Genomic DNA, 72,089 nt, shown 5'->3' on the forward strand with positions numbered 1-72,089 from the left:
TTAATAAATGCTCTTCGTACAACAAGTTTGGTAATGGGAACAAAGATTTATGTATGACACTTTACAAGTTTGACAATGGAAACGACAAGATTTACAATTATACAACTTGTCCTATTCAACATAAAATCGCAAAGTTACAAGAAACTATTTCTCTAACAAAAGTCTATGGTCTTGTCATTTGTAAATTCACTAAAATTATTACTTAATAAATTATCGCGCAAGGATGTTCGAAAGTTCTTGTCCATTGAGATAAAAATTCTTCCTGTAACACGATGCCATACTTTCAAAATTCTCGCAAATTTCTATGGCTATTCCCCGCGTCATATCGTCTCGATTGTCGCAGTTAAATGCATAAAGCGAGAACTGCACCGCTGTCGTATATAATTAGGAACATACGGACTGCAATATCTTATGACTGTGTCGTGCCATTAACGGCACAACGATCATCGTAATATACGTTTAGTTTAGTTTAGCGGGACGAGGGGTTGCCAGGCATGGAGCGACCCTTCGCGCGCCACCAAGGAGGGTGCATAATTTATCGCTTTTCCCCGACCACCATAATGCAACACGTTACACGCTCGGTATGCATGTAGATTCCGTAGGTTATCGATGCTCCTTCAATGTCCGAGAGGGTGTAATATGGAAGGCCTAACTACCGATAAATAGTCTAATCATCGATCGGAATTCATTGCCCTGGCTTCTGTCTTAATTCAATAGGAAGCGTGTAATTATTAAACCGTTGCAGATTGGCGAAGAAAAATTGCTCGGAATTTTACTCTGAAACGTCGAAAGTGCCTCGATTACGTCGTACCTTTGCTTCGAAAATCATACGATTTCACGATATCGCGTTCTTTAAAGAAACGCAGAAACGTTATATTTGAACGTAACGATATATTACCTGGTTAATCAAACGTATGCTGCTATTGAAAAATATCTAGATACTCGTTTATTATCGGTATTTTAAGTACATGTAAAATTACGGATAAATTCAACTGAAACGATTTTATTCTTTGTAATAATTGTTCTAATAATTAGTTGAAGACAATGAGTGATAACAAAACGGGTATTTGTAATCGTTAAACTTTGTTCAACTACCTTACTGTTTGATTCTTTGACAAGCTCCTCGTCTTTTTTGAATATATTGCATCATAGTTCGTACCATTATTATTACGTTCATTGTTTATGTCACTTTTTGAGCAAGCGTGAAATTTGATAAAAATTCCACAGATCTTATCGATATTTTTTCCTTACTTTTACTACTTTTTCGTAATATAATCGAACTGAGAATTACCTGTCTCTCGACCCGATGAATCAATCGAAGTCCGAACTATGCCGATGTATGATATATCTAATATTCCATGTTATTTTTTTTTTTTTTTTTAATAAAATCATCTAAGAAAAATTTGGATATTCGATCGTATTAAAATATAAACGAAAAAGTGTTTGAGAAGTAAAGCGGAGTAATTGGGATAAAGAATTTTGCCTTTTCCATTCGAACGGAATACTATTGTATCCAACTTGTTAATGTCATCGCGGAGTTAGAAAATAGGTTTCGCGGCCGCAGCATACGCAACTCTATACGAAAAGGTACTTTTGACAAGTATAAATCATGATAACCTGTTCTGACGATAGAACTTTGTACGCATCTTTTGTTAAGTAAACCTAGCTAGAGATAACCAATAAAAACAGAACCGTAGTTTAAAGGCTATCCTTCTTTGAAAATTATCTATGTAACTGTACAGAAATAATTGAAGTAATTTGACTATATATTTTGAAACATTGTCTGTAAGACATTTTACGATGTTATCGTTAACGATACGCTCTCGTCCATGAGTTACACTTGATTCTATAAAATCGATTAATAAGTCCGAACTCGTATGTGTCAGGTACTGTGTGAAAGTCAGTAGGTACATATTTCCCATGCAGTTGTAGCAACAGAATTGAAAATTACTTGAGAAATCATCATTAAAAAGCATTGATTCAAACAAAAAGTAAAATAAAAGAAAATATTATTCACGTTCTTTCAGCTACATAGATAATGGCATAGTTCAGAAAAAATCTATTTATACCAAATAAGGTGATATATTATTTAAATAATCGTTCTTAAAATATTTTATTTAAATAACGACTAACTTTGGCATCAACTTCATTTTGTAATCACAATGTTCATTTATCCCTATTCTAACTGTACAAAGTGTTTGGTAATTTATGGATAACGGTGTATCTAATTTGAAAAAAAGAAGATTCTGTTGTACATCTTCATCGTAATATTATTTAAAAGAAAAAAAAAGAAAAAGATTTCTTGGCGAAAGTATGAAATATATTTGCTCGTTGTTAAATCAAATAAAAGTTCGCGTAGAACAATTGAACTAAAACGACGGACGAGACAGGTGACGGTGAAGCAGTGACTTCGCTTAGAGTAGAATTGGTTTTTATTGTGACTAGATTACAAACGGGGCCTTTCGGCGCTCAATATCGCCCAGTAGGAACGTTTACACGTAGTGAGTGAAACGACGCGACGACGGGAATGAGAACATGTCTTCTGCGGGCATTTGCAATCACTCACCGCGGGAACTGGGATATGTGATCACGACGAACATTTGTACGACATTGGGATTCATACAAAATAGCGGTCGTTTCTTAAATCTAGCTTACGTCACTATTTGTTCTATAGCGTTATGCCTGCATCGACTTTCGAAGTTGATCGATTCACATCGTTTTCCTCTCTAGATTCACGTTTTATCGATGGTGATATGCCATTTTTTTTTTTTTTTAATTTATAAAGCCTAGTCTATGTTCTTCTTTTTAACTGTGTATTCCAGATTCCATTTCATCGAACGATTGTATAATTTAGCAATTTTACAATGTACATGCGTTGATGAAAAGTGGTATTATTGAAGATATATGGTGGAGAACGTAATGAAATAACGAAATACGAAGAGAATGAATCGATGGACTTCAAAAGTCCAGTTACACGTGCCCTGCAAGGGTATCGAATACAGTTTTTTTTTTTATAATTATTCAATAATATTAATAATATTTATAACGTACGCATAGTCGATAAAGTGATTTCTTTCCTCGTACACTGTACAAAGCACCGTTTGCAATCGCAACGGTGGCCATTTCATTTACTTACAGCCTGTGTATGGTTTCTCTTTTCATTTCTTTTATTCTTTTTTTTTTTTTGGTATTCTGCTGGATAATGTTATTATTATCATCATTACAATATAACAATTCTGAAAGATATTTACGAACCGCGTAAAATCAGCGTCTACTATACATATATCTACAGAATAATGAGTACATCTCGATCCGCGACGGATCTTTTATTATTCATCCCGTTACTTCTTTTCCATCTCGTTATCCTTCTAATTTGCGATTAAATTTACTCGTTTTCTCGTTTGGAGTCTTGAAAGACTGTACACAACGAAGTTCCGCAACGACGTTGCTCGTGAATTCTGTTTCGAAACGCACGATATCCCGTGACAAACGCGCGAAGAAGAAACTAATCGCAAGTAAAAATAAATCTTTACGAAAATATAAAGCTCGTTGCTCGATAGATCACACTTTCAGCGACTATTTTTCTTTTCCTTTTTCGAGAAGAACGACTATCAAGTCGAAAATATTGCACTTTGGCTCGAGTATTTGTTGAACAGGTGGCATTTTTGTAAATGCGAAGAAAATAAAAATTCTAATTAAGCTCAATCAATCTTTAGGAAACTTAAAATTCGCCCTACGCTCTCTGCGATTCCGTTCATTTTTTTACGGATGAAACATGCACCTCGAAACATTAAATATTATATACCAATATAATCGTTCCATCGTTCGTGCATTTACAATCCTATGTACAGTTTTCTCCCGTTTACTTGCACTGGGAAGAATGTCGTTAAATCGTGTAAATAACCGTTAAACGCTCGATCTACGAATTTCGATGAAGAACAGCGTACGACTGAACGTAATAACGCGTAAGACTGCGGATTTTTATGCGTTTATAGAAAATTTGATTGTGAAAAAATGTATAGAAAATGCAGGAATATATAAATTATTCAAAGTATAATATTTAAGTAAACAATTCTCTACCTACGTTCTATCGCTTTAACTATATCCACAGAAATATGAATTTGCATAAATATCCGCAATTTAGTAACAATTCAAGATCGTCGTAAGTGCCACGAGTCCTCGCAAAATCCTATCCACAAAGAAGAAAATAAAAAAGGAAAAACAGAACAAAACGAAAGAAAGAAAGAATTGACTTTCAACTAGCGTGACATAGATAAAGTCAATGACGGATATAACGCGTATTTCTCACATTTTGTATTTCTTTTCTAATGTTGCGCTTCTTATTATCTGCCTTTGGTACCACTACGGTATAAGATCAGTTGTGAGGCGAGCTATTTACCGATCAATTGTCTGTTCGTTACTGATCACCGATCTGATCCACGCCACGCCAGTTGAAGCTTAACAAAACACAAGTTTCATAACCTCTAAAAGTGTAACGATAGAAATTAAAAATACAATAAAAGATACTTAGCATCCCCAGATCCAAGATACTAATGTAAGAATTACTTGCGAAGACATCGCTGGCATCACGATAGCGTGCGCTGTTCTCAGTTCTCGTCTCGTGGCAGAGAGAGTGTCTGCGAGGTGGAAGCGATGGACGGCGTGGTCCAACAGTCCAATAACGAGGGCCAGTATCCGGTAGCAGTGGTAGCGTGTTGCCAATAGCTGGCTAATCCTGTGCTTCCTCCAGGACCCGCACCAGAGCCACCAATTCCGATGCCAACGCCTACTCCGATACCTCCGGCTGTCGCGATAACACGTTCGCCACTTATGCCTCCTGCCTCGATCACGCTTCTGTCATCCTCTATCTTCTGGTCCGCCGTGGTCCCGTCTTCGTCGTACATTAGGTAAGGGGGATGAGAAGTGGTGGACGAAGGGGTCGACGACAACGTCGGCGAGGCGGCGGACCTAGGCCTGGGTCACTCTTGCGTTCTCAGTTGATTGTCGCTTTGCTGACCGGCGGACACGTTGGCTGCAGCTCCCACCGGTACCACTTGACTGCCACCTCCCAAAGAGCTCCCGGAACCGGCCAGGGAGCTTCTAGAATTCGCGGTTACAGTGTGGTGATGGGGGCTAGATGTAGCCCCCGCTTCACCTCAGACTTGGGCTCTGGCTGTAGCGTTCACGTGAGCTTCTGCGCTGCTTGGCGAGTGAGGATTCGCCTCGCCAGCGGTTGTTAGGGCGTATTGGCACGCGCTGAGCGGTCCACCGCCGACCGAAGGAGCTCTCGAACCTACTGGACTCCCAGCTGCTGAGACCGGCGTGCTGTCCATGCTGAACGAGTTGCCGCTTAGGCTGCTGTAACCGCTGCTGTGTTGCCTGGCCTTCAATCGTAACGAGGCGATGCTGGATGTCATCGCGGTACAGCTTTCCGGAGCTGCCGCTGTTCTATGGTGTGGCGTGTATACCGGTGGTCCGTAGGGATGATGGGGTGCCGCTGGTGCCGCGTAAGGACACGCAGCTCCTGTCGCTGCCACGGGTGAACCGGCAACTCCCAAGCCCGATCCCATGCCTGGTAACATCGACGTGGCTGCCTGACCCACGGACACGGACATTCCACCCATGTGGTTGCCCGCCACGGACGTCGCCGCGGCGTTGAAGCAGTTTACGGGACTGACTTGGGTGTGATGATGATGGTGCGACGCGGTTGGTACCACGGAACCCAAGGTATTGACCCAAGGAAAGCCTTTGCCGCTCAGAGGCGATGGCACTTTGGCGGCCCAGTTGTTGTACGTGCTGTACGAACTGTAGAGCGCGTCTGGGTCAGTGAAAGGCTGGCCGATGAAGCTGTTCAGGCTAGCGCCGAAGCCGGGCTTGAAGTCTACCGCGTCAGCTGCGGTGTTCGCGTTGCGCGTCTGTTTCCGCCATTTCGCCCGCCTGTTTTTGAACCATACCTGCGTTGACAGAACAAATTGTTGCGTTAAATATAATAGTTTGTGGTAGAAACAATTAATTGTGTTAGTCGCGATAGGATAGACGGTTAGAGGTACGAAGATTAGAGATGTAGTGTTTAGCCAAGCAAAAGTGATGCTTTGTAAATGTAAATGATGGAATTGTACAGTACGCGTGCTCTGTTTTTAAGCTCGTATCAAGAAGGGTCATATTAGATTGAACCAAAGAGACCTGCATTTTTTCTGGTGATCTTCTCTTTAACCACGACTAATGGATGATAATAAGTTAATATTTTCGTTGCTACGAAAATTTCACCTTTTGCTTTTCCTTCTTTCGTCGCAAGTTTCTTTGCATCTAACTTTGTTGTCAACACCTATTTGGGCTGTCAAAAATCAATGAGCTGCTATGCCTGATACCTATCACTTTCGTACGATATTCTTCTTTTAACCGATGAATGTTTAATAAAAACAAAAAAGCGCGACAGTAGCGGCGGCATTTAATTTAAACAATTAACGTATACAACGAATTAGCAGGAAAAATGTCAATAATTAATAATTTTAATATTTTATATTAAGTGGAACATTTTGTAGAAGAAAATTTTCAAAACGAGGTTGCAGTGGTATGATCATTATGCATCGATCAAAGTTTGCATTAATCTCATAATACTTTTTTCAGGTGCATATGTTATGCCTACTCAAATGGAACTAAACTAATGCCAATGTAAATAACGTAATGATACTTTTTAAATAAAAGCCTCTGTTTAATCACATCAAACAGAAATTTCAATATTTTCAAACAGAACACGAACCGAGCCGTATCTCAGCCAAGTACGGCCGCGACACGCATCAAACCGAGGAAAACACTTCTAAATACAACAATTACCAGGAAATTATCTTATCTTATCACCGTGAAACAATTATGTCTCGTTGAAAAAGCAATTGCAATCGTGGTCCAAAAAATTCCCGTATCTAAACCGCGCCTACCGGAGTCCCTCTCCCCCGCCAACCTCCGACGTCATTTCTCACTCGTCCAAACTAATCTAAACACCCTACACTTCAACGGTGTAACCCACGCCCACAAAAAATCCACGCGAAATCCTTCCCCTTTTTCCCTAACTATATAAATTTCATCGGTTAACGAATACTGCTTCTATTATGCTTCGCAGCTCTCGTTGAAAAACGGACGAAACGCGCGGGGCTCGCGTTTCTGGTTTTTCGCCAGATTTCGCGCGGAGGACTCGCTCCAGCCAGGTATTACTCATGTTGCGGGACGAAGGAGAGGTTCACACTCGGTAAACGGCCGAGTCCCGAGACAAATGGCAAGAAAACCCCGGCGAGCTCCTCCATCCTGAAATATGATGGCGTTAATTCAAGGCGGCCCTCTCTCGCGTTCGATACTGCGAGGGCGAGCCGCTCGTCAGCCGTTTCCACCCTCTTTCCTTTCCCATTCGCCCTTCAACCTCGACGCCATCCCTTCGCCTTCGGCTCGTTCCTTCGTGTTGCTTTTTCCACGACGCCCAACCAGCTTGCTCCCGACAATTATACGGGTGGTTGCACTCAGATACTCGCGTAACTGTAAGGCAACCAACGTTAGAACGTTTGGTTCGGGTACCGAGGCGAGGGTTCGGCCAGTAGGGTTCGGCGAGAAGGTACAGTAGTTGGTGAAAGTATTAGAACACTCGTAGAAATCTTTTACGAACATATTATGCTTATTATAGGAAACATCTTGAAATTTCGTTGACGTTGCTGCGAGATTAGATCGTTGTGATTATATTGGTATAATTCTAAATCAATTTGGAAACGTACATAGAAGCTGCAAGATATTTGGTGGATATATCTAGTCAGAAATTTGTAAAATAGATTTAGTAGAAGTCGAATAAAAAATAATATACAGCATTATATGTGTATTCGTGTGTATTCATGATTGTACATTCATTTAAAAAATGATTTCTTCTCTTTCATATATCGCAATGAAACTCTCTTACAAACGTTACATGATATCTTCATGTGTACATCCTTCGAGTATACTCTTTGTTGAAGAAACAGTATTCGTCTGTCCAGAGATTATTTGACCACTTATAGTCAGCTCGACCGTCGTCGTCGTATTCATAAAGATTGAAACAAATTTAAAAATGTATGTAGGACTTGCAAGATGTATAGCACAAATCTATATCTCGCAGAGATCTCTCGCAAAGAATTTAAACAGTCAATCGCCCATTACATCGACAAGTCGGAATATTCAATGGGATCTTTAACACATTTTATATGTTCAAAATAATTATTCGCGCTGTATGCTAATTTTCTTTTACTAAATTTATCTGTTTGCAGTAAATATTTTATAACTTCTATATACATTTTCAAGTTGCTTCCAAGCTTCCCCATCTTAATCATGAAAATCGTGTCTCGTTATAACGCTAACGAAATTTCAAAATGTTTCGTATAACACAACAATAAAGAGCGTTCAAATACTTTTGCGAGCCACTGTATCTGCTTCCAGTTGGCGAGGTGAAGTTTTGAGCGAAAAAGGACGACAGGAAGGAAGAAAGATATCGAGGGAGAGAAACAACGAAAAAGGTTGGAGGATCCTTCGCAAGATGGATGGTCGCACGATCACGCCGTGAAAACGCTAAGAGGCGCGACGAGTCATTGAAAGAGGGGAAGAAGACTGGCTAATGAAGAATAATGCCCTGCCTTTTGCCGATTATTCTCGGAACGCAGCACGTAATCGCGCGAGGTCAAGAAGCGACGTTATGATGCGTCGGATCGAAAGGATTACCGATGCGGTTTTAATGGAGATCTTTGTTCGAGCTTTTTGAGCTGGCAGGAATTAGAAGCCAAGTTCCTCCGGATTACTTTGGAATGATTTTGAGCCTCGTGTATTTGTCTGTGAGCGTAGATTGCGAAGACAATTTTCAAGCGAGTATTTCGAGGAGCATGAAATTGTAATATATTGAAATGATGGAATTTCAGAAATTGGATGGCTGTTATAATACTTTTAACGTTGACTGGTTAAGATTAGCACGTTGAATATGATAACGTTATAACGTTACGAAAGTTTGTAACGCGAGGTTAAAGAAAAATTGGCCGAGATAAGTTGGAACGTATGCCATGTTATTATATGTTATAAAACTTATTGTTTATTATTTCATAGGTAGCAAAGATTTACCAAATCTTGCAGTATCCCCAATCGTTAAACATCTCGTCAACGATAATGGAACTCCGCGAACAACATCGAAATCCAAAGACCGTACGACTTTCCTCCCCTATGAATTTCACGAAAGAGCAGAGTATCTCGTGGCGCGAGAAAAATATTTCCCCTTCGTACGGGCGGCGTATGAGCAAACTTTCCTTGCTGAGCAGGAACATCATTGGATTTCACGAAGCAACCCCGTAGACATGACACGGGGCGACGGTAAGCCAAAAGAGGGGGAGTAAACTCGATAGGACAGAACAGCGGCCGAAAGATGCCGTGGCTCGAGAATCAATAAACTCTCGGAAGGCGCGCGCGAGTCGTTTCGTATACACACACAAGACCGCGCCCATAAACTTTAACAGCATCGCAGAATTCGAGTCGACTCTGCTGGCTCATAAGCTTGATGAATGAACTTTCGAATCGCGCCCGTCACGATAGAAGTCGACGGATTAACCAGCGTGCTGATAATTTTCGAAAAACGATCTTGACCGGCGTTAACCGCAACCACAGCGGCCATTTGTATTTTAAAGCTGCAGGGAAAAAGATTTGGATAGATACATTGGCCCGTGAAAATATTTTATATGAAAATCGCGAGAAGATATAGAAAAATAGAAATAAATTCGTTCTGATCAATCGACTTCCTTTAAATCAAATAAAATATATCAAAAATTCACGACGTTCTTATTAAACGATTGTCAACGGTGAAACTACACGAAGAATTTTCACAGGTAAATCGTCGTCAATTTTAACACATCATCAATTTCCACTAAGAAATTACTCTTCTTTCGTACGTTATTCCAACCCTAATAAATCAGCGACGATACACGCTCTAATTATTTGGTTGTCTCTGCGATTTGTCGGTCGTTGGATTTTTGCTTAATGGAAGTAAACGTAATGTGAGAAGCAAGTTGGTAGACGCGATAAATCGAATCCAATGTTTTCCACTCGACAACCGCTTGAACAATGGCTCCCGTCACGTCATCCGAGCAATAAAACCTCATCAAATCACGACCCCTCGCCACCGCGTAAGCTTCCGTGCACGGCTCAATCTACGAAAGCTTATATAAATGTAATGAGACCGTGACCGGGGCTAGCTCATCAATCAAGCCCCCACCAACCTACCAGCTTTTACCTCCCCAACCTCGCATTGGCCACCCTTGATCGTCTTTTCCGTGCCACATATACGTTTCAGCATTATATAGACACCCCCGAAAATGCTGCCCCATACAAGGTAATCCCACGACTTAGCAACGGCCAGTGAACAATCGGATAAGCGCGATTCGTTTCGTACGAGGTGGCCACGCTGTTAGCCTATTTTTTTTCTTTCAATACGTCAATCTTGTTGCTGTTTGAGATACAGGTGGGTGAAACGTATCTCTAAAGACGAGTTTAACAGCTCGATAGACGAATTTATTCAGAGAGAAGCAATCGTTCGTTCTTTTTCTACAATAATGAATGTGTTAGTAATAATTATTTTGGTAATAAGCTAAAGTTAATTATTGGCTAGAAGATTTCGTACACATACAAATTCATTGATTAATATTATAGATTTATGGATAAAACAGCGGATTGTTCGTATAAATTTTTGCGGAATATAATAAAAATAAAACGGAACAAGCGGAAAAATCCTCTTTTTAAATTTTACATTCGCCTTCGTGCTACATAAACGTTATGTAAAACGAATATGCTTGTAATTCTGTACAAACGACGCGGGAGATTGTATTTTTAAAATTTAAAACCAAATATATTTAGTCGAGAGAATGCGTTTGAAACACAAATATCGATGTGATTCGTATTACTACCTGAAAACAATACAAAAGATATCTACACGTTTTTCAAAGTAGCAGTAAAACGATATTTATCGCAAACTGCTATTTAGAAAATAACTTCAAGTATTACGTACAAATACCTGTTACACGAAACAAAACTAGATAAACGAGCAGAACTGAAAATAAAAGTACGCCATTCGCTTTATTAAATTGAATACATCTTCTTAATCGATACAATAGAGAAAAAAAGATTAAGTTATTTGATATCGAATTTACGTTACAACTTAATTTAAGATTACATTCGAACCTTATCAGACAGAGTCAATAATCGAAAACGTTGTAAAAATTTGACGACTTAATTAATTTACTGTCACAGTACGACTTACCGAAAAATAAATGTCCCCAAAAGCTTTTCTCGGTATCGATGCATCGTACCGCTCGGAATTTACATATTCGTGCAAAATACTTACCTACTTTTAAATCTGTATCTTATTTATTCGTCGCTATATTATTATATCGCATACGTTACTACAGCTCTGCGTTGGTGTCGTATCATTGCAACGAATTATTAATTCTCAACTATCAAATACCAACAAATATAAGCAATTAAAAGTTCTCTTCTCGCAGGCGAGCAAACTCCTTCATATTTCTAAAATCTCGAGTTCCCTCCGACTTTTTCAGAGAATCTCGCCTTTATGAAACCATAATACCAGAAAACCCACTGCCAGCCATTCACGGCCTCGTTCAGAAAGCTCTGCAGTTACTCGAAATCAGCGTTGATCCAGCGATACTCAAAAAACTAGCCGAGCATTGAAAAGTCGTTGCTCGCGATCAACGAGTCGCTTGTGCCTCCTATCGTGATAAACAATCTGCGTTCGAAGCCACAGTTACAAACACATGTGTACAACGTGCGCATGTATGTAAGTACTTGCTTCCATGCACACACGTACGCGCGAGCGCGCGCGCACACACACACACACACCACATACATACATACATACATACACGCGAGTCGGAACGTAGCGAGGCGTCGCGTCGCGTCGGCCCAGCAATTCGATTCGTAAGACGGGAGACGTCGCGGTCGGAGAGAAGGACGAGGAGGCGAAGGAGGAACGTCGGTAGAAGGGAGAGAAGGTCGACGGTTGTAGGGTGGAGACGACGATGGTGGTGGAGAACAGGAGGAACGAGAAGGGAACGAGGGGAACACAGAGGGAAGGTTGGCCGTCGGTGAAGAGAGGGGAACGGCAGAGGAAAATGCGGAGGTGGAGGTGGAGGAGGATAATATTGATCCCCTCGTAGCCCCGCCCCTCCTTGCCCAGCCGACGCCATCATTATATTATCCACCATCCCTCCGTCTACTCGACATATGCGCACACCTACGACCTCGAAATCTACGGGACCCCTGGTCCATGCACGACTACGCGTTGCTCTTTCCTTCCAAGACGCATCTTTTCACCAGAGTAACGGAGTATTTGTGTATCGGAAGTAGAGTTAGAGTTGATAGAGTATAGCTTTGCCTCAAAATCGAGTACCGCGTAATTTTATCTCGAGCGGTTATAGCGCGGTATATGGTTTTGTAAATGTAGTCTTGGTAGTAGTATGGTGAAATTGAAAGATCACGTAAGTTGTGGATGTTTCTAGTTAGTCGCGGCGAAGGCGTTATTTCACGCATGTCTTCGTTTAAAAATTCGTTTCTTCCTTTATGTAGGTCTCGGAGGATACCATCGTATGTACCACTTCCGAGCATGTTCTTTATTAACGTAATAAAGTCTGACCGTGCGAGAACGGACATATCTACTTACATCCCATAGATAATAGGTACGGTAGCTGACGAAAGTATTCAAACATTTATAGGAAATTTCCTGTGATTTTTTACTGCGTGTGTTGTACGAAACTTTTTGAAACTTCATTAGCGGTGTAGTGCGCGAGCTGCTGTACCGTGTACCAGAGGTAAGTAGATACGTCTGTCTCTGGACAGACGAACGCGAAAGAATAATTATTTTTATGTGTGATTTCTCGCTTCGACCGTATTCTAAAGAACTGAGAGACCAAAGGGAAATTGAGATATGAAATGTGCGAATATCAGAGCAGAATTAAGTGGCTATACGTGTAGCGTGAGTTGGTTTTTGTCGACGAATTAATATCTTTTTGCAGTGAAGATATGTAAATACGACAACGTCGGAAACTTTGAAACTGTTGAAAATATAATTGCCTCCGGTTTTATGCGATTTCGACTGGCTGTTTTTTACATCTCGTTCTTTACGTTTCGTAATGGTAGTAGAAACACGTTAACGAACATGGTTGTTTCACGACGGCCAAAGACGCCTGGAGACAGCACTTCGTTAAAAATAAATTTCGCGAAGAAATCTCGTTGGATAACGGAGGGAACTCTGAGAGGATTTTAGGACCGTGAAAATCTGCCCTCTACTTATTCGCCTGATGCCGCCACTTTCTCAGCTCTATACATCTTTGACGAGCTCGAAGGGACATCACTTTGGACGATTGCCGTGGCGGTTTAGAGACAGCCTGCTTGTCGGGCGTTTACGAAGATATTGGCTCTTGTATGTCATTTTTCAAATTGTCGGTGTTATCGATTAAGAAAGACGTAAAAATGGATAATAAAGTGTAAACGTTTAACAAGTATAACGATTACATATTGGACTGAAATATTTACTTGGACCTCGGTTGAATTTGAAAGAGTTACTTTTTAACTTTCCGAGAGTTTTTTATTTGTATGTCTCAAACTTTGAAATATCTATCGAGAAATCCGTTCCTTTTACTAATTCTAAAAAGAGACAAGTAGAAAAATAGGAGATGTAACTCAATAGGAGTAACTGCACCCTATCCAAGTATATCTTCATGGCCAAATATTCTGGAATGAAGAACCGTATCCACTAGGATACGGCGAAGAAGCATCATGGCTCCTAGCACAAATTCTTTTTATCCTTCGTCTCATCCTCCAATTCTGCAATCGTCTTTTTTTCGACACTGTCCGCCATCCTGGTCGCTTTCATGCATTCACGCGTGCTTATACCACCCTCGTACGCTCCTTCCTTCCCTTTTCTTCTCATATTTTCGCTATTCCTCTTCTCACCCCTTTTCGTCCCTCCCACCTCCAGAACAGGCAGTCTCAGTTTCCAACGGTACCGTCTCCATAAATCTCACTATAACGGCGAGATGGATCAGCCGGAATGGCTACATCCTACGTAGAGGGAGCCAGTTCGTACTTGTATCGTGTTCGCGTGAATATGTGTGCACGGTTGGTCGCGCACGCGCGCGTATATCCACAAGAATTGCTATGAATATGCGGCTGCGTGCGGCGAAATCGCGTTGTCAGGACTGGATATGAGGGAGGATCGCCTTTGGTCATCGTTCAACTTCGTAATTATGAAAAATCTTATTATAGAAGAGATTTGTTATGTGCGAATATTGACTGTATCGAGAGAATATTCGATTGTTGATAATTGTATGGAAATAAAGGTCTGTAGCACATTTTGGTCAAAGTGGAGCTAGGATTCGGCGAACAATCGTTCGAGATTTCGATTTTCAGGTTTAATTATATTGGCTGTTTAATTAAATTTCAGTAATGGAATACTTTGTGCTTGAGAATCTATTGCGAAAGAATAGAAATCGCTATCATATTCGTAGCATCGATTGATTAACATCGAATGATTAACACGATTGGCAGGAGAGGCGGTATAGCTTACAAATTTTTGGCTACGTATGTCACTGACATAGCGATTTGATATATAAAGTAATAGATAAATATAGCATGGAAGAATGATTTGTCTATATGATCTTAAGGGCCCGATAGATCTTTGTAGATTTTGTTAAAATGTTTACGGAATAACTTCGATTTGGTGAAGTATCTCTAGGACTGAAGGGAAACTTAATTAATTAGACTTAAATGAGAACGTCTATCATGAAATCGCGTGACAGTTCCAAAAGTTTCAAAATGCCGCGGACAACGAGACAACTTTGTTGGATCGTAGCCAAGACGACGAAACAATCTTCCGGAAGACGACAGCGCAAGATCTGGTTTAGCGAATAGTTTGAGAGCATTTTCACGTAATTGAGAATACTCGCAACTATCGAGACTATATCGAACGCAACTGCAACATATTACGATCTTTCTAAAGACCTAAAAGAGACTATGACAGTTGCCTTGTGTTTTTGATAAAATGCTTTGGTCTTTGTTATCTTCCACGATACATAGACAATACAATTTTAAGACGACTATTGTAAAATTCATACGATTCGATCGATTTCATCGAATAAAGTAGAAATTTAAAATGTAAATAGCAATAAAATAATTAAATAATAATATTTTAATAATTGATTTTCGTTAGTTTAGCAAAATCGTAAATTGTTCGGTTTAAATACTATTTTATAGCAATTATGCTAGGTGGAAATATGAGTTGAATGTAAGAGAAATTGATAGTACGAAACAAAGTGTATTTTCAATCTTCCAAATTGTTTTCGTGCTAGAGCTAGACAAGTACTAGAGCGAAAGAGTATTAGAATTAGAAAATAAAAAAGGAAAGATAGAAATAGATATTATCATACATATCTAATCTACTAGATCTATTAATTAATGGAGCGCCGTGCTGTCGGGTCATTATCATTTTAAATATCTAAGATTGGTAACGTTCAACGAAATGATCCTAAATTAAAAGTTGATATGGACCAACGAGTTTATAAATAAATTTTTTATCATTCAGACATACTGACTACTGACATAAAAGACATACTAAAAGAGAAATTGTGTTATGAACTACGCAATTAAAAAAATATACATGAACCGTATAATATAATTTTATGTTTGTCTACATCATCATACATAAGCAATATATATATATTGCTTAAATATAAATATAAATATAAGTATATATAGTAATGCATAATGTATTTTACAAATTATTACAGATTATTCACAAAATTTCAACGAACTAGAACGGAAAAAAAATCAAAGAAGCATCACGTATTACTTAATAAAATACAATACAATTCTATCGTTACAATTTACCATTCACAGTTGACGTATCGATGCTCCCTTGTGTCCGATTGCTTGCGAATTTTTAACGAATCGAAGCAAAGAAAAGAATGGAGGAGACGAAACCCATGGCTTCTCCACTTACCCATGGAGAATTTAAAAATCAAAGATACACGATACGATCGACACGATATAAAAGATGCCATTGCAATTATATTACCCATAATTGATAGTACTCTTCATGCGTCGATAAAAATAAAAAATAAAGATTGAGATTAGTCAGCGCTATCGGACGAATTCTTGACGGTTGCGACCAAGGGGAAAGGATTGGGTAAAAAAAAAAAAAAGAAAAGAAAAAAGAAAAGAAGGGAAAGCGACGGAAGCGAGTATTATCGTTTGTATTAAAGTGGTCCGGAGGGCAACACTGAACGATACAAACGGCATATGAGCCGGCGTACGACATGGAATGGGAAGCCAGCTAGCTCTCTCTCTTGGTGTGAGCAGTTTTATGGATTTTTTTTATCGTTGTGGTAGTGGACTGTACAGCTGCAGCCAGTGGGATTCGGATATTCAATGTTGGCGTACCTGTATGGATATTAAATTAACACCCGTAAGCCGCGAGTATTAACAACTTTGCAAAAGATTATACGAGATTATGAGCTCAAGCGGAACACGTGATTTTTAATGCCGTGTCCCAGCTAGCTCTCGTGCTTCCTCCATTCCTTTGTAATTTATAAATAGTTACGGCTCATTGCGTTACGCGCGCTATCGATTCGCGTCGAATTCAATGCATCCACCCCCTTTTTTTCTCTTCCGTTCTTTTTCCTTCCTTTTTCGTCATTGTTTTCTTTCGTTCCGCGTCCCAACAGTCAGAAACTGTATCTGTCGTTAACGCGATCGCTTCGAAGATTGTCTGGAACCTGCTTCCCGCGACGAAAGGGTTTACGATGGATCTGTTTCTTTTTTGGCTTCCACGTTGTTCCAGAGGAGTTCGACCATTGTTCGAATCCGGGCCAAACTGACTTCCAGTAACGATTGGACGAATCTCATTGCTACAAACTACGAACAGATTTTACTCGATCTATGAAGTAAAATTCGAAGTGGATTCAAATTTCTGTGTTCTCCTTTTCGTATTTTTCTTCGTTCGAAAATCGTTTTAAAATTTGTCACTCAAACAGCAGTTATTGAAACATTTTGTTGTCTGTTGTTCTCACTATAAATGCCTACGATTAATTCATATAAAAAAATCAATCGTATTTGGTTATCTTATTACTAATCCATGCACCTATACATTTATATTTTATTCACATTAAAATTATAAAACGTTACTTTTAATGTCACAATATATCGAATGATTTGTAATTTGTAAAATTTGTTCGTGACATTTATTAGCCAAGTTACTTGCTATGCTTACGAAAAAATTTATTAATACTCGTAATTTATGAATTAGTAAAAGAACGCCTTTGGATTTATCCCACTCTTTTCTGAATCAACTTCTGTATATATTAATGTTTGTAAATAACGATTTTGTGGTTCGTACAAGGATTTTCAACGTCACTGATTAGCGATTATGCCTACATATTTTCGCGATAAGAAAGAATTCCGTGAAATACTTATCACCGGAAGGTGGATTGATTAGTTGCAATTATCATTACATCTGTGCCATTTTGAACTTTGAATTTTATAAATGGAAGATATGAAATATCTGGCGCAGAATATGATCTTTAATTGTGTAATGTAATGATGTGTTCCTTTCTAGTTTATCAACTGTAAATTATTCCACAGAATGATAATCTAATTAGATTCATTAGATCGCTATCTCTCAGAGTACAAGCGCGTGTAACTGATTAAATATATTTGAGACAAATTTCTCGTCACGTTTGTTATCTTTCGTGTTAATGTTTCCTATCGAGAAATTTATTACTTTACGTTTTACACGTTTATGATCGTTTTGAAACGATCGCAGAAATAATACCCCTTAGTCAAATTTGTAAATTCTCCGAAAATCTGTTATTGTAAAACTATCTTTGCATTTCCATATCATTTACGCGTTATTTCGCTCCTGATTCTTACTTACTCGATCCTTAATGCGTCAATAATAGAATCTTTTATTTTTAATTCATTTTTCCGGCAGATATTTTTAATCCTTAAATCATCTAACAATAGAATTTAAGAAACTTTCAATTTATTCGATAATAGCGTGTTTTACCATTCGATTATTGATTTGTCCTTTACCACTATAGCTGTACACTATGTACTTTCAGTTTCTTCTCTTTCTTCTCATTTTAGAAACACGCTATATTAGTACAATAGATTCTCAGTTATTATATTTTACTTCGACCATAAATCAAATATTGTAACACGAATCTTATCGACTAAAGATACCAATATCATAATCATAATACTGTCTATTATATTAACTATCCATGTATACCAGCCGACAACGCTAAAATCCATATCAAGAAATCGTGCAAATTTAATCGGTCCTCTATATATACGGCCAACGTTGGTTTTAATATCGGACGATATTCCGTGGAGCAGCCGCGGAAAATAAATCCGGAAATTCGATAACGTTACTTCGGGACTACAATTCACCGTAAAAGGTTAATATTCACGCTGGTAATCCACCAACGGAATATCGCAGATCACGCATGGCGGCCTTCGACGTTTTCCAACCCCGTCCGCAACGGTATTAACTTCGCGTGCGATTTACAGCGTACCAGCTCGCAATCGATTTACCGTGCCTCGAAATCTCCGATACAACCATCATATCGTCTCATCAAAGAATACGTTCGCCCGAATTCACGAAGTTGCATTCGCAAAGCGAGAACTTTCGGTTTCGCGGATCACTGCGCGTTCAAATCCGATCTTAAAAAAAATAATCGATGTTATATAAAAATATTACTGTACAACGTTTAGAACTGTAGAACAATACCTCCGTCTTAAAACGATCGTCAGACGTGTCTTTCTTGTACCGAATCATTGGATGTTACGTTCTACAAATTCGATATTATGTGGATGCTATAAACAATTTTTTCGTTTTAAACGGTGAAGATGTTTGTACGTACCGAATTGTTAAGTCATGGAATATAATGAACAAATTTCAGAATTTACAAATGTTAATATACGTAATACAATTATTTTAAGGTATCTGTGATTCGTGAAAGTTTTAATGCTTAATAAACAGAATAGCAAGAAATCTCGACGAGAAAAGAGTAAGATATTTCAACGTATTGTTTTAATATATTTCAGATTATTTTACTTGACGCTTTTAATTCAGTCATAAGTAACATTTACTTTTTGTATGTATGAAATAAAGTAAAACGTATAATTCAATCAGGTTAATGAAATATTTGAACGAATGCGTCGTTCATATAGTATTATACATATAATCGAATAAATACTTTATAACAAATTATTAAATGAACATAGGTACATATATTATATACATATATACAGGTATTTAAAAAATGTCGTATATATCGAAATAAATTCCAAATCTACCCTAAATTCTACACGAATACTAAACTTTTATCTTCCTCCAACTTCAAAAGCCTCCACGTAATCGCACTGAAAAAATATCCAACGAAATCCCGAAACCAGACCGGCCTCGGTCGCTAAAAATTGTTTTTCCCTGAAAAAGTGTGTCTGTTGCGGTGAAAAGCGGGAGGGCTGTCCCTGAATCAAACGAAGCGGCCGAAAAGCTGGTCTTGCTTATCCCTAAATCCCGCGTATCACCGTAACAGATATCCGCGCCATTACAGGCTCAATCACTGGCCCGTTAATCTGGAGATCTTTGCTCGGCCGCAGCAAAGGCTTCATAACGCGAGAGCGGAGCACTGGAATCGGGCGGCGTTCGCCGCGAAATCCCGAAGACAGCCGGCGTTGAGCCTTTGTGCACACGAGAACTTACGAGCTGGCAAGTGGCGGGCTCGGCCTGCCAACAGCTGGTTAGACGTTAAACCCTGGCGTATAACCGGAATTCGCGTTGGAGCGCGACAGTCGTACATGGCTTGGCGCGAAAAAGAGACCGAGACAGAGAGGTAAATGGTGAAACGAAGGCGAGTCGCGGTTCATCCAGGGGCGGCGAGAGAGAGAGAGAGAGAGAGGGAGAGGGAGAGAGAGAGAGGGGAGGGTCAAAGCGTTCGCATACCGGATGCAAATCGGTCTACGGAAGAGATATGCAACCGGACGACCGCAGTGCAGTACGGCGCAACGCGTGCATCGGAATGCAACCGGCCGTTGCAATGGCAAAGGTAATAATTGATATATAGCGATGGCATTGGCCGCTGACAGCCGCTAACCCGGCCGAATACGGATGACACCCGGTAATCCTCACTCTCATACCGGTTAGTGTCCACCTATATTCCGTGGCGTCCCATTTCCCATTCCCATGGCGTGTAAGCTCGGCCCCTCTCGTTCCCTCTACTCGTCTATCTGCCTTTCTCTAACCCTTCTATCTGTCTCTCTCTCTATTTCTCTCTCTCTCTCTCTCTCTCTCTCTTTGTACATTACGCGTGTGCGTTTTCTACCTCGCTTTAACTCTGTCGGTCTCTTGTACGCCTCCTCTGTTCCTCCAGCAGGTGTACCAACACACGAATCAGCGACGTGTGTCCGTCGCGAGGGTGGTGAAAGAAGCGAGAACGATACCGAACTGATAGAGGTAGATAGGAACAGTGGGAATGCACCGAGAGAGTGGAAGGGCAGCAAGAGGAAGGGGCTGCAACGAGGGTGAGATAGAGAGGGAGGAAGAAAGGGAGAGATGCACGTTTGCAGTACTATAGCGGAGGCTGCAGCATACAGAGAGTCCCGTGCAACGACGCCGCCACGCGGTGTGCGGTGCAACCATACTAATCCGCCGATGGATTTATGGTCTTAATCACCGGCGGATTATCTCGGACAGCCGCGCTCTGCTGCCACCGACCGAAACATACGCCTGCCTCTTTGCAGATAACTCTACCCAGCTCTCTCTATCCTCTCGCGCTTTCTCTCCTCTCTCGTCCTCTCCTTCTTTCTCTGCAACCTTGCACGCCTTGCACCCTGCTTCCACTGTGCCTTCCTTTTTCTATACTTCTTGGGACTCGTTCTGCAGGCACAACGTCCGCATCTGGATCTTTTACGCGCCGGAATAGACTGCTGTAATCGAGGACTGTGAATCGACGGCACGTGAAGTGACGCCGAAGCGACGGCAGGATGAAAATCGAACCCGTCGAATGGATGGAATTTGTGAGATCTCTTATTCGTTGGTTTCGGCAAACTGACGACGATCGGGTAATTTGTGAAACTGCCTTGTCGCGGAATATCTCGCGGCCGAAAGTTGCGATTCTATTGAGTCGAGCGTGAATCCACGAATTGACAATCCTTTAGTTAGTTCATAACGATAATCCTATAGTTGGCGAAGCAACTCAAGATTTTGAGACTTTGAACACTCAAAGTTATCATACTTTTAGTTTAATAATTACTCGAGTTACAATGTTACTCTCGGCTGCCGAATTTCTTATAACAAACGTAACCGATGGTCTTGAAATAGATTTCCCTTAAACATAAATCTACGTATATTTTAACGCATGCCGAGATTTCATTTAAAAATCGGATTATCTAGTTTTGAAGCTACGTGGGTATATGAGAAACATATAAATCACCGAGAAAAAATGTGAAGGCACCGGTAATAAATTTCCGTTGTTGTGATATAAATTGCGCAGCGATGAAACAAATAGTATAAAATAACAACGAGCCAGCCTAGTTCTATGAATTTTTATAATGCAAATTGTTTGCTATTATGTGGTAATATAACCTTCGTATACGTAGACTGTTATACGCCCTTTAGGAACGTATATCATTATTCGTTTTACAGAAAATAATCGTCGTATTGTTTATAATCCTAACGTAATTTGTAATACAAAAGAAAAACCATAAAGCAAGGGAGAATGTAATTTTAGGAACGAGCAGTTCCATCTGTTTTATAGTAAACAATCGCTATAAAAACTGCTATTACTTTCATCGTAACACACCTGACCAATTCTACTTAAATTCAAACGACTTAAACTTGATCAATTCAAACGAAGCATTATCACGAAATATCCTATCGAACGAATCGAATCAGCCTGTTCTTTCGAACGATTTCGCCTCAGGTCGTGAACCACCCCATTCAGATATCGGTTGAAATACCGGCAAATCCGTGGACAAAATAGATAAGCTTTCGCGCATTTATCGGCAAGCATTAAATGTTGCGTCGGGATTAATTAAGCGTAATGCCGCGGCTAGAATTGACTAAATGCGTCGGAATCGGTTCGCGTAAATTCCGCCGTTTGCAGGTTTGTGTCACGTAGAACTTTCCACCGAAGGACGACACAACAGCGCGAAAGCACGGTTGAACGGATCCGACAAGGATCGCGGTTCGTACCGTAGACACGATTTCGCCTCGCGTTCCAGGCTCGACTGACGGGAACACGTACCGTGCTTTGCCACACGCGATTCGTGTGATAAATTGAAAATTTTGAGAGCAGTCTATCCATAAGGTTAACGCGAAGATTTCAGGCTTTTTGTATAGCGACTTGCGAAAGTATTCGAACAGTTTATCGTAGGAAATTTTTATGTATATGCGGTGATTACAGAAAGTATAGGCATATATCTATATTTTATACTGTAAAGTATGTGTTTATCGGGTTCTAAAGTGTTGCTAAACGATAGGAAATGTAATGTACTTGGAATTTGATCGATTAATATGTAAATACTAGCAAGAGATATAATTTATTACAAAATAGCTAGCACAAATTGCAGTACAAATTAACCATTTTCCACTTGCTCTCCTGGTTTCCTTACATATAATTACGTTTTTGCAAGAATAAAATATACTCTCGGTATTTTCGAAATCTCCAAACGATACTCCTTTCACGAACTATTCCTCGTTATGAATTACTTTTTCCTTCGAAGGATTTGAAGTATCGAAAGACCGTATTAAAAGACCGTACAAAATTATTATACTTCGTTTTCTACTTTTCTGAATTTTGAAATGTAACGACCCATCACGAGTAGGATATAGTATGCACTATGCTCTAATATCAGTTTTCCTGTAGCGTTTTCCTTATTCGATGATCGACCTCGACTACCGTTAACCGCGCGTCAAAGCCAAACGAAAGAAAGCGAGCAAAGCGGTGTCTCGATGAAAACGTTAAAATTCGCGAACGCATCGGTGGTTCCACGATAGTTGGGATCCGCAGAATTTTGGTACATGGCGTATAGCGGCGTGGCGGGAATACCGTGCCATGCTCCGTGTGGTTCTATAAATCCAGAAGGGCTTACCGGCGCAAAGCTTCCCTTGTGAGCTGCGCAACCTCACGTGACCTCATACCTGCCCACTTCCATCCCTGTTTCTCTTTCGATCCCTATGTTTCTCGTCCGAGCTCTCATCCACTGATATGACCGTTCCTAAAAGCCTTGCTGAAACGCACGAAACCGCGAGGATTGTCAAGTCGAGAAGCATGTCCCGGTCGCTTGATCCAACTCAAATTGTGGAACGAGACGTGGATTCGTCTCGTTTGCTCGCGTTTTACCCCGAAACGACTGGCGATGAATTTTTTCTTCGTTCACGATACAGAAGGCTTACTTTGTTGGTCCTTTCGATATTATTTTTCCTTTCAGCGTTTCTCGTAACCTTCGATATTTAAGTTTATGAATTTATTTGCTCAGTGTCGTGTTTTTTTTTTTTTTTTTTTTTTAGAGCGCTATGCGATGAGTTAGATAACGGAAGAACGTTTTATAATGTGTTACAGAGTTGTAAAAGAGTTTTATGGGACTTGTGTAGGTACGCCAAATTGGTTAAAAAGTATAGACTTTTAAAGCTTACAGACTCTGACGATCCTTACGAAAATTACTTTCACAGAAGAATTTTTATCTCCGCGACTATTAAACGTACGATGTTCTCTTTTTGATTACTTGCAAAATATCTTTCCAATAATTATCGATTTTAATATAGATACGATATAATAAGTTTAGTCATTTTTGTGCTACAAATCGCAGTATGACGGAATCTAATAATCGTACGGAACGAATAAAATCGAGTGACATGTTTGTATTAATTGAAATTAAATTACCTTCCAGAAATCTACAAATAGAAAAGTAGAATGTATGTTATGTTTTAATAAGCAGTTCGCCACGTATTTCACTGCATTGGTTTAAGATTTTCCTTGATAGTCATATTTCTCACTGACTAACGTTCGAAATTCTCGTTGTTGAACTTCACACATCAGACGCGTAAGACAAGCAGAAAAATTGACCGCCTACTTCTCGAAAATATCAGGTTCGGTGGGCAAAGAAATGGCATTTTCCGGTCACGAGCCATGTCTGCAGACGCGAGACTGGCGAGACCTCGAGGTATCGGCCAGTAAAGAGCATGAATTGTTGCCTTTGTAATCGATACTTCAACGCATCAATGCGCCCATTGTAAGTTTCTGTTGCTACTTTGATCAACTCGATTTCACGTCACCCTGATTCGTGTTCGAGCTCTGACTCGAATCTTTCAGAATGAGTCGAGCAACTCCGTTCGCAACGAGGAAAAACAATACGTCGACGCAGATAGATGAATTTCCATTCTCCAAAATTTGTTTGTCCGAAATTAGACGCATGATCGATGGACGTTCGCCCAACCGGTGATAAAGCGAGAAAACGCTGATAGCGATGCGTTACCTTCACGCAATGACGAAAAATTCATCAAAAATTATCGATTATCTGTACGATTATGTGTCTTCCGTAAAAAATAATTAGTCACGAGATCGATAGACTCGTTGATGGAAATTTATAGAAAGTTTAATTCAAATATAAGTCTTGCAAATCTTTCAAATAATCGCGATTATTTAGTACTCGATAAAATTAGAATTAAAGTGTCTGGATTCACCGATTAAACAGCGCTTAATATGATTATTTATTGATATTAATTATTTAAATGAATACTTTCTTATACTGTTCTTTATTACTGATAATATACGAATATTAATTTGCTGTCAACTCAAGTTGGCTTATTACTGACTTATATATTGTATTTGCAATTGATTTATTTTGCATAAGAATACTTTTATTGCGATAATAGATGACATTCTTTCAGCTAGTTGTCAATCTTTCGTTACGATCAAATTTCATTCTAAAGTATAGGAAAGTTGTCACTTTTTGATAAGAATAGAATTATATATTACGTATAGTAAATTATGGAAGTATCGCATCTTAACTTTTAACTCTCGTAATGGTTATTTAATATAAGTATACATATAAACACTGCGTAATAGTCGTTTGCTATCAAACTGCACCATGTTTCGCAATGTAAGATTAATTTTTTATTTGTAGCGCTGCAAGCAAGATAAACTCGCTTAGTCCCCGAGTATTCTAGTGATGTACTGTAAATCAATCGAAACACCAGTCGTACTCTGAGTATCGGTTGAACAATTAGCAAAAATAAATGTTCCTTTCCTCGCAGACAAAATTCGGTAAATCAATATTACTTCTTTAATTCAGAAAAATGACAACGATTCGAGAAAACATTCATTCTTCCCTCTGCAAAAATCGTAATAAACGAAATTGAAAGCATTCGATTATCATAAAGATATTAACGAAAATAACAATTTAATCAAAGACCGATCGAGAGTATTTGTCTACCAGCAAAGCGCAAAAATGGATTTCTCAGCGATATCGTAGAAAAGAAAGTAGACTGCGAATTTCTATGCATTTATACAAAATCTGAGAAAGTGTACAGAATTCATGTAATATGCAGAGATCTATAAAATATTCAAAGCAGAGTAAACGTTACGATTTTTCACAGATGAGACAAAATTCCGTTTAAGTTCTTTCCTTTTACTTATATTTCGTGAAAATATAAATTTGCATAAAAGTAAATCGCGGACTATTAAATTAAGAACAATCGTCACTCACCCTGACTCGTGGCTCGGGAAGCTTCGTGAACAGACCTATCTCTTCCCTGGTCGACATATCCGGATACCGATTCCTCATGAACAAGGCCTCCAGCTCCTGAAGTTGTTGGGACGTGAAATGCGTCCTCTGCCGCCTTTGACGTTTGTTCTTCTTTCCATCCTTATCGTCCGCGTTATTTACCCCAACTACACCATCCGGAGAGACCACTCCTCCACCGGCGCCCAATTCGTGTTTCACCTCTGTTGGTGTTGCAACATCTGAAATGTGTTAAAATATCACATTCTCTAGAAAACCATGCCACTTATACTACGAGAGTTCAATGTACCTTTACGATTAACAAATCGAGTCTCGTATTTTGAATAAATCACACATTCCACGTTGTAACGAGGGAAATGATCTTTATCGCGTGAAACAGCAAAATGTGAGTCACTCGTGGCATAGCGGAATATCCGTTGTTTGTTTCTCTATTCCATTTTTCCCGCTACGATGTTTAAAAGCTTTCGTAATTAATCAAATATATCGAAATCTTCGTGAAATTAAGGGACCACCTAAATGCGAACCTTGTTAAATCTTAATTTCGGCAAAATCCATCAACAAAATATTTAATAGCGTAACTCGTTAGATATATTATACTACATGTGCGTAATACCGTACGACGTGACGATCATCGATCGATTAGACCGTTTGATCGGTAATCTCTGCCGTGGCTAGACCGTACCCTGCCGTTCGAGAATAACACGAATGTGTTTGTCATGACCGTGACAGTGACAGGTGAGGGTATTTCACCCCTGACTCCGCAGGCAGCAAATCGCCAGCTTCCCTTACTCGTATTGACAGCCGTGTGATCGATTGCCTCTTTTTTCAAAGAGCACCGCTATCACTGCGTCTGATGATGCCGCTAACTATCTTCTAACTAAGACGACCGTTTCTATTTACAGAGGTAGCAACCCAACATGAGGTCGCTCCGATACCAACTAAGTCGCGTCACGAAGAACCTTCGACTTTTTTTTTTTTTTTTATCACCGTGTTTCAATTTATTCAGTATGATCCTAATCTACCTAGGTTTGTAATGTCGTACATGAAGTTTCACTGTTCTCGTGGAACAAGATATTTCAGTCGTATGACAAAGAGTACAAGAGTTACCAGGAGTTGAAGGAATAATGTACTTTATAGGTCATTTTGCATCGTTAATTGCCTTAATACCGATCTTATCGTTGAAAAATATTTGCTTCGTGTTTTATTCAAGATGAATTTAGATTCGTAGGAGAAACGAAAGATTTCAGATGTAATTCGGAGTAAGTTCGATTCCGTCAAACAAAGACTAACAAACAAACAATTTTCAACGCGTTGTAATTATTTCTCAAAAAAAGGAGTAGACGATTGTCAAAATATATCTAAAAACAAGATATATAATCGTATTAGTAAAGAGTACGAATATAAAACTTTTAAATATTTATGAAAGAAGAAAAAAAAACACGGGAATTATTCAAAAAGAAGTATAGTCAAGAAATAAAGTTAGTATAATCGTTAGTTATACTTACAAGATGCTAAATCTAAGTCTAAACAAGGAAATAATTTAACTTTCAAATCTTTTCTTCTTTCAATCTTATCTCGGCTCGTTTTCCATTCGCCAATATCCAAAATACAGTTACATCGTCCTTCTTACTTGACTCCTTAACGCACAAATTTTTCCTCGCTTTGGCCGCAATTTACAATGAAATTTCCCCACGATAAAAGCAGTTCAACGCGCAGCGCGAATGAACGTACAACGTATTCATTCTTCGGGTTATCATAATCCTAATTTCCATGAAGATCGATCCCCCAAAAAATAATAGGCCGAACTAAAAACAAATTTAAGCGATATTGCAAAAAAAAAAAAAAAAAAGAGAAGCTCGTCAATTTATATGGAATAAATTTCAGGGAATTAATTCGTCGAAACGAGAGTTACTCATCGAAGTATGTGGAATTCAAACATCTTTCACGGCTGACTGACGCGAATGAGAGGAACGTGCTGGACTCGGTCGAAGGAGCACGAGAGGCCTCGCCCTCGTCTCGGGATTACAACGAGTGAAGTGAGATCCGTCCCCGGGGTTTGTTGTTAACCAGGCCCGTAAGACTCCGGGAGATATTTCAATTTGCAGGGATTTGGGGCGGCTGCGAGAGTGCCGGCTAAGTGCCGAACAAACCTGCAAACAAACGACGCCAGCATTTTCCTCGTCTTTCTCCTGCTGCACCCGACAACGGCACTCTCTGTTATCATTTGATTTCACAGTCGTTCGTGAGACGGCAGCTCGGCATCGTTTCCCGCTGGAATCTCCATGCTATCCTACTTGATCGATGCGCGAGCCTTTGCCTTTCCTCGCGCAAAGATGACACGCGACTCTGTGTATTTGTATTATTTATGTATGTATTATTTGCACAGCAGTTTAATGGATCGAGAATATTGTGTTAAAATAAACTTTTCAGTTGATCGATCGAGGTTACGTAAGCGTATCATAGAAGCTTGTTGTTACAAGATTTTTGTTAAGAAGAACGTGTTCGATCGTGATATTAATACAAAGTTTCTTGGTTTTGGATGATTTAACACGCGAGTACATGTTTGTTGATAAAAGCTAGTTAGTATCGTTAGGACGAAGCTGTATAGTAACGTTATACAGGAAAGTCTGTTATAGACGAAAAAGTGGATCAAAAGTATCGAATACGTATTTTCAAGACAAATTATGTTTAAGATAAATTCGATAGTTTCTTATCGTGGATCTTTTGTTCTTGCTTTCGCCAGCTCACGTAGTAACGATACTTGGTCAAAGTCATTTCGAAATCTTAAAACGGTACGTCTGTAATATTTTCTACGATAAACAGTTTCATTCGTTGGATTATTCTACAGACCTGTGAAACTGTTAAATCATGTCTCTTCGACAATTTGCACGTACGTACACCGACTAATTCTACGCATACTAATTCCACGAACTACGAATTCCCCTTACTCGTCGAAAATAACCATAAAAGAGGAAAGATCATGCAGAAGCGAGCTAAACTATCTATCTCCTCTATACCACTCTTGGTTACGAGCTATTCTCGTTAACTACTCCGCATCTATTGTCTAAATACATAGTCTACATCGAAATCTAACAATTTTTTATCGGATTTCTATCGTTACGCAATTTCCACTTAACTGGAAGCAAATCACCTCGAAGACAAACGAATCTAAACGGAACCACTCTATCACGAAGAAGCGCAACGTCGACGAAGGTTAACGTTAAGAAAAAAAAAAAAAAAAATTGAAAAAAAAAGGAGAAACGTCAAACGAATTGATTTGGTGAAACGAATAAACAGGGAGGAAGGGGTTGCGATAGAGAAGTTGCTCGTAAAGTGGCGAGGCGTACCTTTTCGAATATCCGGCCTGTGTGTCGTGTTCGTGCGGGACCTAGGCTGTGCGGTAGAAAATCCACCGGAGGGTGTCGTGGGTGTCGCACCCGGTGTACTGGGGTTGCTGCCACCGGGAGTGTGAGCTCCGTGACCCGTCAAATCGAGCCTCGCCAAACCCCCGGTCACCTCGTCCCGGAAGTCGCCCTGTGCCCATACTGCAAAACGCATCACACCCTCTTGCAACATCGTCTAAGCTCTCCGCAAGCTTCGCTATTTACTAACTTATTTCGTTACTAATCCGGAATCCCGCGGGGTCAGTTTCGCCCCTTCTAAGACGACAAAGGTGTTTCCTCGAGCGGCAAAGTGGCAAAGAAGAGTTACAAGGCAAAGGTTTGTCGAATATGTGAAAAAATGTAAACGACCCTGCCCTTTTGTCTACCTTTCTTATCCAAGCAGATTATCTTATCTTCGCGTCTTTCCTCTTTTAGTTTCTTAATATTCTTCTTTTATACCGAGATATGTATTCTAACCGTGACATGTAATCGAACATCCTGATTACCAACAGACGTGGAATTTTATAGGAAAATTCTATCTTTTGGAATTCCGTCTTTTTCCTCTTACGCTTTCTCCTATTCCTTGTCGTTTTATCCAAACAAATTTTCTATTTTTCGATACTTATATATCTTTCTCTTCCATATTTTTGTCCTGCTTAATAAATGTTGGGCCAATACGAGTCAGTCTTATCCGATTTCATTTTTGTAACTTTCGTGATTTATTTACATGCTGGTGTTATGATTACCAAATTCTTCAACACTCTTTACCATTCTACGGTGTATAACATTTATCGACTACCTCACTCGTCGATGTTCGACAATTTTAGTAAAAAAGCGAGAACCGTTCAACTGGTTCACCGGTCGTTCATTTAGCGTGGCGAGAAAGAATGCAACGAACGTTACAAGTAAACTACATACACTGTAACTTCCGAGGGCACAAAACTATCGAACAAGCAGAGAAACACCTACCAGTCCTTGCAACTGATCAACGACAACAAACGGTGTCGTAGCTCGTGTAAAAATATTCGATTCACGCTGACAACACATCGTTTCGAATGGCAGACTCGTGTTTTCGTTTGCAACAAGCGTACGTGAAAAATCGCGCGTATAAAAACGCACTTCACAGCCCGAGAACCCCGACGAAGCACTATTTTGTCTCGTAATTAACGGCAGCATACTTTTCCCTCGCGTTATTTATTCACATTGGGTGCTCCACTGCCACAGGAAAATAAAGAAAAAAAAAGAAAAAAGAAAAGAAGGAAAGGATAGAGAAGAAAAGAAAAGAAAAAGTTCGTTCGGCTCCAAACGAGTGGTAGTCGAGAATAGGGCTGGCGAGAGTGAGCTGTCGGTGGTAGCCAGCCAACGGAGAAGTTAATCGGCCAGGCCGTTTAGTTTCGCTCCGTTTAGTTATATTTGGTTTCCACGGGGGCGGCAAAGGAGGAGGGAGGCGGTTCACAATTAGTCGGCGCGTAACTCGGGCTCTGATTTAGTGTCACAAGCCAGCCACGGACCACGAAAACGCGCGTGTCACTCTTCCAGGATATTGCCAACCGTGTTACGAGCTACTGCGCGTGTTGGCTGTCTTCGAGACGCAGTCCCAGTGAGAGACGCATGTACCGTATAGACCAACAAGGATATTATTCACCAACGTTCGAAACGTAAAAACAGGCGCAGACTGTTTGCATCCGCGAGATGCGACGTTAAATACTCGAAACAATTTGGCAATTTGCATAGTTTGTCTCTCTAAATGCTTCGGGTATAGTTCAAACGCATCCACAGGGAAGAAATGTCCGTCAATGTTGAATTTGTCGAACTCTTGCCGAGGTTTTGCCATTTCTGTTGTTACCGGATTTGATTTATAAGGACGTTTGCAATTTCGATTAATGCGTTTGATCGAGGAAGATTCATCGTTTATGTGCGTTAGTATCTCGTACGTGTTGCCCCTTTTATAGTAGTTAAATTTTCTACATTTTCTGGGAAGACTCTGTCTTTATATTTGTTCTTATATTTTATATCTTTAACAGAAAATAAGCTTGCCAGAGATATAAATATTATCTGAATATTTCGTATAATCTCCTTAAGGGTTGCTGTTTACTCGGTTCAGAAATTCAATTACAAATTCACTATCGTACAAAGTATTTTTTATTTATAGCTACGTATCTACACGGGTTATTACGTAACTAGTTTTTCAAATTTCCTCAGTTTCGATTTGCAATTTGTATCTAAATCGATGTTATACGTATATTCTAAAAATATAAATATTACGTATCGAGTAGGATTCGAGATATACAGGGTGGTTGGTAACTGGTGGTACAAGCGGAAAGGGGGTGATTCTACGCGAAAAAAGAAGTCGAAAATACAGAATAAAAATTTTTAATTTTTCCATCGAGAAAACGATCTACAGTGAGATCCGTTATAACGAGACGCGATAAAGTGGACGCGTACCGAGCGAAAATTCAAAGTCGATTTTCTCGAAAACAAAGCCTCGACCGAACAATTTTTATTCTATATTTTCGACTTCTTTTTTCGCCTAGAATCACCCCCTTTCCGCTTGTACCACCAGTTACCAACCACCCTGTAGATAGAGAATGCGTTAAAACTTAACAAAGGAGCGAGTAAATGCATGCATCCAATTATCTGAATACGATTTAATTAATTAGATCAATGAACGCAATCTCGTTATACATACGAGTTATCAATTTATCCAAATTATACGGATAAATAGAGTTGCATTTTATAGTAAACATTGCACAGCTGGTTTGGTCGATTAAAAAGGATAATCGTTAATTTTTCAGAATGAGCATAATTGAGAAGTTACGAGTATAGCCATTTCTGGTTCGCAAATGCTGCGTTGTTAATATAATCCGAGAGAAGTTGTTTCGTTTAGAAAGAACCGAGAATATACTTTATAAAGTGGATTACGATTATTTAAATACAACTAGATTTTGTTAGGAGCATAAACGTGAAAGAAGATTAAACGTATCTGTCAATTAATCCTTGACAATTATTCTAAAGCTTAGAATTTACTCATAACGTTATTATAATAATTGTTGGAGAAACTATTATGACTCGTAAGACAAGCTTTAGTTGTTTAAATATAAATACGTTTTATTATGAACCTAGATACAGAAAATGATTAAATACTTTTATAAATCATTACAACGCTCCACATTGTAAATTTTAACAACGCGTGAACTCAACGCCTTTCTGACGTAAGCACATTTAAAAAGAAAATGAAAATGGAACAAGAGATGGATGGAGGAAAATAAAAAAGGAATTTAGAATGAAGATCTGTCAATTTTACTCGTCCTTAAATTATTAAATCCGAGCCCTACGATAACTAGATATAATATAAACACTGAACGAAATTCATCTTCAAGGAGTGAATGAGACTTTATCTTCTCTACCAGTTACTAATATATATTATTTAACAAACATGTACAAACCATTGCCATCTTGTCTATCTCCAATTGTTCGGTGTTCCTCGAAAACACTGTTTCTCCCAGAAAATACGCAGTTAACGTTGTACGTATGAAACAATAATTTTACAACATTGCTTATCGCGATTCGCGATCGATAAGCACGATCGAACGAAAGCGCAGTCGATTCATATTTTTCACGATCATCGTTGCACAACGCTCTCTGTCTTCATTAAACTGACTCACGTTCTTTCGACATTATATACACGACACAACGTTAACAATATTGAGTTGTTGAATCGATGCAACGATCGATAACATTGTTATCATTTTGAAGTATTTTCTATATATTAGGAACTTTATATTAGGAACTATATATTAGGAAATTCTATATATTTTCTATATATTTTCTCCGTCATTTTTCTCGCAAGTGAATAATTCCGTTAAATTCGCCGACAAACTTGCCTCTTAAACAAACTGCACGAAATAGTTTCTTTTAATCTACGAGTCTGCAAATAGATCGGTTGTCTATTTGATGGGCTAACGTGGAGAACACGTGTAAAGTGCTACGAATGGCCATACGAGGATAAGCTTCATCCTGCTGATGCGATGGTTAGGTGGTTTGTTTGTCAAGGCCAGTCCCCTAGGAAAAGCGGCCGTGCCGCAGTGATGTCGCCGTTATCGGTGATGTCTCCTCGGCAAACAGCATCTGAGAGCTCGAAACATGGATTCCGTGCTACTTATCACGATCCACGTAACAGAAGAATGCAAACGATGTAACACGTTGTAAATAAACGACTAACGGGCGAAGGGACACGATGATGACTCGTCGTTAGTTCGAAAACAACTAGCAGCTGATTTCGATACGTCGACGTATTTTTGTGAAAAGATAACGCTCTATAGAACTGTCGTAAGTTCTGTACGACGAGTCGAAAATCACGGAAACGTAAGTTAAGACTTCAGCAATTAGAAAATGTATTTAACATACAGCGAAAGGAGACGATATGAATAACAAATTGGAACAAATTTTTTAGATTGGAAAAGAGCAGCTCGAAAGAATGGCGAGCGACAACTTATAAATAAATAAAATATAGAGTAAATAAATTTAGAACAATGGTAGGATAAACAAATAAATCTTTCGAGAGATAAATAAAAGTACGAAAAAAGAAATGGACGACGATTTATAGAGAGATGCTAGAAATTAGAGGGAAAAGATTAACATATCGTGGATAAGTAATGCGAATTAATTTTTTCTTCTGGAGTATTTATTTTAAAAAATCAAAGATCTCGAAGTTTGGAAAATTCTATGCTGTTAAAGATTTTCGACCGTGTTATTGGACGCGTTAAATCCTAAAATACACTGAAAATATTGAAATGAAAAAAGAAGACAGGATATTTATTTTTTTGTTGTTTCTTAAATTCTTTAAATTCGGGATTTCGGTTCTTAAAATAATAAACACACGACACACGGGGTTTTCTGTCACAATTACCTCGTGTAGATTCTATTCTTCGCGCTTGTTGTGCGATCGTAAACATCCGAATAATCCTGTGCATATCGGGTAACAGCGAGAAATTTCGAAATTGACGAAGAACACATAACGTTACGTCGGTTCACCCACTAAAAATGTATTTTTCGTTGCTGTTTTGATAAAACCAGTGTACACCACTGAAACTTCCTCGTTCCGAAGTTTGTATATTATTTCAAGATTAGAGTTAATCTTATAATCTACATCCTGATCCGACACACGCTATTCAAACGGCCTACTCAACCCGGTGAAATTTATAGGGTCTCCATTTTTCACGTTTCAATACCTTGCCGCTCGATGGTGTAGCGCGATCTATTTTGTGCATAAGGTTCTCCTTTTCCGAGAAACGATATCGTACAAAAGAAATTGTTGCAATAAGAATCGTAAAATGTACCAACAATATGTACGAATCGAAGAATGCTACGTATGCACGTTGAATGGCACGTACAAATATTTGTAAATCGTATATTTAGTTTGAAAACGTTGTTTTTGACAATTTTGGAGAATTTGAAAAAGTCGTGACAATACGAAATTTCTTACATATCTCTTTCAAGAATTTTCTCTTCGTTCATTTATGACGCATTATACGCGAAGAAATTATTCGCCGTATTTACATGTACGTAATATGTGTCTTACATATGTATCTTCCTCAACATTGAAGAAGATATGACAACACAAGAATGATAAAGTATTAGATTATATAACGTGTATAAACGTAATACATTTGTCGTATCAAAAATTAATTTTGTCTTTAACGAATCGTTAGCTTCTTCTTCGGCAATAGGAAAATTTTACGATTACAGCGAACATTCTCTTTGTCTTATTCCTTTTTTTCTTTGAACCATTTGTCACGAATAATTCTTCCTTTCGTACGCATCACTAACTATGCCACTTTCTGCTATTAACGCAAGATTAATAGAATTAAGATAGGTAAATATTTCGAATTAAACTGAAGTACGCGTATTAAACTGAAGTATCAAAGAGTATTATAGGATCGACAAATGCGTGTACCATGTTGTGAAAATTAGAAAATACAGTGAAATTATAAACGAATTTTTTCGATGCCGGCTCAGTGTAGGATAGAATGTTCCATTCTATTCTATTCAATTTCAATTTTTTCTTCGAACCATTTGTCACGAATAATTCTTCCTTTCGTACGCATCACTAACTATACCACTTTCTGCAAGATTAATAGAATTAAGATAGGTAAATATTTCGAATTAAACTGAAGTACGCGTATTAAACTGAAGTATCAAAGAGTATTATAGGATCGACAAATGCGTGTACTATGTTGTGATGTTGTGAAAATTAGGAAAATGTTCCATTCTATTCTAGTGAAATTATAAACGAATTTTTTCGAATGCCGTATTAAACTGAAGTATCTCAGTGTAGGATAGAATGTTCGTTACGAACAAAGGTTGAGAATGTTCGATTTGGTCACGTATGACGTTCGAAGACAAAGAGCTATTATGACTCCTTCCTATATATTTTGCTCGATATATTCTCCAATATAGTTCCCACGAGATCTCCTGCAGAGTTCTTGGAGGCTTAACATGTCGTATCGTTTGACGGTTCTACTGTTCGTTGCTATGGATTCGTGGCAGAGTTACACGAGACGTGAAAACGGAAGATCCTCGAAGGGCGAAATGTGGCCAAAAACTATCCTACCCTTTCCTGTCAAACATTCGACATCTATATTGGTCAGTGGCTCGTGGATATTTCGTTCTGTCCGTTTACCAAGAACATCGTATATTGATCCTGGATTCTAGCGAATTTCAAGAAGAATATAGAAATGAAAAATATTAAATACGAATGTTTCGGTATTAATCGTAAAAGTATAGTTTGACAGAGTATTGTCAGATATATTAAATTACAAGCATATTTAACACGACGAGAAAATTGGTATTCTCGCGAAACTTTTATATTGAAATTACAAACGTTTTGCACCTAATCTAGAGAAGTATTGTTCGAGTATCGTTGGAATATTATTCATTATCGCAGTACACGATTATAATATTTGTGTAATTTACGATTAATAATATAATCGTTCTGAACAACAAAATAAATATTCTTGTCAATTTTCCTCTTCTTCTAAGATACAAATATCTCCGAGTGGAAGGAAAATAATAATTATTAGCAAATCATGATTAGGATATTTCTGTGTTTTATAATCGGTTTCGTTCAATACTTGTTAAACAATATATCGGTTTACTGTTTTTGTGATATTGATAAATTCAAAAAGTTTCGTTCCTTTAAATATTATTATGCACTGTGCGCCTTAAAATTTGGAAACATTTATTTCTATCTTCAATTTTTCGTTCGGTGAACCCTATCCATAAAACTTTATGGAGTACGAAAACTTCTTTTCTTCTTTCGAACGTGCTGCTATAAAATATTCAAATTTATGACACTATAATGTAGTTACCAAAGAAATATTCACTCGAAACAAAGAAATTTATATTCAGTGGCTTATCAGTTTGCGATACTACCTTTTTTCGTCATTTCAGTAAATTTTAATACCTCGTAAACAACAAATATACACAATTACACAATTATACACAATTATACACAATTTTCACCCGATGATTTTCCTTATTCTCTCAATTTTTGATACGCTGTAACTCTTACAATTTTCGTAATTTTCACGCAATAATTCACGTACTCGTCGATCGTTCTATATTGCAATATTCCAAAAATTTCTGAACTTGGATACAACCGGATGTCGAGACAATTTTATGCCGCGATATCCCACAAACACAGAACGAATAAATGAAATTTCCACGATCCGGCGAAAAGCGACGATTGTTTCGATTTTCATACTATAATTTACACACTTGCCGATTCTTCCGCATTCCGATATTGCAAAAATTTCCAAACTCGAACTCGACCCAATCCTGGACAAATTTTCCACAAACAACGAAAGGGAAAAATTTCCACAACGAAGTAAAATCTACGAGCGACAAGCTTTCGTGCGATAATTCGGACACTTGCTCTAAAATTCTGAAAATTTCCAAACTTAAATTCAACCAAAGGGAAACGTTTATTCGACGGTTCGCTTGATTTCCGAACAATAATCAACTCGTTCGCCGCTCCTTTACATTCCAACGCTACAACAATTTCTGAACCTAAATCCAAGCCAATCTTCGATCGATTTTCTGGCCGAATTTTTCCACGCATAACGAATAGGCGATAATTCTCTCAATTTTCACGCGATAATTCACGCAGCCTGTTCCCGGAGCCTTCGACCTTACCCAAATTTTCGGTAATTTTCTTTCTAAGAAAGAAGGCTTGGTAGCGTGGCGTCCCGTTGCGTGTCCTGGTTCGCACGTGTTTTCACACGGAGAAAAAATCGCGCGTCGAGGGGAGGAGGGTGAGATATCGTGGTGGACGAGCAAGAAATAAAGAAACGCGAGAGAGGCGAACGAGGAGAGGTAACTAGGGGTCTGCGTGGACAAGTTGTAACTCACAAATTTATTACTTTCCCCGTGACTTGGAGCTATTTTATGCCAAAGACAAACCGGCTGGCGCGGCGCGACGAACGCGAAGTGCCGAGGAACGACGAAAACGAATATCTCAGCTGCTTCGTCGCGTTTTTACGCCCGCGGGATATATTAGTGGATCGCTAATCCGCACGGATTTTACGGGACGACTGTGCATGCGACCGTCGACGTCGGCGTCGACGAAGAACACAGCGTCCCCGTGATACCGCCACGTTCTCCACTCGAATAAACTCCATTGATTTCGTTTCATATCGAAAGAATTTGCTCAAAGTTCTGGTTGTTGATTTTATTAAATTCATCATTTTAGATATATCTTAACGGCGATGTTTACACGACGATAAGTATAAGTTGATAAGTTGATAAAGTATCGAAATTATAATATTTTTACGCAGGTTATTGTTCAACCCTGTTCGATCCTTTGAGCCATTTTCGATCGAGTTGTATTCTTTTCTAACGTTACAAATTTTATTTGTTATATGGGTATGATGGGTATTCGTAATTTTCTATTCCAATTTTAGATTCGTGTTCGTGAATCGTTTGTACACTTCCTTGATTAATCAAACAATTCTACGAAGATTTTAATATCATTAAGACCTACGGTACATATACATATATATACATTCGTTCTTTTATTCGAAATGAAATATTACCTTTCATTCGCTGATAATGCAATCGATGTTTCCTTTTATCGGATAGATTTACTTATAGAATTAACCGCCTAAAATGTGCCAGAAATAATTTTCATTTTTCTTTTTTTTTTTCAATTTCATAACACACACAGCACCGGCGACGAACGTAGTCCATGGAAGTTATAAAACCCGGGGGATTATAATCTCCGGCGGTGCATCGTAATCTCCGATATAAAATTATCGATGGAGAGTTATTTCAGCGCTGCTTTCATTACCCGGAAATTTTACTCGCGCGGCAATAAAGCTTGTACCAATATCCGTGGCATCGATCAAGAGATATTTGGCGAGGACTGACATTTGCCGCTTGTTGATTTACTATTACAGTAATATTTTCTTTCCTAACACATTCATCTAATGGTTTTAATAGCCAACCAGTTAAAAGGTATTCACAAGGCTTTTTCCTCGATAAAGGGAAACTGAACGATCATTTTTATATTTTGTTTTCGACGTTTTTCGAACTTTTAAATCGCCCGACGAACTTTCATTTTTGTTTACTTCGGTGGTATGATTATTCGTGGAAAGATAGAAATTGGAAAGAAATTTATTCATAGGTCACTATTTAAAAATTATTTATTTAGATAAACTTTATATCACCTGTCATTCTAAAATCTATTTATCGCTGATTAGATCGCTATTGTATCTACTCGTACATCGTTTCGTTATCTTAAATGTGCGATTAAACCTATTCAATATACCTCTCTACTTTTGATAAAAACAGGAGTAATCTTCATTGAATTGAATATCTTTTGCGAAACGACGAACGATCTTTCGTCGATGCTAACAGTAATAATTATATAATAGACATTTTTCAGCTACCTTTTCATCATTTTCCGCGTACAGAATAAATTTAAGAACAAATTATGAATCTTTCGCTGTATAAGATGATAAACTATTTTCAAATAAACTTTCCACAAAAGAATTCCACGATTACGATTAACGACAAGGAAAATAGTACTCGTTGCGAAAGTATTCTCATGATTCGCCAAACTTTATGGATTATCATCAGCCAATGAGAAGGTAATGCGCGAACATAAATAAAACGGCATGTGCTGTAAAAATTGTAGGTGTTCGGTGGACCGTGTCGTGGTGCAACTCAGCGACAAAGAGGGTTATAAGGGTCGCTAAAATATCCGTATCGTGCAGCTGTGGGATCCTTTGAAAGTCACACGAAATTAGTCATTCGCACGAAATTCTTGTACCGATCTTTGAATATCATAACGTAACGTGGATTTCGTTAGCAAGAAGAAGAATCAAAAACACGGTCGTTTCTATCTCTCAAAATTGATAACTTTTATTAATAATAACTGGTTGACAATTCTATCCCAGATTACCCCCATTTAATCCCCCAGTTTCAACCCGTATAGAACCTAAATGTTATTTCTATGGCACCATCGAGCTTTTATATCGCGATAAAGAAACTGGAACTCGCGCAAAAGTTCCCTTTCCCGCCGTTGTTTTTCGGTATCTACCTCGCAAAAGTACCCGGCGACGTTCACACGTTTCCCCGAGAAGTTGACCGCACGTATTTCCTGTCCCTGCTCGGGAACACGGCCGAGAAAAACCAAAGTGTGTCACGTAGCGAGATGTGTGGCGGCGATTTTAGAGTGACGTACGAGCACGGTCGCATGGCCGATAATTACCGAGACAGCTATCCCTCGGACGTGGAGAAACGTCGGGAGGTTGAAGTACGACAGCGTGGCGGGAACACCTGTGAGCCACAGGCTCCTCGCCATCTCCGGCAGAAAGTCGCAGTCTGCCGTTACGGTCTTCGCTCCTAATCTCGTAATCCTTGGCTTCCTTAGGAAGTCGTTTATTAGTCAAGCCGACCGGTACGCTCGTCATTGGGACAACGACCGGGACGGAGTATCTCGTACGAGCCTTAAAGTCCTGCTCCACGTTTATAAATATTCGAAAACGCGCATCGATCGATGATATTTTTGGCCCGTGAGTTGTTAAGGAGCTTCGTTTTTTTTTCTCTCTCTCTCTCTCTCTCTCTTTCTTTCCTTTTCTTTTTCGGAGATTTCGAAGGGACGTACGTGTAAAATTTGTCGGCATATGTGTGAAAAATGACTCGGGATAATGATGGTGCTCTAGGTATAATAAGTCGTCTTTAGGGTGCAGTTGTTTATTTTAAAGCAACTGTTGGAGAAAGTCGTTGCGACGATGGATCGTATGTTCGTCTTTGTCGTAGATATCGTCTTGAATCCGTGGTTGCGGTTTTGTTTGATTCTATATGGGTAATATTTTGATCGATATATCGCGGTAGATTTCGTCTTTCAACCTTTTAAGATGGAATTTACAACGCTATTTACGAGATTAACGGTCGATTGTCGCTTGATTATTCAACCCATTAAGCGCTATTTGCTATTTCTTTTACCCTTATTCAGTTACATACGACAAACGAGGTTCGTATAAACAGAATTCTATCGTCCTTAGAATTAAACCGGAACTAATCATGAAAGAAATTATAGAACACGTAACTCTAAAGAAATAAACTTTGATCAACGTTAACGGACCATATTCCATAAAAAGAACGCTCGTTTCAAACATTGTACCTTCGTATTAACTTTATTAATTCTCTAAAAGTGATCTATTAAAAAGACGACAGATTTAATTTTCTACAGAGCGTATTAATCGAATGTTGCAAACGCGAGATACAGAATATTCTAAACTATCAAAGAATTAATGTTACAAAGACAACGTCTTTGAGGAGAGTTAGTATCCCTATATGCATCTTGTCAAGTCAGGATAAAGCACGATCGTTTGCAAAATGATTTGCAAGTCCTTCGAAGAAACTCGCATCTTTCCGAGAAGAAAGCGGTGACGGGTACGCGCGAGTGTCAAGGAAAATGTCGCGTTTGTTTGTTCGGACGTGGACACATCGAGGACGAGCGATTCCGTGGATAGGGTTCGGTAGCTCTTGTCAAGCAATTTGTTTAGTTTCAACTTGACACAAGGGCGAGAGCACATGGAACCGATAAGTAATCTGAGAGGCAGTGTGTCTTTCGAGTTTAACACGCGTGTCACAAGCGTTTCGGAAAAGTTCATGGATAGAATGTCTTCGGGAGACCTTTCAGACGGCCTGGCGCTACCGAGGGAAACCCCCTATAGCTCCTATGAAAATTAATTGGAATCTAATCCGCTCGTTTCCTCTCTTCTTAGCTCATTTTTCTATGCAAGAAATTATCTAGGATAAAAATAAATTGGAATACAAGCGAAGGACGTTTCTTCTTACCAAATATAGTCTCGAGAAGATCAAATTAAAATTAAATTATATAAAAGAACGTATTAAACATATACGTGATAAAGAAGGGATGTATTGAAATTTATATTTTATTTTCGCTAGAAAATAACAATTTTATTCGAGGGGATGTCTGTGTCATCGTCATAAAGCAAGTTAATATTCTCGTAAAATGATACACAGCTGTAATGACGAAGACGGTGATTTTTAAGACGATTAAACGAATCGATTGAAAGTAGTTCGTCTTACGCGTAACAGCAAAAGAAAGAGAGAGAGAGAGAGATACGTTATAATCCAATGTTCTATTTACTCGCTTTCGTGGCTATTTATGAAAACATCGTGATAATTATACGTATATTCTAGACAAGATAATTCACAAATACAAAACGATATATGACAGTAGTAATATTCTAAAATGATATAATAGTACTGACTTATAAAACGTATCGTAAAATATAACTTAGCGTTATCAGAATATTTCATAGATACGGCACGCTTTCAAAAACCGAGATTCGTCTTTGTCAAAACCTGCCTATCACGGTCCTAACCACGTATCCTGCAATTAATTTGACAGCATCACCAGAGCTCTATAACAAAATAAGAGCGAGATATGCCGTTCGTTGGTGCAGTTTGTAGAGGCTAGAATTAACTTCGTAGAAAGACCTGCTATATTTTGAGGTGCTTCTAGGATTACACCCTTAAAGACCGCAAGTTTCGCGGCGGTTCGATGGCTTCGGGGTTCCCCCGGTTCTCACACATCGGCACGCACAGAAAATTTCCTCGGCGAAACGATCCCCGACACCGAGCCAGCCCACTTCAATCGAAACCCACTGAGTATACAAACCTTGTTTCTGAGGTAGGCGTCCTCCGACCGTGCCACCAGCGCCAGCTGAGATAATGGGAAGGAAATCAGTTCATTTCTATGTTGATCCCACGGGCTTGGTTCCTGTCGCGCTTAGAAGAGCGCCACGATTGCCTCGGTGATCGAGAAAATCGAGGCAGAAAATCAGCTTGATAGCTCGGCTCATCGTCCGACTTAACTGTTTCTGCCGAGTCTATAATGTTCCTACTCTCGCAGACGGTCGTCTATAAAATCGACGATTTATCGAGGCACCGAGGTTTTTCTTACGAAAGTGACTGATCGTTTGTCCTTCGCGAGAAAATCAAGTTTCAATTGGAGAAACGGTATGGTAGGTTTATCGATGGACAAATTCAAAATATCAATTCAATATCGGAAGACGAGTATGTACACGGTATCTTCCGGGAAATCAACTACCCGTTCGTTTTTCTCGAGAAAACGATTATTTTTTTTTCTTTTTTTATACGAGGATAAGCGGCAACGTAGCACGTAGTTAACCGCGTTATTAATCGAGAACATTCTCTGCAATAATTCCGCACACGTTACAATTCATAGGGTGCGTGATGGAGGCTAAAGGGAGAACGATACGTCTTATTCGGGTGGCGCAGCGATCTGAAAGATTGCACGTCTAAATGCCAATGAGTCTGCGGTCAGAAGAGTTCTACCGTGGCTTCCCTAGGGAAACCTAGCGGCTAGCCGAGCAATTTGTCAACACCATTAGACGATGGCAACAAGGGTTGACTTTGGCGCATCTGCCAGCGGATCTCGCGCAGCCATCGCCGCAACAAAGGGGTAGTTAATGACTATCGGGGGTATTCCGATCGAAAACCCGGTACCAGACCGTATGCCAGCCTGTTGACAAAATATCGGGATATTGCCATTGACCGAAAGGGATAACAGATTTGTCAAAAGGGTCCTTTTTCTATGAATTGCCCGTGAAGAAATCGAATTTTCAAACTGGACACGTATGGGGACGGTTATCGATCCGATTTCCCTTCTTTCACGTTGTTTTGCATTAATGGCATGTTAATAAGAACTTCGGCGAAAGCGAAATGTAAATGCGGCTTTACTTTGGGGGGGGGGGGGGGACGATATTGGAAAATAAATCGGACGACAGATGATCCGAGTTTGTCCGATATTTGAATGGGGAAAATAAGGTTAGAGATAACGAGAGCTGGTAGAAAGTGAAGTTCGTATATCCATTTAAACAATACCACTGCCTCCGACATCAAATAACTGAAATTATCTTTCGCAAACTAAATAATAATATTATAATAAAAATAATATTCCTTCGGATTAAACGGAATCGAAGAATCCTTTCACAACCACTAAATTCTTATTTAATATCGCAAGAACGCGAACTTCCAATTTTTCATCCGAAACTCAAAGAACAGATACTATCTACACCCGAGGTATCATTCAATTCCGCAAACCTCTACCTAACGATAAACAAATTTCTAACTGAGATCGAAAACGAAACGCGCTTCGTCAGATCAACGATCCACCTCGAAGCAAGCGATCATCCGAACCAACTCGACGAACTAAGCGAAACAATTCTCGTAAAAATAACTCCTCTTGGCTCGTTCGGATCCAAAGATCCTGGACCGTTCAACCTTCTAACGTATCGAATTCTCGTCAAATCGATCGGACGGATAGAGAGTAGTACGCGAAACGTAGGAAAGATCGCGATTCCGCAAACGAATGGAACGGAGAGTACCTGCGGTCTGGAAGTGGGAACTGCCGGCTCTGGGAGTGAAACTGAAACGGGGATAGGTGGGATGCCATTGGAATAAGATCGGGTTTAGCCGCAGTGTCGGGTTCGAGCCCCGGATAAGTCTGCCTTATCCCGATAAGCCGGTGAGTTAATGAATCACAAAACAGGTGGTGGCGCCACTGAGAGATCGTCTTCGTCCTCGACTCGTTGCTACGTGCAGCTTGATTTCTCGCGAGATCGACGAAACGATGACGCTCTTTTCCCTATTCTATTTTTTTTTTTTTTAATTGTTCTTCCTTTTCGATTATCTTTCCTTTCGAGGATCTTACAGCTTATAAGGAACTATACCGGCTGATATACTCGGTGGAATTCGGCCTTCGATGTTTGTTCACGCGTCCCTTGTCTCCGATTTTTATCTCGGTCTCGAAACTACCGTTCGTGTGTTTCATTTTCTCGCTATGAAAAATTAGGACGCCACGTATGCTTTACACGATTTGGAACCACCTAAGAAAGGCTTCCTCGGCTGAGAGACGAAGATAAGAAGGGAACCTCGTGTTCGTAGATTTACGAAAAGTATCACGAGAAATACGATTTTACCTGATATGTCGTTTCGACAGTCGAGTAGAGAGGACACTCGCGGTGGAAGAAATTTTGCTACTGTATTTGGAGAATCCGTGTAGCTATCGATCTGATGTAATAGTATGTGATACTATAACGATCGTATTACGCGATATGGTAGCGTTTGCTTTGAAAATCGTATATTTTTGATGTTAAGAAAAGAAGCGAAAGCAACAGCCGCTCAAACGCGTTAACGACATTCAGTAATGGTAATTTAAAATTTCTCATCTCCGTACGATATGTACACGTAAGAACGTTTATCTCTGGATGTTTAAATAATTAAGGACACCCTTGGAAGCTGACGATATACCGAACGGCCCATGTATATTTCAATATTTTACACTATTTTAGGCGATGGTAATTTCTGGCGATTGCATTAACACAGGAACGAGGCCGAAATTTCATTCGTCATGTCGTATCAAAGCTGGAATAACACGATGGGTGCGGTGCTTATCAAAGCTATTCGTACTAATATTTTATCTGTGCTCCGCTGGCACTTGACAAAAATCAACGTACAATGTTGCTTTATCGCTCGAAAATATTCAGCGAGATTGCAACAGGAACGTCATATATTGTTTATAGCGTGTACTCGATATTTCTACCATAGGAACATGACTTAAATTGTGTTGGTACTTCGAGCCGTCGAAAAATCCTCCGATACATTTATACGCGTCATTCGCCTACAAATTGGCAATTTATCGTCGCGTAAAATAAACATCCAAGTCAGAAATATAATCGATAAAATTCATTCGGCAAGTCGATCAATTCTGTCGTTTCTCCTATCGAATTCCGTTGCTCTAATTTTTCAGAAACGGCACGCTTTTACGTTCGCTCGACACATCGATGCAACGAACTGACGCAACGGCGAAAAGTAGAAACGAAGCAACGTGCAAGCGTTAATCTTACTTCGCACACGTGCAAATTTGCTACGACAAACGATACGAGATTTTCTGAAAAGATGCGCGATAACGCGAACGACGCAGTGAGACGATTTAAGAGCAGGGAGGTGCTCGACTATATTTCTCGCGTTCGAACGTCGATGATATCGCAAATAATAAAATCACGTGAGTTGTCAAGTTCCCCGCTACAAGCGATTATCGCCGATATTACCAGCCGACGAAGAAACAAGGAATGTTCTTCCGTCGTATCGGTGCTTCGATCAAGACACGCGAAAAAAGGCTATTGTACGTAGGTACTTCTGACAACTCTTACAAAATCTACGTACAAAATATATCTCGAACACTGCACTCAAATTTAATCCGTATTGTTAATCCTTACGATTCTTTCATCCTTCGATTTACGCGACTTCGATTTAAGATACAACCTCGCGTTCGGTCGAAACGAGTTAAGAAGAAAATCAAGAATGACGAATTGCGTTTAAAATGATCTACGGCGATGTCGAAGTAGAATGGCGATTTCAATTCGATCGATACAACTGTCAGTCAGTTTGATAAAAAGGACGACGAAGACGTTGAAAGGACACTGATCCGGTTATCAGTTGCGTGCCATGTGATTTGGAAATTCTATATTCCTACGACCGTGTCTTTTAATTCTTCCGAGTTTATTCATTTATAATTGCGTTACTCTTTGCTGTTCGTTGAATAACTTGACGATCGTTTCTTTCGAAGTACTTCTCCTTTTCAAATCAAAGATAAATTCTTTGAGATAGTTTGTACAGATTCCTAGAAAGATTAATCGTTTATTATGAAAAGTAGTTTTAGAAAAATCGGAGCAAACGATAATTTGATGATACACGAATAAGACGGATAAGATTAACAATATTTTATCTGCCACTGTCTAATTTAAAACGACGTTATTTTAATTAATCGAACCCGAATTTTCCTTGACAATTGCTGCATTTAATATCCAATTATTTGCATATAATTACGTCATTTGTTAACGACTCGACCCAATCAATTAGAATTTCCTTTTTTCATAAGCGAAGACAACGTTTCTATCACAGTGTGATTTGGAAATTCCGATATAGCGTAAGAAGAAATTTTTCCCGGCGATTAGCGATCGAGATAGTTCACGCGAAGCAGGTTATAAAAATATTTTCCTACAAATGGGACAACAACCTCGAGTAAACGTTGCTACTTTCTACGCATTGATAAGTACGCTAGATGAATTTCAGATGCACGCTACAGCTATTATTTTGTATAGCTAACAAGTCACGCGATAAGCGATATTTGTTTTTTACATTCAAGGTGCAAATAAATATTTGATAATAAATACAATTGTAATAATTGCGGGTATCTTCGACTTCGAAGCGAACAGAAAGTACGACAATGTAATTTCATTGTTAGATAAAAAGATACAGGTACTTGAATAGAGATGTAACTATTATTTTATCTTTATGTCGTCTAATCCCCGAACAAAGACACTTTATGTCTAAATATTTTGCAGAAAAATAAACGTCTAAAAATTATTCCAATCCTAACGAAATAAAATTCATTTCCAGGATCATGATAAGCATAAGTTTTAAGTTTAAAGTATTTAAATAAAACTCTGCTACCAGGTAGATTCAAATTAAACTTTCACGTCGCGATAAAACTTTTGCCACGTTTGAACTGCCTTCGTTTCGAATAATTAAATCGTCCACCAAACAATCGAGGGACTATCGTACAGTTAACTTTTAATTTCTATGTTTCATCCAGATATTCTAAAATGAACGTTGGATTACGTAAAAGTAAAAAGCAACGCGATCGTCTTTGCACGATATATTTTTCGTACAATTAAAGGAGGAATCGACCAACGTATACAAGCTATAAGACACTCAAGTGGAACGATAAGTAATATTGGAGTACTTTGAAGCATTGTTACCAAACCTCTTACAACAGTAACACTCACGGAACAGCACAGTATCGATCAAACAATTAATAAAATCTATCAAGATCTAGTTTCGCTCGAATCGTGTAATATAACCTAATTAATTTTCGTCTAAAAATACTCGTGTATCGCTAGCCATCCTCGCAGCTATATAAAGAACATTTCCTTATCGCTAGATTGCGGATGTTTATGCATTCGTAAGAAATTTAAACGTACAAAAACGACATTCCTGTGTTTGAATAAAATAAACGGAATATACACGACATATGAAATATTTAAGGTGAAAAGAAAAAGAAAAGAAGAAAATGTATCTAAACGCGTAAAATATATTCAAAGTAAAAGTATCTATCTCGAAATATATAAAATATTCAAAGTAAAAAGAGAAATATAAACAGGCATAAAATATCCAAAGTTCTCGTTACGATGTTTAGTAAGTAAAACGAATCTTTCTTTGGATGCTATTTCTATCCGCAAGGACAGGAATTTGCATAAACATGCCCGATCTATATCCCAGCACTAGCAACACTTTTTCATCACACGTATCACGTTGGATTTTAATCTCCGTCGAATCTTCCTCGCTGCAAGACTCGAACCAAGCTTCATCTACCGCGAAAACTTCGAAAACACTGTACAATCGCTCATTTCCCTCGTTCTCCGATTTCCTCCGATCAGACTCTTAGATTCATCGTCGCGAAGGAAGAACGCGGGTCGAAACGACCCTCGATATTGTGACCGACTCACCACGTTTCAGCTTCTCCAGCGGTTCGTGCAGTTGATGGTTGGAATTGTGCAACATGGACGCGTCGTGGTGCGAGTTTCCGTGAAGATCGTGATGGTGCATCGTTGCTTGAAGATGATCGCCGTGGAGGCCAGCCATGGAACCCGCGGCGGCAGAGTGCTGATGGTGCTGGACCGACAGGCCGGTCGTCGATCCCGTCACGAGATCTTGAAGACACAGATCCGTGTTCCCGCCGCCTCCTCCTCCGCCCCCGGCTAGCTCGAGGCTCCCCCCGCCCCCGCTGCCCCGCTCCATGCTGTAGAAGGTTAACGTCGTGTTGACTGATCTGTACAACGCAACGCAAGATCAACCGAGCCCTCGCGAGGCCGTTTGTCGCGCGAAATCACGTCGATTCGGCTCGTGTTTCCAATTTGCCCTCAGGAACCAGGCATTCGAGTCGAACGCGCGCTAGATTCCACTCCGTTGCACGCTTTTACTGGCGACGGCCGTCGGCCGGAGGCATCCGTTTGCACCAACGATTTCTCCCTCTGCGTCAGAGCTCCAACGAATCAAATTTGATTCCAATTTGGCGATTTATGGTCGTTATCGGTGACGCGAGTAGTGATCGTGCTTGCACAGAGAACGCTTGGTGACTAATTTTGGTAGTTTTCGTCATATGGTTCGGTTGAACAGCTCGTCGCGGATCACGTGGAGACGTCCGAACGTTATCTGCGTTCCGTCGCTACGCGTCGGATAGAATTGGACGAGCGAGTTTCTGCGTTTCTGTGGTTAACGACACTGACGATGATGTCGGAGCCGGACGACGACGGTGGTAGGTGTTCGTTCTCATGGATCGTATCTTGCGTTTGAAACGAAGAAGAGCCAGGTTAACGCACGTGCTCCAACGCGGTACGTTGGTAGAAGCGACCGATAAATCGGATAACCACGGATGCACGATGAGTTACGTAAGGATCGAGAAACGCGGTTGAAACAGTGGAATAGAAAAGTAGGTTAAAGAGGTCGCACTATGATCGCCATAGATTGCACGCACTGTGATTCTTGGGTATTCCTTTGACAGGCGATCGTATTGTTTACGTACGATGAAAACCGTGTGTCGCGTAGCGTTCGAATCCTTACGCGGGTACTTGCCAACGCGTGTTCGATTCGCAAGGACGTGGACAGTCACCGATCTTCGATAAATTCTACTTTTTCCGATCGACGGCTGAGTCGCGAATCTCCGTAAGGAATCCAGCTGATCAGGTACAAAGGCCACGGTTCTCTGTTCTCTGTTCTCTTACTCGACACTGAAACTTCGATGCAACAACAGCGACAGCTCGACGTTTACAGGCCCGAAGAACGAATCCTCGCGAAACTGACTCTCACGACAAATTCCGCGTCACTGCACTGTTTCCAGCCGCGTGTTCGAACCGATCACAGCAGAGAACTTAGGTGTACGTGCGTATATCCAGTCGTGGAAGGATCACCACCGAGTATCGCGACACCGGCAACGCCGGACAGAGCAACACCTCCGACACGTATCTCGATACCGGTCACTGGACTCGCGATCGTTGACGCGCCAGCGGGACTCGCACCAGAGATTTCCACCCACGCGGTTCACTCGGTAGCTCGCGCCGATGATAGCGTGGAAAATCGAGCGCGGGATCCGCGCCGTGACATCGCGACGATCGACGACCGGAACCTTTCAGCTCAAGTTGAACGTGGCGCGCCGGCTACGTTCTCGTCTCGCTCGTCTACCTCGGTCTTCTCGCCTTAACGGGGCACGCGTTAAGGAACAACAGACAGACACACAGCGTGTAATAGAAAGAGAGAGGGAGGAAGACAGACGAAGGAAGCGTAAGAAAGCGCGAGTGGTGCTGCAGGTCGCGGTAGTATAGCCGGTTTTCGTAGTAGATGGAACGTGTAGTGGCCGCGCGTCGGTAGTAGGTGGGTCCGCCAGGCTTAGCCGGTTGAGCCTTTCGGACTGCCTGCCGGCTTAAGTCTCTAAGTCGGTAAGCCGAGCGGATCTAGTGGTCTTGGCTGGTGCACTGGCTGCCTGCTAGCCTGTCTGCCTTCCTTGCTTGCCGGGCGGCTTGCCTGACTGTCTGACTGCGCCTCGCCCTGGCTCGCTCGCTCTTACTCCCCTCCATCCGTTCCTTCTCTCTTCAGCTCTCCCACTCCGCTTTCGTTATCTCCCTCAAAAGTCTATCTCGCTCGCACCGCTACGATCTCTCGCGTCTTCGTGCCCCGTTTCATCCCTCTGGTTACCGTGGCCACCGTCCTTCTCCCTCGTCCTATCGCTCCCCACTTTGACCCGCTCGTTTTCGTCCTTTCTCGCTTTCTCCGTCTCGTCGAACGCTGTCTTCCTTCGCATTTTCTATCACACACACTCTCTCTCTCTCTCTCGCGCGCGCGCCTCGTTACACGATCTCTCACGCCTGTATCCGTCACCTCGTCCCCGACACTGCTCGATTGGACGACCCCGCGGCTTTCTCTCTCGCTCGCGCTACCCCTACCCGATATCGCGCCACGTTTCGTCTCGTTTCCTCGTTGCCGCGATCTCTCACGCCTGTGCCTCTCTTTTCCGTGCCAGTCGTGTCCGAAACAGTCACCGGTTCGCCTATGTTCGGTATCGTCGACGCACCTCTCTTCATCTACCCCCACTTGCAAACGGCGCCCCTCCAACAACATCCAAGTCCGCCCCTCCTACGTGCACACCGATCTCTCGTCTCTCCCTCGATCCAGCACGCACACCACGCACCCTCTGTCCTTCCCTCTACCTTTCTCTCTTCCTTTCTCTCTTCCTTTCCCTCTTTTCCTCTTTTCCGCGCTTCACGAACCTCGCGTACCTTCTGATTATCATTTGTTTCTTTCCGTTGACGTTTGTCGCCTTGGATCGTCATGAGTTGCTTTAATCTCTAACGACACGCTCAACGTGACACTCTACGATGCACGTATATATAGCTGCGTATATAGTTGAAAGGGAAAAAACACGTGGACGTAGTTCTTCTCCGTATCGAAGAAAAAAAATTTGCCTCTCTAGTACGGTGATACGATTTTAATAGTTTGCACGAGATTGATAACGTCGGTGTTGCGATCGCGTTTGATTCGCCGCCTCCGCCATCTTTAACTCTTACGCGATGTAAAATTCAGATATAACGTAGAAAATCTTCGCCGAGATACCGTGATTCGAGTCGAGCGTATGCAGTTATCGGTCGTCTTATCTGTCGAAGCAAATACCTATCTTCGTAGACTTAGACTGCCTCTGTGCTGGGCGTTTCAAGCGAAATGGGGAGGTGTGTCGTATATTGGCTGCAAATTTCATCGAAAAAATCACCAACGATGTCCCGTGTAAAGGGCGGAAGAAATTTTCTACTTTGTTACTGAGAATTACAATTTCGAAATTTTCCATACAATTTCTTTGATTCTACGAAGCTTTTCGTACAGATTCGTCCCGTTTCAGTCTCGGGTAGGTGTATTATGATGTTTTAATTTCTATAAATCGACGGACACGGAAAACTCTACGTGCGTAAGTAACACCTCTATACGGTTTAGAGATAATTACACGGTTAATTTTCTAATTTCATACGGACCAGACGATGATTAATTACTTTCGCACGATTAAAAGCAGCAATCGTCGTCCTTGCAATAGTCTAGAATCTAATCAGATTACGAAAAATTCCAGAAGTGAAATACACCGTTCGAATCGGCCATTTACAAACAATATTTTATCTACGTTTGTCTTATCTTATTTCGAGAATGCCGAGTGACCATGTCGTCTAACTTGCTCGTAAAAATAACTTAAGCCTCGATTGAAAGGTGTGGAATTAATTAATCGCGTATTCTGGTATTGCTAATTAATTAATACGACTGGTAAATCGATATCAGAAGGAAACGAGAAAAAGATATTTTGGTGGAACGAAACGTACGTGATAATTTTATTGGATACACTTGTAGCGGAAAATTATTTCATTAAAATTACACGCGAAATCAATGGAAAATATTTCGACTTTTATTCCGCTATCTTTCACTCTTTATTACATAATGTGTATCGTTCGATGATATTATTTGTTTTATCATCGGTATATTTCATCACTGTCCAAATAATTTCTTCAAAATTAATGCGAACGTCATCGAAGCACGAAAACAATAGGCATTCGTCATCGAGGTATCTAATTTACGATACTTACAACAATTGGAAAGTATCTTTATTTTTGCGTTACGAGTTACATGTAACTCAACAGAACGGAAAACAGAGAAAATATTAATCGTGGTAATTCAAACTCTATCTGCAAGTTTTACGGATGAAAATCAATAAAAAATTTTGCAAACTGTTCGATCTTAACTAAAAATGTCTTACATCTACGATTGGATCAAATATAACAGCTAAAATATACAGTGACTACGGATAGTATCTACTCTAACTTTTGTATACTAATTGATTAGGTTCAAGTTAATCGATACCTATTTTCGCGTAACCACGAACAATGGATACCTACAGTAAAAATGAAATATACGTACTTACATAGAATCCTCTAAAAAACGAAAACGCTTCACTGGAAAATAAGCATAGTATATGTCTAAGAAAAGGAAGGAAATATCAAAGAACCCTAGAAAAATCTCCAACGTCATACAACTATCCACCGTAGGAAAATTCCTCTTGCGAACGTTCGCAAAATTCCAAGCGAGACCGACTACTTATCCAGCACACCGTAAAGACGAACGTAAAACCGAGGATTCAAATGAACGAAACGACAGACCACACGAACAAGCACATAAAGTTCGATAGAGTCTCGAAGCATTCGGTGATACGTGCGCAATGCGCAATCAGCGGTGACGTTGAGTCGCGGCGATCGACGGCCAGCAACGAAGAGAACCGCGAAGAACCTGAAGATCGCGAAGGACACGAGGAGAAAGATAAACGCGGCGAATGACAAAGCGGATGATTTGGCGGTCGAAAAAGGGAGAAAGTCTCGGAGACGAGGTTGGAAGCGGAGCGAGGATCCGCGGAGCGACGAAGATGAGAGAGGCCAGTCGTAGGAAGACGGGCACGCAGAAAACGAACAGGAGCACGACGACGATACGAGAAGCGGGTGGAGGCTGGTGTAGCGGCAGTACATACGTCAAGGTACGAACAGAGACCGCCATCCCCGGGATCCCCCTAACGCCTCGGCAAAAGTAGAAGAGACAAATGACAAGGTGGCCACGCCTACCGCGTCGCGGCGTGGGCGTCGGGTATGCTTGTGTGAGTGTGACTTCGATAGAACGTAGTGGGAGAGACGCCGGCGCTGGTGGGATTCGTGATATCCGAGGGACGAAGGGGTAACCGTCCAGAGTGTTTCCTGATTTTTGAAGCGGCCGACCGAGTTATGGACGTCCCTGCTCGGCTCCCGTCTGCCGAGAATTAATGGTCGATGTCTGTTAAGAATGCGACCGCAAATGGGCAGCCGCTTTCAGTCGCTCGACGACGTCTCTTTCTCGATTGATCGACGCCAGTCGATTTCCCTTTTCTACCTTCTGCCTTCTCCTTTCTTCCCTGCTTCTCGATTCTTTGTTTAGGTTCCTCTAGGTCTTTTAGGACCGATTTAATTCGTTCGAGCGCGTTGTAGGTTTTCGATCAAAGTGTTGGGAATCGTTCTCTGCAAACGTTGCGCAGGTTGTGGTGGAAGAAAATCAGACGTAGTTGGATTTGTCTTTTCTTTTTTATTGACCGAACACGTTGTACGTTCTGGACAGAGTGTCGTAACGTTCTTTGAAAACTTTTGGCGCGAGTCGCAATACACGGGAAGATAAAGTACGGAGAAGAAGGATCTTGGAACAGGGAGTAGGAGTCTTTTTGAAAAAGTGTTTCTTCCTTCGAAGAAGTGTCGTATGGTTTGTGAGAAGTTTCGATGGAAATCGCACTTCACAGCGGAATAACTCGATCGTATTCGGTTTTTTTTATCTTCAATTTTGGGACTCCAGGTTTGTAGGAATTAATATTCTTTTGGATACGTTGTACGCGTGTTTCCATTTCGTAACACCAAGCGTTGCATCGTCGGTTGAAGATCGCAGTGCAAGTCGCGAGCCAGAAAAATATGTACAATATCGAAAAAAAAGATATATATCCAGAAACGTATCTATGTAGGAGAAGAATAAAAAAAAAGGAATTGAGTTCCAAATTCCTTCCTGTCAATATTATATATATTTTTCTAGCTCACGACTTGCATTATATGTATATATATATAGGTCGTAGTATAATCAAAATAGTATAGTCAAAAGACGTTGTATTATTTTCGATGAAGAATCGCTTCTTGAAAATTTCAATCGAAGCCGTAGTCCGTAAGAAGATAAAACATAGGTATCTACGGAAGCAGAGGAAATTCGGAATTCAACTCTGTTCTTTATTTCATAATCACTGACAATTTTTTATTGTATTTTATTTTGTTAAATCGTCGATTAAACTCGTAACTCGTAAGAAAATAAGACGTACACAAGAAAGAGTTTCTTTCTTCATTCTTTATCCAGATTCTTATAACAACGTTGCAAAGTTAATCAGAATTTTTTAGATACGTTGTATATTTTCAACAGTGTCGTATCGTTTTTTTTCTTTTTTTTTTAATAATAATTGTCATAATTCATAAGACGAGACGTAGAGAAGAAGGAGTTTGACGTCGTTTCGGCGATGGTAATTTGCAACGAGGCAAATCGTCGATCGGAGTTTGAGTGCGATATTGGTTCGCTTATGCGAAATGAAATACGGGCGAAATATATGAATATGCACAATATTCCTATTTATTGTAATGCGGTAGCAATTGAAGGATTATAGATTATCTGCGGATGCAGTCGATCGACACAGGGGCTTTGCGGCTGACCCGAACATGTAACTACCGCACAGTCACCGACTATTCATAGTTGCTTTCATGACACGTGGTTATATAGCAGAATCAAATCGTACGATTATGAAATTAACAGAAATTTCCAGGAGGAAATTAATTATCTCTCGTTATCCAATTTTTCTGCGTGCCGTTACGTTATTACATATTTATAGAAAAATATCGGTAGAAATGATAGAAGCGAATCGGCCAACTGTATTTCACAAACTGTGCGTGTAATCGATCGATTTATGGTATATTTCTATCGATCTTATATTACGTATTTTTATAAATTCTTCGAGTAAATCAGCTTTTCATTTTCGGTAAACAGCGGCAGATTTTTCTTTATCGAGAATTCAGAGATATTAATTCTAATTCTACTAACAAGCATCGTTTGAGAAGACGATTTAAAAAGATGCTTTGAGAAGTTGGTTCTTTACACTGTCCTTATAAGATAATCTTTATAAAACGTGTTCATAGCTTCTAATCCGCGACGGATACTTCGAAGCCATTGCCGCTTATTCCGAACAATCAATTTTAGATAATCAATTTAACAAAACGCGAATTTTCAAACGATCCATCTTAATCGTACCTATAATAATCAGAAGAAAGAAACGATCAGGTAGAAATTTGAGCTTACGTTCTGAAATCAAAGATGATGTATTACGATAATTACTGGCTCTAAAAATGAAACTTTATTGCATGGACGGATAAACAGATAAGCGTATAAGTAAATATTACATATCGTAATATTCGATATTTTTAGAACATTGAAATTCGAGATTTTTTTCAAATGCGAGATCTATTTCTGTCGATATTATCCTACGATCTTAAATTAGCTACGTTACTGTAACTGGCATTATCTAATGAAAAATGGACGTTTTAATTGTCCTTCTAACGTGTCTCCATTGTTATTTATACTTGTCATTTGCTTGATATCGGTGAAACGATACCCATAAACTCGGTTATTGCCGGGATGCCATAAAAGGATAAGATAGACATTTATCAGCTACGAATGGCTGGTTATGCGTTTAACAGCGTGACTTCGATATAACTATCCGGTTGACGTTCAATGTTATTCAAATACCGCCAAATGGCCGTTTATTTTGCACCAAGCCAAATAATGAAAAAATAGAAGACGCGTCGTATAAAGCGTTACGAAGCTATTTTCCCAAAGGATATTAGAAACAGAGATGAATTTTCTTCTAACGTTTTCAAAATCAGATAAAACTTCTCGAATATTGTTATAAAATTATGCGACACTCTTGCACGCTTGAACTAATATTACTAGTGAAATTTTAATTTCCTTAGATGTTTAGTCTTAACGAAACGATTAAAATTTTATGAACCAGAAATCGTCAAAGTATCTTATTGTAAACGTAAAATTATAAATTTATAGAAGGGACGTTGTACCTTGTAACCTGCGATAATCCAAAAAAATATTATTTTTAATTTAAAAAATCAGACAAAATTTCTTGAATATATTATACAATTATGCGACACTCTTGCACGCCTGAACTAATATTCCTAGTGCAATTTTAGGCAAGTTTTCTTGTACGTTTAGTTCTAATGAAACGACTGAAATTTTACAAATTAGAAATCGTCTAAAGTATATCTTATTGTAAACGTAAAATTATAAATTTATAGAAGGGCAGTCTATATCTTGTAGCCTGTGATAATCCAAAGACTCTAACTGTGACGATCTAAAAACTATTTTACTTCTTTTGCCCAACTGGACACGTCGGTTACATATGCGCACGTTCTCTTCTTTTACGACTTATTAAATTAAATCTAAATTAATCTTGAAACGTCACTATAAAAGTGTGTGATAATCCAAAAACTCTGTGACGATCTAAAAACTATTTTACTTCTTTTGCCCAACTAGACAGATCGGTTACATATACGTACGTTCTCTTCTTTTACGACTTGTTAAATTAAGTCTAAATTAATCTTAGAACGTCACTACAAAAGTGTGTGATGATCCAAAAACTGTAACCGTGACGATCTAAAAACTATTTTACTTCTTTTGCCCAACTGGACACGTCGGTTACATATGCGTACGTTCTCTTCTTTTACGACTTATTAAATTAAGTCTAAATTAATCTTGAAACGTCACTACAAAAGTGTGTGATAATCCAAAAACTCTGTGACGATCTAAAAACTATTTTACTTCTTTTACCCAACTAGACACGTCGGTTACATATGCGTACGTTCTCTTCTTTTACGACTTGTTAAATTAAATCTAAATTAATCTTGAAACGTCACTACAAAAGTGTGTGATAATCCAAAAACTCTGTGACGATCTAAAAACTATTTTACTTCTTTTGCCCAACTAGACACGTCGGTTACATATACGCACGTTCTCTTCTTTTACGACTTATTAAATTAAGTCTAAATTAATCTTAGAACGTCACGATATAAGTCACGCGATAGCAGCAAACGAATCGAGCACAAGTAGAAATATTGAAAAATTACAATTGGCAATTTAATCTTCATGCAAATCACGATACGAGCCAAATGTTTGAAAGTGATCGAAAAGAAAGTTTCATAAAGACCTTGGAACGGTATGGTCAGGAAATCTCGCGCTCCTTGTAATCCAGTTCGCCGACGAAATGTTAAGACTTCGCGAGTAAGGTTCATGACGAGAGTCGTGAGATTTATGCTGTTCGAATCCTACGATTTGTCTTCTTACAGCTTACTTTTATAAGACCGTTCCTTGCTTAGGTGCTTGTTGCCGTATTACGAGAGATCAACGAAATTGAATTTATTTCAACGTTCGTACGTGTTCTTACCCCGTGGACATATTCCAAGTCACATAAGTATGTATGCTCTCTTTCTCTTTTCGCGGAATTTAAAGGAGAATACAGGTTACCGATACACGTTACGAAATACATATTTGTACAATTATGTTCTTACATCGCGACTTAATCTTTCCATCGTTGGGAATTTTTATATTTCGATCTCGTTGTCGTTTTAGCAAAGGAAGAAGATCTTTAACGATCCGGGAAAATTAATCGAACAGGAAATCGATTAACTGGAAATCAGGCATATCGATAACGAATTAAAGATATTTTTGTCGAACAAAATAATTGGATTGAAAATTGCATTCGTATATTTACAGTGGCCGTATAAAGTATTAATCGTATTACGCGTTAAATATATCGGACGTTTCGTTTCAATCCCTGATTAAATATTCATATATTTGATAATATTACAAGGCATATGCCATAAACAAGCGATAAAGGAATGAAAAAAAGCAACGAAGAATTGCTTATTTGAAGAGATTTATAAACTTAATTCTACTTCAAATCCCTTTCCGCGTTTACTTCATGGATAAATCTAACACGAGTACCGTAATATTGCGTTATTTCTGAAATAAAAAGAAGAAGAAGAAAAAAAAGGAAAGAATTACTATCACGAATATATCGTTAATATTTTATAACTTATCAACGTGACAGTAACGATTTTACAACGATAAGACGATAAACTGCTAATCGTATATTAAAACTGCGACTCCAGCGTTAATCGATCGGGTTTATTTTCTTCTTTCGCGGTCCGAAAATGCCACGGTTACTCCGAAACTCTAACCCAGTTTTCCTCAGGAAAAAGAACTATCGGTGGTCTATTTAACATAACGGAGTCTAGATAAACAGCTGGTCGTCGGTACGGGTACCATAAAGGATCTATCGGTACGAGGCATTTCTATGGCCGTGGCAGATCAATTGCTGCCGACACGAGTCGGCCGTGTTTTATTAGCGATAGTAAAGCGTCCGTAAGGCAAACAATCGATATTTCGCTCGTAATATCGTTTTCAAGATTCCTATCTGTGCCGCGATAACGTTTCTTTGTATGTACCTGTTCTCTTGTCCTCCTCTCTTGTCACGAGATTCGAACAAAGAACCGCGACAGAACACGCAACTTTGTCCGTTGTCATTGGTACCGGGGCCAAGATACATAAATAGCTGCAATCTCTCGCCAATATCCTCGCTCCTCTCATATCCAAACGATACGCATCTCGCGAGACGTTTATTGTAAGCTGACCAATTAATTCGGCTTATAGCCAATCTGACATACGCAATGACGTACCTATCGCGTTTAAGAAGACGAAATATTGAAGGCGAAACGAAAGATTGGAAATGGCAAGACCATCGACTATAGAAAACAATCATAGTTTTATATTATTGTTAATATCGTTTGTGATTTTGCAAGTCGATCGAAGATACTTTCAGTCGTTCGGCGTATCAACCACTTCTTTTCTACTCTTTGTCCATTTCGATCGACTACTTTCTTTTATCGCGATATTTTTAAGTCAGAGTATCGGGGTAGTTTTATGGCGAAGATCTCGTTCGAGAAACGTATTATTATTAATAAGAGGAAATCGAGTCGTTTCAATTCTAACAAACGTTTAGTCGTACTAAGAGCAGCGTTGAACTTGAACGTTTCATGGGCTACCATTTCGTAACAATTTACCATCGTCTTTGTTATTAGTTGAAATCGATCGAAGTGACGTTGTAGGATATGAAATTCTAAAGGCATGAAATCTTCTTTTATAGATACCTGTGTCATACGATTGGACACAGATAGTTGATTAAATCTGGTAGATAGAAAGGATAGTTTCATTTCTATCTTGCAGTCACGAGGAAGCGATTTTGAGAAAGATACGAGACTCGCGGAATAATTTATATCCGTTGGCAACGTTTCGTTTTTTTAATTGGACAATAGAGAGATAAATATATATCTAATTTATTGCACCATTGTAAAACACAATCTTTGTCGCGATAAAGATTCGTCGACGTAAAAGTACCTAAACCGTCGCGCGTAGATCGATGATTCCACATTTACCGAACACGATCGATCGATCTTTTTTTCCAATTTCTTCTAAATGATTATCTCGCTAAAAATTACAAAATCGAACACGAGCGAATAACCGAATCGTTTTCATCATTTTTCTTTTATAAACGATCTTCGGACATGTAACCCATGGGATGTTTCGTAAAATTTAATCGACGAATCGAACGCGTTAATTACTCTAAATTGAACGAAATTAAAAATTTAACCGAGGAAAGAATCGCTCCAGGAATCACCCCTTACAAACGACGATTCGATTTCGAACATTCCAATAGAAAATACTCGTCTGGCTAGCTGAAACAACCACGCGTTATTTCATAAAATTGAATGGAAAAATGAAACGCGCCGATCTGTGACATCCGTTATGACACAAAATTTTCATCTGGCTACCTAAACGAATTTCGTTTTGCCTTCTATAGTTTAATTGAAAAGAATCGCGCCGGCGGCGAGTGTCTAAAAGCTTCGACTCGATCGATCGAGAACGGAACCAGTCGAAGGTTACACATTTTACGCGTCCATTTTCCAAGTGCCCGAACTGGCCGGATTTTATCTCCGCGCGGAATCATGTCGACTACCGTCAAGGACGTCGGTGTACACGGTCGCCCGCTCCTTGCTCCGCTTCGATTTCGTTTACTACTCGTCTCCCTGCGCTCACGTCGCTCCTCGTTTTCCCCTTGCGGCTCTTCCTTTTCCTTGAGCCTTACCCTCATCTCCCACTCCATACGACGAAGCCGTTCGGTCGTTACGCCGCTCCGTCTTTACAAATTTTATATCATTTTTATGAGGCATAAAGTCGTCGAGAAGCCGACCAAGGAAGAAAGAGGACCAGAGAATCGGGCATAGTGGAGGGGTGCGTAGGTCCAAGCTGGTGTACTCTGTCTCTTTCTAAACTCCCTTCTGGCCACCAACCCCCTCGCCAGCCGCGTAGTCACGTGGCTGGGCGGAGCGGTTTTCAACCCCCTCGTGCTCGACCACCACGTTTGGGGTAAGAAAAGGAGGGATACCGAGGGTCTAGGAAGGGATGCAGCACGCGAGGGGAGGTTTGCCAGCCGGCTACAGCCAGCTCTATCAAGAAACGCTTCTCTCGTGTCTTGGCTTATTAAAAATTTCCTAATCGTCCACGGCACTTTCCTCGTTCCACTGAAAATTCCACCCTCACCGCCGCTTCTCTATACTTTCGTCTACTTCGAGATTCGCCGAGATTAGGTAAGTGTCGCGCGATTATTTTTAGTATTATTACCGTTTTAGGTTTTACCGGAGAAAGATGGTTTCTCGTACTTCGCGAGAGGACTGCGTCGTTTACGAACAGACGTGTATCAATCGTTTGGCTATTTCGAGCTTTTAAGAACGTGCGAAAAGATCGTGGAACGTTCGTCGACGTTTCTGTCGTATTACGCAACGGTTGGTCGTATCAGACGACGTTCGAAACTTTCTTCGATAAAAATAGAAATTCTCTCTTGAAATTGAAAGACGATATTCCGTTTGCGTCGTGGAGATTCAGTTTGCCAATGGAGGATTAAGAATTAAATAAAAATTACGGTAGACTCGGATTTGGACGTTTTCAAGGGTCTTGTTATTCTAAGTATACTTCGTGGCATATAGTGTACACGATACGGTATAGAAATATTATTCCGTGGTATTTTGCAGCACTTTACCTTTTTAATAATTCATCGGTTTCGCATTTCTCTTGTACGTAGCTACCTTATTTATCATTTTTCTACCTTTTTAATTACCCGTAGAATTCCTGTAACTTCCGTCGTGTATAGCTTAGAATGAAATTAAATTTAAGCACGATCGGAGAGATTTTTTATTCGCTGTACAAGGAACATCTAACACACCTATCAAGTTCCGTTCGTTTTTAATATTATCAAAAAATGTAGGTGCCTCTGACGAGCAATTTTTACGAAGATACAGATGCAATTACACGTATTTCATCTTTTTCGTTGCGTTAATATAGAAAACGTTATCAATTTTGACAAAATTTTCGACTAAATTTGACAAGCATTCCATTTAGTCGTAAATTCAGCCGATCAATTAATTGCGTTGTTCGTGTCTCGTAAAAAGAACACGATCGCACGATACCACGACAGATCGATGTCTTGATTTTACATAAATCAGATAGCGATTGTTCTTGGACGAAAGTGATATTGCGCGAATTGTTAACGATGAACCGCCGAATATCGCTATATTCATCGATTAGAGTGAAAATGAAAGGTCGTGTAGCAGATTGGTCGATTCGGAGCTATTCCTGCACAGGCCGATTATACGGCAAGGATTATTCCCAGTTTAAGGTTAATCCTGTTTAAGATGAACGGAAAGTAGGCGAAAACTTGGCTTCTTACTCGGTCAGCCTTTCGGCGATGGTACGGCTTAGTGGCATTAGAGCGAACGATCTCGTTAACGAGCTTTCAATGCAGCCGATTTCAACCGCCAATCTGTCCATGACTCGTTCAAAAATGTTCGCGAATTTGAAGCACGATGACTATCACCGATATAATCGATCGTTTGCGTGTCATTTTGTTTCCTTCCCTGTGCTCTTCTTATTTTCGTCAAACGATCGGTCGCGTTCATTGTCTTTCACGATGACTAAACGACTTTCTGAAAATCAAAAGCGTCGTAAATCATATCCGATATCGTCTTTAGGCGGATTATATCGCAATCGCGAGCAAAATGCGACAGACGAAATTCACGTAGATACGAAGAAATTTACGTAGAGCAGTGAAAATAAACAAAATGATAAGTTTATTGAATAACAGTATAGAGAAGCGGAGGAAGATGGAAAGAAAATTCAGCGAAATACCTCGAGAATGCGAAGAGATTACGATCGATACTGATAATATTACAAATTACCCTAAGTTTACTGAGATTTCTTATTATTTTTCGATATATATATATATTACTTGTACAGACTATCGACTATTTACATAAATTTATATAAACTTAACAAGCGAAGAGACCAGAGTAATAACGTTTCTTGAAAAATAGAGACACGATAGAAACCGAGAAATTTGTAGAATTTCCAAGAATATCGACAAAATAAAATGTCACGAGCTACGATAAATTCGTTCAAATTGCTTAAACCTTCGCGACGTTTTCAATTCAATGAACACGCTGTGAAAGTTAGAGACTCTTATTGCGTGGAATATCTTAGGTATTGGAAGATGTAGCAGTTGCCGCTGGTGAATACACTTTTTACACGAATCGAAGGTACTTTTTATCCGGTATCATCCATCTTTTTACCTTGGAATTTTGCATGCACGTGTAAACGGCATCACCCTTTTGCGTGTTTTGATAAATGAACCACGAGCTCCCTCATCCCCTTAACCGACCTCTTTCAGCCCTCTTGATTCCACTCCATCAATTTTCAATCACAAAGAAGTCTCCGCTCCGCTCCCGCGTATATCGTTCCTCCTTTAAACGGTTCCATGTAAGTATATAAGCACTTGCATTTACTTTTTCCTATCGTATTAACTCTCTATAACTTGTTTACTTTTTAGGAAAAAATTACAATCGATCGCAGTTTCTTATTTTCAGTCGACGATCTAATTGGCCAGTGGGAAAAAGTGATTACGACGGTATAACGATGCAGAGATGGAACAGAATGATACGATGATAAGCGAATAAAAGGATAGTCAGATGCTTCCCGGGTACGATCAGCGCATATCGGGGTCATTTTACAACCACCACATTATGTGTCCGATACTTTATGGTTAAAACTTTACGAACGTATCACAAGATAGGCGAATAAAAGGAAATTTGTTTAAATATAGGTATAGATACCGTAGCATAGGTAGGATTAGCAGGTAACTTGGAAATTATACCGTAGAGGTTTAACAAACCTTTTTGTTAGATTATTATAATTCAACGATTCGATTCAGATTATGGTTTCGGAAGAAATAAATTAACATCATCCTGAAGATAAGAATACGCGGTACGTAACATTTTTACCTCCGTTGTAAAAATTTTCGAATATTTCACCAGCTCCCTGGACCGAAGAATGTACCTACGATCGAAACTCGACAAATATAACATTTTCACGGCAAAACGTTTAACAGAGAAAGATCTACGAATCAAGCTTCGTATAGAACAAAGAAGCGATATTTTTCGTTGATTGGTCCAATGAAAGCTGGCCGTTTTAAAAATTAGTAGATATCGACTCGAGATAGGGAAATTTATCGAACGACGCGATCTATCATCCGTGTCAAACGTATCGAAATGTAGAAAAATTGTCATGGAAAAATACAGTGCTCAAAATTACATAAAAAAAAAAAAAAAGAAAGAGAAGACAGAGAAAAAATATAAAACAATCGCGAATCTTTTCCGACTGTTGATAAAAAATTATTACCGCTATTGCATTGGTAGATTAATGGGTACTGGTCGAGATTAAGAGGATAAAGAGAGGCGTGCGAGATAAGCAAGTTTTTTATTATTGGCGAATGTTCGAGTCTCGTACGTGACTAATCCGAATGAAAACGAACAGAACGCGTTGGTTACGTTTAAACGTCGCTACAGATGACAAACGTACGCAAATGACAAGTATTAGTGATCTTAACCGACGATTACGTTTCACCGTTCGATTACAGAAACGGGGAGGGGGGGAATGAAAAACGCGACGAGGAAGAATCGCACGCTCATCGGTTTCAAAATGTACAGGTACGCCATTGTGAATCGGAAAATTCTCCCTTTCGATGCTCGTTCGCGATTATTATCGCTCGGTCGTCCGATCGAAGAGGAAGAATATATTTGTCGGTGTCGTTTAAATAAAACGTACGACGAATGATCATCGACGTAATTTTTCTAATTTTGCGTCCCTGTCTCGAATGAAGCGAAATATTCGAAGCAAAAGCGAGCCAAACGCGGTATACGACAGAGTTGTCCGGGATTTGGATAACAGTAATTATATAGTAAATAGGTAGTAAATTACAATATAGAATAGGATAACGATCGACTGATTTCTGTATTATTGTTTGGCTTTGATCGGAGGAAAATAAATTCTGTTCCTTTTTGTACGACTAGTGTGGTTGATTGCGATAAATTAGCGTTAGAAAGTGAGATTCGGGAAATTGTAGCACTTTTCCCTGGATGCCTGTTCAACGCCTATATCTTAACTTTAATTGTAATTTTAATCATCTAAGATAATTTTAATATTTTATTTTATTTTATAAAGTGAGCTAAACGCGGTATTCAACAGAGTTTTCCGGGATTTGGATAACAGTTATTATATAGTAAATAGGTAGTAAATTACAATATAGAATAGGATAACGATCGACTGATTTCTGTATTATTGTTTGGCTTTGATCGGAGAAAAATAAATTCTGTTCGTTTTTGTACGACTAGTGTGGTTGATTGCGATAAATTAGCGTTATAAGGCGAGATTCGGAAAATTGTAGCACTTTTTCCCTGGATGCCTGTTCAACGCCAATATCTTAACTCTAATTGTAATTTTAATCATCTAAGATAATTTTAATATCTTCGGTAGCTTCCGTAATCTTCGCTAAACGATGTAGGTAGCTGTCATAATTGTTTCATAGTTTTACGCTTCTACGGTTTCTATTACCTACGTAGCGCAATTTCCATAACTTAAAACTTCTATAGTTTCGTAGCTTTCGCGAGCGTACAATGAAAACGCGATATTGCTGATAAATAAATATATCTTATTTTTTACATTCCTAAGTATATTTACCCCTATTCTTCTATCGTTCTCTAACAATGAAATTACTTAAAAAAAAACTTGGAATTATATCGCAATTGATACCACGTAATTCGGTAAAACAGCATTACGAGTAATGTATACTTAAGAATAATCCGCTATGGGAAACCAGTCGAATAAAGTTGAATAAAGAATTGTTATATGTAGCGAGTGTGATAAATCGATGTAATAATGATACGCGATAATTTTAGATAAATTCTTGCATAGCGTGACTTTAAAAACGCGACGTTAAGAAAGGTATCAATAAAATTATTGGGAAAGTCAAAGTAACTTTCTAACTATAAATCCCTACATACCTATATAGATAGGTACCGTTACCGCGATAGAGTTTCTTCTATCATCGCACGACAAAGATCGTAAAACATTACGTTACATGGTAAACATTCAATATTGAATTTTCACGTCGATAAACGTTCAGCCTGTAGCTGTATCGGATGTAACTTGGATGAACGCGTTGTTTAATTAGAACGAAAGCTGGTAATTGGTAACTATGTCTTGTCAAAATTAACGTCGTTCCATTTTTCATGTAGGATTAAAAGGTTCCCATCCATAGCCGCGATCCATGGTAGGTAGAATGTAGGTAATGAATATTTTTGAGTCGCTTGAGCGATGTTCTCGAGTCGTTCGTTATGGACGAATGAATCGATTAAATGAATTTCGGCTTGCTAGTAAAATCTGCTATTAGGATAATCCTCTAACTTACACCTTAAAGCATAGGTATCGAAATTTTTGATTTGTAAGATCAGCTGGACAGGTTTGTAAGTCGATTAATTTTTATATTTAAATAGAAATATTGCGTAAGTTTGGTCGTTAAAATTTGCAGGATGCAAACGTATTTGGTTAATATTTGCCACGTTTCTTTACTATATATATCGTAGTTACGAGATTATAAGAATTACTGGGGGATGAAAAATTGTATCGAATGAAAAACTTAACGGCCTGTAGATTAACCGCGAGCGTAATTCGTATTTGCAAATTATCCGATCAATTTACCCAATTATTGAAATATGGAATTACCCATGGAAATGTATTGAATCTTTTCATTCAAATTTACTTTTGACAATTATTCACAGTTATTGAAATCTGTCCAATTCTTGCGTTACAAAGATAACACGTAACTGCCTATAATTCATCCTGACTACGAAATAAATCAAGCAATTTCAGCACATACGATACAACTACGCGTATCCTTCGACTATATCGTTATAAAAAAGCAAGAAATTCGTCTATAACCAACGCGTTTACCTATCGTTACGCTACTCAAATAAAATGTAAAGAAAGTACCGAAACAACTTGCGACAAGGTGGAATATTATCGAATCCTTTGAAGATATTGTTTCCGACTCACCTCACGCCTCGCCTCGCTTACCGCGAACATCGAAGAACCGCCACGTGGGACAACGCGTCCATTCGAAAAACAAAAATCTCCGTTCGGATTCTGCGAGCGGGCCGCGAAAGCGAAGCACGAAGCATCCTTGAAATTACCATCTATCCAGTTGGAGACGCGTTCCTGCCCTCGATTCGACCCTGAGAACCCGAGGAGAAGCTTCACGAAATTACTTCGTCGTAGGTGGTTGTACACGCGCACACTCGCAGTCGCATCGTCTCTCAGTTTACGTGACGATGTGTCCGTACTACTACACGCGCGTCCACAATAGCCTGTACGTAGGTGAACGTTCAGTTCGAGTTTGTCTAAAGACGCGCGTTTGTATGAGAGAATGAAATTAGCGGGTGTGCGAGCGTAGGTAGAGTAGTGTGCGTGCGCGTGACAGCGTCGCGACAGAGAATACGCTGCGACTGTGTGCAGCGTGCAACGAGGAAAACCGATTACCCCCACCGCGACGCGCTGGTCTCGTGACTACGTCGGCCAATCGGAGAGCGAGTTCGGGGCGGTGCCTCGCACGATAATCAGCATGGCAGCGCTCTGTCTTTCTCGGTGGCGGCGAACACAGTGCGGAGAAGAAACGCTTCGTGGGTCTCTCGTCGATACTCTCGTTCTCCTTTCCGTTGTTATTCTTGACCTTGTCGTTATCGTTATCCGAATTCTGTCGATTTTTGGTGACTCGTCGATCAGCGAACAGGTTGGAAACGGACCGAGTGAAACGTCCCCGGCATCTCCTGCGGGGACGACACTTGTTTCTCCGAACGGAGGTCGCGAGTGAAAGTAACGAATTTGCAGAAATAATTGCTTCTCGAAAGGTTTTAAGGGGATGACTGTTTTGGGTGGAACGGAAGTGCGGATCTTTATGCAGATTTCTTTTTAGGATAATTTCGTTTGTTTTTTTTATTCTTTGTAAATGATTTTTAGCTGATCGGTCTTATCGGATTGAGAAAATTTACGCTTATTTTTACGTTGTCTTTTTTTTTTTTTTTTGTAGCGACGTTATGGTAATTTCTGTATATTTGCTATGTCGTGGAATATGGTATGGATGTTGAATTTCGTTTGTTTGTAGTCTGTGTGCAAAAGTTTGCGTTTGAAACTAATATATAAGATCGAAAAGATATAATTATTGTTATTTCGTTATGTTTTAAAACTTACTTACGTTTAGAAAAAAAGCATATTTTAGGTAGGTATTTCATTTTTGCTACGAGATTTTCCAGCAAATAACTAAGAAAATTTTTCACCTTTTAACAACTGTACTTCGACGGGCATTTAGGAAATCGTTTATAAATCGTTTTTAACGGGGAACGTAAAGAAACGTCTTGGAACAAATCAAAAAATTGTATTAATTACTCCAAATAGTAAGATCCAACTGTAACAGCCTATTTCCAGTGACTTTTCTAATTTATTTCAAAATTTCTCCCATTACGTGCGTCTCAGGTTCCTAATTCCTAAGTATTTTTAAATACCTATTTAGGTACCCATCTATCAAGTCCTACAGAAATCTGAAACAAACCACCATAAATAGAATTATTAATAATATTGATAAAACTTTGCAAAAATACCAGAACGAAACGCGATTAACCTATCGATATTTGTTTCCTATAAAAAAAAAATTGGAAATACGTATTTCTGTATCTGACGCCTGAACTACGAGCGATTGTTAAGACACGGAAATTAATTACTTTCTAAATTACGTATTTTGGAAATCTTGATTACCTGCGTGCTTATCGTACACAGTCAAAGCGTTAATTTAAAAATGATAAATAGGTAAATAAATTTATTCTCTATGTTTCCATTATTCGTACATCGAATCCCAGTGACCTACATTTCTATAAGTAAAGATTGTTCCGCGGGATCTATGGGAGTAAAAAAGAAAGATCTCGTTGCTCGTGGTTCGCCACTTGTACGAATACAAATATGTAAGTATATCGCTGGTTACCGATATATCATTGCGGGATTTGAAGGAACGTCGCAGGCACAGTTTCGTAATGGTCCCCTAGTAATCTCTTATGTGGATAATAATGACTGGAAAAGCATTGTACGTTTGCCTGTAGGCTGGAGAATTCATTTAAACCGAAGCTGCGCATAACTTACAATGGCTTAGGTGATGCTGCAAATTATTTGTCCGTGCCTTGGATTAAGCATCCTATACCTAAAATAATTATCCCCACCCTATTTTCACTGATCTTAATATTCCTATAAAAAGCATTAAAAAGTATATCTCTACTTGGTATACTTAACCCTTGCTGCCAATTAAACACAGCCCCCCTGATTATACTTGATAATAGTCTCATTTAAGAGGATGGTACTAGTTGAAATTGCGATATCTATTCGCTTATGAGAGTAATATTTTTTACTTTGTCGATTTAGCGGGTAAAATTCGCGATTGTTAGATATTACGATAGATTACGATACATAGGATTAATTAAAAAGTATTCTCAATCATGATTCGCTTTGTATTTAATATTCGAACCATCGAGGTATATAAAATTTGTGTTAAAGGAGGACGTTAGAATATGTAATACGAGAGAAGAGTTTTTATCTTTGTATTTTACAAAAAAGTCATTGGAATCCCTAAAAATGTACTCTAAATATTTATAAAAAAATTGTATCTTGACCAATGTCCTTTTAAAGTATAACGGTGTTTGCTATCAGCTCGATAATTTTAAGTAATTTCCTCGTGTTACTTAATTACCCTCTTTCAGATCTTCGATTGTTTGAGACGTTTTCTTTATACGAAGAGGAAGAATTAAATAAACCGTACGAAATTCAAATAAAATAGGAAATAAGGTAAATTAAAAGCACAATAGCAAACGTTTTAAAACAAGTAGGTACCTACTGTGTCTGAGTATCTTAAAGCGATCTAGTAAATTAATTTTAGTAGATTCTAAACGTCAAATCGGCGTGCACAGCGTCAGCATGTACCAGAATCTCAGATCCTCCGACTAGTCCAACTTTTACACGTCCATGGAGAGTAAATTTTTGTCGCGGTCTGGAAATAAGATTAATACGCACACATTTTGTCTTGGTAAATAATATCGCAGACTGTTGACAACTTCGAAACGAGTTGAAAAGATCAATACATAGGAAGTTGGATTTTTACCACTTAAAAAAGCACTTACCCAAACAGTGTCGACAGATACGAGGATTTGAGCGATCGAAAATTAGATCAGGGGACTCGCAGAAAGTAAAGTAACTTCGATGAACACGCTTGCACCGCGATTGATTTTCTTAATGAACGTAAACGATGACAATAAATGATTCGAACCACAGAGACAAATTTTGCAACCTGTGTCAAAAGGAACGAAAAATAATAAATTCCAGTTTCATTCGATATTTTCCATTATTGTTTCTTTCACTCTGTAGAGAAATGTCAAGCTACAACCAGCAACGACTCGCGGCACACCGATTAGAATCTGAAAGAAGTAACAGACATAAACCATGAAATCGTAGAGTGGAATCAAAGGTACGCGATTTTACGCGGGTGTTATTTAACTGGCGGCGATAAGGAAAAAAGTAAAAGAGAGTAGCGAGTCGAGCGTTACGACGATAATGTTCCTCGTGCTGAAGAATGCGAGGACATATACACGCGTATTATGCAGCTATATGTGGACAGAAAGTACGTTCAAGGACCGACGTAAAGATAAGTTCCTTCCACGAAGACAGCGAAGACAAAGATTGTAAGAAGGTGTGAAACGAGCCACGTGCTGGCCTGTCATATATCACGACCCCTTCTACTTTCCTTCTCTCTCTCCCTCTCTCTCTCTCTCTCTCTCTCTGCAAGGGACCGTGCTCTTTTTCTGACGAGGGATGCCGTGGGTTTGAGGGGGCTGAGAAGTGTAGTCTATGAATATTCTGGCTTGCCTGCGCAATGAAATGATGAACGACACCCTCCACCCCCGTCAATGCATAGTCGTCTTTCGCTGTCGCGAAAAGACGAGCGTTCACGGTTGAATTGCTCCTGCGTGGCATGCGAACGGAACCATCGGTTCCTTAAATTCTAACACCCTGCCGCGCGCCACCCTATACTCGTCATTTATCAAAATCAAGTCGTACGCCTCGCGCTCGTATAATTGACCGAAAATGTAACGAATCATCCGCGGGATATTGTGGCAACGGTGAAATCTGAGGATGGAAGATCGAACCGAGAGATAGAATTGCATTTTGATCGATAGAAAGTGAAATAGACGTCGGATTTGGGTAGACGAGGATTTTATTTTTTAACAGACTTGTAACGTACGATATGGATAGGTAGAAGTAGCAAGTTTAAGTTTGGATTCGAATCGATACCGAATCTATCGACCACTGAAGCGTAAAACTTGTATCGAAGAGATCGAAATTAAAGGTACGAATAATTTGTAGATACTGCAAGGGGAGAACGATTTTTTATTCGTCTATTTTGTAAAGGATCGTTCAAGTTCCGAAAAATTCCTCGCTCTCGATCCACGCGAAGAGTTACCAATTGATGATTTTGATTCTTCACGTGGGGTAAGTTCGAGAGAGATGGATCATTTAAGAATATTCAGAAATCGAACATTCCTAAAGTATGTAGCTAAGGATCCGAACGTAGTATTTTTATAAATAACCTCAGAACGAGGAAATTAAATGTCTGCTGGCGGTCCAGTCCTCCCTTGCTACTACGGGTGAGATAGGCAATTTTTGCGAAATTTACGATCGCTCGTGTAATCGATCTGCAATAACCATTTTTACCGAGACCAAAAATAAACATACGACTGCGACAATTACTGGAATTTTCAATGAGATAATATACGACGTGATATCAAAATTTTATACTAATCTCTCTTCGGATCCAGATTTCCACGTGATTTTGGTCGACGTACGAAGAACTTTTTAGATCTAAACGTTTCAGAAAATTAAAAATAGATTAATAAATCAATTATCGAACACGTATCTTCCCTCCGTTCTATCTTTTTATGTAAA

General features: G+C 39.4%; 2 protein-coding genes across 7 annotated transcripts; both read right to left on the reverse strand.

The window, feature by feature from the left end:
• Positions 1–2,302: 2,302 nt before the first annotated feature.
• LOC117235726 lies at positions 2,303–4,961 on the reverse strand. Its single transcript, XM_033498028.1, has one exon. The coding sequence runs from the start codon at positions 4,902–4,904 to the stop codon at positions 4,608–4,610; it is 297 nt and encodes a 98-aa protein (XP_033353919.1). The 5' UTR covers positions 4,905–4,961; the 3' UTR covers positions 2,303–4,607.
• A 164-nt stretch (positions 4,962–5,125) lies between these two features.
• Positions 5,126–49,183, reverse strand: LOC117235724 (pituitary homeobox x). 6 transcript variants are annotated; one of them, XM_033498021.1, is made up of 4 exons: positions 48,383–49,183; positions 29,208–29,405; positions 25,825–26,081; positions 5,126–5,954 (listed from the first exon to the last, which is right to left on the reverse strand). In XM_033498021.1, exons 1-4 carry the CDS (start codon positions 48,669–48,671, stop codon positions 5,157–5,159), a joined length of 1,542 nt encoding a protein of 513 aa, XP_033353912.1. In that variant the 5' UTR covers positions 48,672–49,183; the 3' UTR covers positions 5,126–5,156. The 6 variants fall into 6 exon arrangements, with proteins under 6 accessions (XP_033353912.1, XP_033353913.1, XP_033353915.1 ...); XM_033498022.1 differs by having other exon boundaries at positions 25,825–26,063; positions 48,383–49,182; XM_033498024.1 differs by lacking the exon at positions 29,208–29,405 and having other exon boundaries at positions 48,383–49,180.
• Between the last annotated feature and the right edge of the window lie 22,906 nt (positions 49,184–72,089).

The sequence above is a fragment of the Bombus vosnesenskii genome, unplaced genomic scaffold, assembly GCF_011952255.1.
Source record: "Bombus vosnesenskii isolate JDL3184/JDL3185 unplaced genomic scaffold, Bvos_JDL3184-5_v1.1 scf7180000013319, whole genome shotgun sequence".
In the NCBI taxonomy this organism is placed as follows: domain Eukaryota; kingdom Metazoa; phylum Arthropoda; class Insecta; order Hymenoptera; family Apidae; genus Bombus; species Bombus vosnesenskii.

Bases quoted from the DNA above. Each gene is read 5' to 3' on its own strand.
- LOC117235726 (XM_033498028.1), bottom strand. From the start codon at position 4,904: ATGTACGACGAAGACGGGACCACGGCGGACCAGAAGATAGAGGATGAC.
- LOC117235724 (XM_033498021.1), bottom strand. From the start codon at position 48,671: ATGGAGCGGGGCAGCGGGGGCGGGGGGAGCCTCGAGCTAGCCGGGGGC. The intron at 26,082-29,207 runs GTACGCCTCGCC...AACACATTTCAG, and splicing joins CAGGCCGGATATTCGAAAAG to ATGTTGCAACACCAACAGAG. The intron at 5,955-25,824 runs GTGAGTGACGAT...CTGTCAACGCAG, and splicing joins TTCCCGAGCCACGAGTCAGG to GTATGGTTCAAAAACAGGCG.